The 72089-nt window shown below is 39.4% G+C and overlaps 3 protein-coding genes across 4 annotated transcripts in view; all 3 read left to right on the forward strand.

The window, feature by feature from the left end:
- Positions 1-4536, forward strand: part of TAGLN3 (transgelin 3) — an 11940-nt gene extending 7404 nt beyond the window's left edge. For both annotated transcript variants that reach the window (XM_008948891.1, XM_008948892.1), the window contains one exon: positions 3980-4536. In XM_008948891.1, coding sequence (XP_008947139.1) covers positions 3980-4121 — 142 coding nt within the window. In that variant the 3' untranslated portion in view covers positions 4122-4536. The remainder of the gene's footprint in view (positions 1-3979) is intronic.
- Positions 4537-21480: 16944 nt separating this feature from the next.
- Positions 21481-52665, forward strand: TMPRSS7 (transmembrane protease, serine 7). Its single transcript, XM_008948893.1, is given in 19 exon segments — positions 21481-21581; positions 21583-21691; positions 25974-26166; positions 26901-27031; positions 29337-29404; positions 30334-30527; positions 31394-31432; positions 34356-34584; positions 35841-35971; positions 37203-37315; positions 39036-39142; positions 43207-43343; positions 44515-44622; positions 45251-45361; positions 46503-46619; positions 48100-48277; positions 48454-48722; positions 50608-50744; positions 52436-52665. Coding segments are annotated over 19 exon segments (2643 nt in total). The 3' UTR covers positions 52607-52665.
- A 2487-nt stretch (positions 52666-55152) lies between these two features.
- LOC103781191 (transmembrane protease serine 7-like) overlaps positions 55153-72089 on the forward strand; it is a 23670-nt gene continuing 6733 nt past the window's right edge. The window contains exons 1-12 of the mRNA XM_008948894.1: positions 55153-55233; positions 55555-55723; positions 56363-56487; positions 57379-57446; positions 58437-58618; positions 58714-58752; positions 59452-59671; positions 63074-63213; positions 64680-64777; positions 66786-66898; positions 67833-67963; positions 70954-71061. Coding sequence (XP_008947142.1) covers positions 55153-55233; positions 55555-55723; positions 56363-56487; positions 57379-57446; positions 58437-58618; positions 58714-58752; positions 59452-59671; positions 63074-63213; positions 64680-64777; positions 66786-66898; positions 67833-67963; positions 70954-71061 — 1474 coding nt within the window. The remainder of the gene's footprint in view (positions 55234-55554; positions 55724-56362; positions 56488-57378; positions 57447-58436; positions 58619-58713; positions 58753-59451; positions 59672-63073; positions 63214-64679; positions 64778-66785; positions 66899-67832; positions 67964-70953; positions 71062-72089) is intronic.

The raw sequence follows: 72089 nt of genomic DNA on the forward strand, positions 1-72089 counted from the left end.
ACTTTACCAGCATCACTGCTAGGCCCACATCCAGCCATATCTTGTTGGCTTAAAGTTACAGCAGGAGAGCAGGGGAGGAGCCCTGTGGGAACTCTGTAGCACAGCCTTTTCTCATGTAGCCTCATCAAGCCACCTTAGGTGTCCCTCCTGCCTGGACCTGGGACAGCACTACTGGTACCAGGAGTAGGGAGCACACTGCCTGTGGCTGCAGCTCTGGTTTCTCCCTGTAGGCATCTCTTTTGAAGGAGGCTGGGACAGGCTGTGTTGGTGTGGACAGCTGCATGCATGCGTGGGGACTTTACTGGCTGGCTGGCTTTTGGTGGTGCACACAGGGAGGAGTGCAGCATCCTGCTCCAGGCACCCTCATAGCACATCCACCTTGCTGTGTGAGAGGCCCACACTGATCACTGAAGAAGAGACATAATTTTCATGTCCACTTATTCTTATTGCCCAGAAGAGCAATGATACTTAATAAATTCAGCCATCAGTTTTGATAACATTCATCTGTTTGGCAGCTTCAGCATCTTTTCATGAGTGAATCCTCTGTGTCCATTTATGAAGAAAAGGGACCAAAAAAATGGCATCAGCCATGCAGATATGTGTGTGCTAAGAGTGGCTGGCAGGAAAGGCATACTTTTGCCTCACATCTATTAACAGGCAGAAAGATTAATGAAGACAAGGCTGTCAAGGTTATCTGCAAACCCCCATGTAGTGACCCCTTTACTGAGCAGAGAAAAGGCATGAAGCCTCTTTCTGTTTTTCACCAAACCAAAAATTATTTCATTTCCAAGTCATCTTTTTTTCTTGGGGTCTACCACTTCTCTGAAGAATTCTCTATCTTGGCAAAGCTGTTTATTTGCTCTAAAACTCCATTTATTCTGGCCAGGGAGGCTGAGAACAGAAACAGGAAGAAAAGGAAATCCTCCCACACTTAGCCCTCCTGCCTCACAGGCATATTATTGTCATGAGATTCTGCCATCCAAAAGTAATTCTTATGTCAAAATGTCTGAGGCATGTTCGCTGCTTCTCTTTGATTTCCTTGAATTTTCTGACATGTAGGTGAGGCTCAACAAAAGTAAGGCAAACTTCACTTAGTTTGTCTTAAACCTCAAGCTGGTTTAACTCAGCCTAAGTGAGACTTGAATTTTAGGTGAATAAGTGCAAACTCCTATGCACTCTTTAGATGAAATTAGTTTAACTTAATACAGTGTACAAATAAATTTGTATTTATGGAATATAATAGGGTTTGAAATTGGGTTCAAATCTAGTTATGTGCTTTAATATAAACCAGACATGAAATCACTATGAACCAGACAGGCTTATTTGGTTTATGTAGCTAAAACAAAGTCCTACATGGAAAAATTAATTTTCATCTGGATTTTTTTAATTGTGGGTGGGAATAGTTTTCATTGGCATAGATGTGATCACCGCCCTTCTCCCCTGGCTGTCTATCCTACCCATACTGCTTAGATAGCCAATGCATATCTACTGCAGCCCCTGAAAGACCAGTTTAGAGCCACTGCCTTAAGGAAAATGTGTTATTTCTATAAGGAAACAACATACTGCAGATCAGGAGCTGTTTTCTGAGTAGCTTACCCATCTCTTCAGGCAGATCAAACCCCCTTACTGTCACCCAGTGTTAGCCATGAGTCAGGGCTTTCAGGCTGATTCTTAATCACCTTAAGTTAAATTGAAAGATGTCAAGATTAAATGGAGCAAGAATATCCATGCAGGCAACTACAGTGATCAAGATACCCCCACACTTGAGCTAAGCTATTTAACTTCCCATTGCCAGTGTCTCACATACCCAGACCCACCAGGGCTGATTCCCCCCTTCCTTGTGTGCCCTAGCAAGGTTCATGCATCCATGGCTGTTTGTTATCTTGTGGTTTGGCAACCACAAGCACTGGTGTGAAGTTAGCACAAAAAATTAACAGCTATGAGGGGATCACTTTGGGTAAGGGTGATGCCATGTGATGTCAAACAGGCAAAACAGAACTTGACATAGTGTGAGGCACTGAGAGGAATAGACTTGCCCTCACCTCTTTTTTCTACAGTGTCAGTGAAGGCCATTGCCACCACCCTAAAAGCAAAATGTAAGTCCATGTAGTTATCTCTAAGACAATCATATACTAAATGTGGTGCTTATGGAGGTAAAAATAACATTATGTGATCCATACTGTATGTGTAATCAACTTTTATTAACATATCCAGGCATCTCTTTAGTCTTTCTTTTTGTTTATTCTTTGCAGTTCTCTTCTTTTTTTTTTTTTTTTTGGCTCTGAGTTACTGTTCAACTTTCTGTGGAATTACTCCACAACACAGCTGAAAATTCTAGGAGGAAAGAGGAAAAAATAATCAAATGGGTTCCTGGGATTTTAATTAAAATAAAGGCAGACAGTGAACCTGATATTCAGTTAGGTAATAGGAGGAGTTCTAAAAACATCATCTTGTGGTGGAGAACCTGGCAGTAGTTCAGAGCCTGTCTAAGTATTCTGGAAAAGAAATTAAGCAGCAGTGAGAGGGTGTTGCTTTCTGTGGCACCTGCAGTTCTGCATGCCTCCCTCCAAAACAAAATGCTGTGAGATCCCAGAGCCTGTGATGGGCTTCTATAAGCCCTCTTACTAGTCTATACATTAACACTGGAGCCCATTCTGAAAAATGCCAGGTCAGTACTGGTTTCCTGTGGATCTTTCTCACTGTTCTGCTTTGCTGGGCTTTCATGCTGACATGGGTTCACCTCCTGCAATGTCCTGAACCCCATAAACCCAGCAAAGAGATTAAGTGCTTTTCTGGACTCAAGCCAGGCTGCTCAGCACTGTACAGGACCAGGCCCTCACAGAGAGGATCATGTTGATGGTTTTCAATCTCAGCTGGCACCTAATCTGACATTCTCATCTGCTGGTGGGGTGGGGAGAGAAGGGGAACTGAAATGTGATGCCATATTGCAGGGTGACCTGATCCCGGGACAGACAGTGGGGAGAAAGATTGTACCCGGGTGTGAATAGAGGCTGGTTGCTTGAAAGTCTCTCTTCATCTGGGCTCTGCAGATTCATAAGGTTTATTTGGTAGGAACAGACTGATCCTTCTCCCTTCTAAATTACTTGTTTGCCCCACCTTGTATAAACAAAAGATCAGTCCAAAATATACAGCTTAATATACAGCTTCTTGAAAGGCATCAGCTCACAAACTTTTATGTTCTTCTTAACCTCCACTTTGGCCCTCAGTGCTATTTTCAGGGAAGAGAGACTCCTTTTAAACTCCAACAAAGGTTCATTGATCCAAAGGGCTTTTGAGACCAAGGACACGGAACAAAAGCGGTCAGTGTGTTTTGACAGAAGATAAAGGACTGTCATACAGTTAAGACACAGGTGCAAAGGGCAAAGTCTATTGCTTAGAGGAGAGAGATCTGGAAATGGTAAGACAGCAATTGTTCTGTCCTGTGGGCAATCATCATCATCCACTCTGCAAAAACTGAGCAAAAGTCACTTTTCTGTCCCGTTGTTTCTCTGGGTACATTCAGCTCTCATTTACTCCCCTGATTTGTACTGTTGCCCTAGATGGGTATCAGCTGGTACTAATGCACAGGTTAGTGTCTCATTGATCAGATCCCGTGAACTACAGCTGTTAAGAGTTATAGGGCTTAACACAAATTAACCTTATCTTGTGTTATATAGAGCACTACATAAATTTTTCATCTGCCATAGCTGCTGGGGGAGTCCCTTGGGTTTCTGGAATAAGGTGGACAGTGAAAGTCTGAAGTATTGTAGGTTTGACTACAGCATTACTTCTAATTGTGGGAAAAGGTATTAGCCCGATCAATATTGTCCAGCCCATGAGATGGTGCAAATGGAACACTGCGTTACAGGAGACATGTGTGTTAGCATGAACCACTTTCAGGTTGCTTGTCTTGATCCTCTGTGCATACGTAGAATGATGGTATGTGTATGTGTTGCTTTTTTTGTGTGTATATGGACAGGAAAGCTCAGCAGAATCGACGAGGATTTTCAGAAGAGCAGCTTCGTCAGGGACAGAACGTAATAGGCCTTCAGATGGGCAGCAACAAAGGAGCATCACAGTCGGGTATGACAGGCTATGGGATGCCAAGGCAGATTATCTAAGCATCTCTGTCTGGAGAGAAAACACTCCTTCTGCAGCATGGTCTGTTTAAAAAAAAAAAATAAAAAAAAAAAAAATTGCAGCTCATTAGTTCCCTTTCTGCCTGGTTTCTAATAATTAGCACTCTCTAAGGTTTGGAGCATTTTTGGTTTGGTTTGTTTTATTTGCAGCTGCAAAAGTTTATCTAGGAACCTGGTTTTTTTTGTGGTGGTGTGTGTCAGTTCACAGCACGTGCGCACTGCTGCTCCTACTTTTCACTTCTGAACTATGCAAAGACAATTATTCTGTATTAATTTATTTGCAAAGTGTTATCTTCCGTATTTGTCTTACACCGCACTTGTATTTCAACCAGTAACCTCGTTCTTCAATTCAGTGATGATATTGTTTGACCTACAAATAAAGAAAAATTAAAGACACCTCTTAGACTCATTATTTAAAGGAGGCAAAAGCAATTAAAACCAATGGCCACATGGTATGGTGCTGAGGAGTTAAAGGCTTTGAATGGTCTGTCTCATCTCCAGCCCAGACCCCTCTCTGAGTGGCTCCTTGCTATTAAATTTACAGTCTGTGTTACATGTTCAATTTAGTGTTTGTCTAAAGACATATCCAAGGTATTTTCCTAAAAAGAAGAAAAGATATATTATCCACTGAGTCGGATTCATATAGTCCCACCCAATTTATCTCAGATTTCCTTGACTTAGTGTGCTCTGTTAACTGTACCAGCTGACTTGTGGATCAAGCTAAAATGAGTTTAATAGGGAAAGAAAAAAGAAAAAAAAAGCTGTGTGTGGAAACAAAGCAAAACAAGGAATTAATTCACTGCTTCCCATTAGCAAGCAGACATTGAGCCACTACCTGGAAAGCAGGACCTCAGCACAGATGACGGTTACTTGTTACCACAGACATGCCCCATTCCTCCTCGTTTTCCCTGAGCTTTTGCTGCTGATCACAACACCATATGTCTGGGATAACCCTTCAGTTAAATGGGGTCAGCTGTCCCAGCTGTGTCACCTTCCAGCTTCTTTCCCACCCCCTGCTGTGGGTCAGAACGACTAAGGGAGATGACCTTGACACTGCCTAGGCATGGTTTAGCAAAGCCACCACACTGGTGTGTTAGTCACATATCCAAAGCACAGCTGGCTGCTGGGGAGAAGGTTAACTCCAGCCCGGCCAGATCCAGTACACCCAGCAGCAGGTGAGTCTCCAAACTCAGGGAATTCTTCACCATGAAAAGACTCTCTGTCAGACAGGTGAAGAACAAGCTTTGCCTTGCGATAGTTGATACTGTATCAAGCAAAATGCAAAACAAGGTATGTTTTGAACACCAAGGAAGAAATAAAAGTGCAGAATTCTTCCAACCCCAAAAATGTCCACAGTTATATTCTGTTATGCTCACCTGTGATGGGCTGTAAATGTGGCTGGTAATTCCTTTTGGGCCAGTTTGCTGGAGACTCAATAGAGGAACCTGCCGATTCAGTAACCCTGCCACAGCAGCTTACCAGAACAGGCTGACCTGCTGGTCAGCACAGGTTGCCTTGCAGCAACACTTGGGGAATGCACGTTATTTTCTCTGCAGGATTTTCTTGCTGTTAACTATCTCTGCTGGCTTCACTTGCAAAGCCCAGTGACTTCTTCCTCACAGGCAAGAGGGAAGGGAAACATGATAACTGAACTCTGTGGACTTTTTTTTTTAAATTCATTACAAGCTTCCAAGGAAGGCTGAAAATGTAATATGTGGGCAGGTTACAAATGAAGGGTAATCTGTTCTGACAGCTGTCTGAGTGCCTACATACATAGGTATGAGTGACTTCTGTCTGGATTTGAACCTAGTGACATGTGGCAGCTAGTTGGCCACTGAGTAGCTCTTGAGCCAGTGACACACAGGGTGATGCGGCTTCAAAAGTTTCTACCACTGAGTAAACTGAAGGGAAGATGCCCCAGCTCAGATGAAGCTCTATCCTCCCTATCAGGAGAAGGATGGGAATAACATATCCCCACTTCAGTCAAGCTTTGCTGAAGCACTATGGAGCACAGCAAGTGAGAGGTGATGGAAAGGTCATGTTACATGGTTGGGGCTGAGGGGTTCTATAGCAGATGCCACTGAAAAGGTCCTGCCCTCATTTGTACCTTCTCTCACACCTGCCAGGGCATCTTGGTGCGTCCATGGTGCTCTTGTCAAGCACTTTTTGGTATTATTACCTGATGAGGGCTATTTTTTCTGTTGTTTAGGTGAATTTGCTCAGCAGAGTATCAGATGACCACCCCAGATGATGCATCTGGAGTAGGAACACACCTTTCAGCTGTGGTGGGATGTTAGCTTAGTGCCAAGCATAACACCATATTTAAGTGTCATGTGCCAGTTGCATCCCCAGGGTATTTTCAGTATCCCTGATGCCACACTGCGGCGGCCACTGCCCACCTTCTCTGTTAAATTCTCTTCCTGACCTTACAGCCAGCAAAGGTGACCTGGGCAAATTCAGGTCCCAGCCATTAGCACAGCAAACTGAAAAGAGCAGATGATAGACCTACTGGTCAGAGCAATGGTCCATCTAACCCAGCACTCTGCCTCTGGCAGTGGCAAAAGAGGCAACTTAGAGAGAGCACTTAAGCCCAGCTGTCTTCTGCGGTCTCTGACCTTCCTTCTCCATCAGCATCTGTGGTTGCTGCAATACGGTGCATCCAAGCAGAAGAAAGACCATGCCCCAATTAAATGTTCTTCATCAAAGCTACCTTCCCTAATGATAAGTGCTTTCATTAGGTTTGGCATTCTAACAGCCTTGTTGAAGTTACAGAAAACATTGTGTGCTTACACAGCAGGAAAAAAATAAAAGAAACTGAAAAAAAAAAAAATGTATTTTTAACAAAACATATCAGCAACATCAGCTAAGTGCTCCAGGAGGGGGAAAATGTGTACCCTGTGGCTGCAGACACAGGACCTGCTTAGTGTGAGGACAACAGAGAAAACGGCTGATTCACCAGGATCTTATTTTTGATATGCCCTCCCCAAGCTCCCAACAAATTCTTTCATTACTTTAAATCATAAAGGTAATCTAGCTGTTAATATCTGAGAGCAGATGTTGCAGTGTACATACTTTATTCTGTGGGTTAAGCTTATCCTTCCATACTCCTGTATGATAGCTATAGAAATATTAATGTTATTATTAAATAAATATTAACACACTCTGCTCTACTAGTGTTCTCCTATTAAAACATCCTTACTACTAAGTTTACAAACGTCTTAAGCTAAGAAGTAAATAAACATAGTACAAGACTAGCTTAATAACCAAGTTAGCAGGAAACACTATTGCTTTCCTTGTATTAACAATAAAGCATTTAAAGTTGCTTCTACTGCATCAAAACCAATTATGCATGTCTCCCAGAAGCCTAATTAATTTCTATGACAACCTTCTGCATTGTTACTACTAAAGCCTTGATGTATATTAGAGCAGAGACATACAGGAGGTTTAAACATGTACTGCAGGGCATGATGGGAGTGCTTGGGAGGGGGTGTATGTGTCTTTCCTCTCCTAGCTGCTGGGTTTTCCAGTGCTTAGGGGAATCTTGCCTCTGCAGATGATGAACAATATCTCACTTAAGGCTGTGGACTCAGTTTGAGTCCAAGTACGATCTAAGGTAAGACCCACATGCACACTGCTTATAACCCTTCTTGAAGTCTGGCTGTAAGCTGATCAACTACACCAGCTTAAAACCAGAATAAAACACTTTTTGTGAGAAAATGCTTCAAACATCCTCCCTTAACAGCTGTACCAGCAAAAGCCTTATCATAGAGGGCTGGACCAAAAACACCTTAAATATTGCTGTCCTTGTGCTTCGGTTTGCCATAACTGTAGAAATGTGAATTACATTTATCTGCCTTCATGGAGTTTTTTTGACCATGGCATCACTATGAACAATTGCTTAGTAACTTATTTTCATCTTTGAGTTGGTATCTGATAGCCTCCTGAAAGGATATTGTATAGGTGCGTAAGTAAGGAAGAACCACACACACGAGTGTGAAACCCAAGCATATCCTCATTTGTAAGAGCAGAAGGAAAATAGAATGAACAGGAAGTCAATGTTAAGTTCAGCCAGTTCAGTTAAGCTGGAGCTTGAGAGCCACTAGGCTAACATAACATGACATGTTTGAAATAAAAACTAATGAGGGTGAATGGAATGAAGAGGCTTCACCCTTCAGTAAATTTGTCTGTAGCTTTACTTAGCAACATGCCTCTGCTGGGCAGCATCCCCTGCACTCAGCAAAAGTGCAAGGAGAAGGTGCTGCTAGTAGCAAGAGGCAGCAGCTGACCCTCTCTTTCTGTGTGCTACCACCATGGGCTGTTTGCACTCCAGCCACAGCGTATTCAGACCAAGCTGACTTGTTTTACTACTGCTTAGGCCGAATCAGAGCCAGCAGGGAGGAAGGGTGAGGGCTCAGAGCATCAAAATTTCATTTCTATGTCTGTAATCAATTGCATTTGGCTCTGGCCTCATTGTTTGGCTTTGCTGTTTTTATCAGATAAAAGCAAGGCTAATACTCACTTAATAGTGATGGCTTAAACAGCTTGGGCATTAATAGGATCAATGATACAGTAGTGTCTCCTAACTAGAAGTAAGCTTTAAACATCTTGAGAAGGGAAACAAGCACCTTTAGATGAAAGAAATTCAGCCATTGACTCAAAGTCCCATCTATGACTGCCATGGTAGCTCCTGAGCCAGGGAGTGAGGAGCCACCACCGCTGCAGATAAGCTTGTCTACACAGACCCTCCTTCTGAAATTTTGCCTTCTATAAACTTTAAAAGAAACATAAAAGCTTATTTTGTAATGCATGCATAAGCTACTAAGACAAACAATTTGCGACACCCTAAATTTAAAGGCAATCCCCATATAGATAGGGAGAAGAATGTATAATTTTGTCAGCATACTCTTTACTGGAAACACGCTTTCCCTCTCTGTGGGGCTTGCTATCCTGCAGAAAAGGCAAGTGACATGGGCATGAAGACAGCACAAACAACTGCTGGGAAACCAGGCACAAGCAGTCAGCTATCCCCACTCTAGCAAACAGATTTACCTATTTCAACTTCACTGAGATCATTCTTCCCACCTGAATCTCCAAAATAAACCCACCACATTTCTGTGACTAAGATCAAGCAATAGCAAACTATGAGGTAACATGGGAGTGGGATGAAAGAAAAGATATTAGCTATTACTGTAGGGGGGAAAATCATAACCTTCGGTGTAAGGAAATTATTCTGCTCTCATCTTGCAGTGTTCATGTGACAGTGCAGTGCACAATGCTGTGACATTCAAGTAAAGTTATAATGCCATTTCTCAGATGCAGAAATACATTTGTCTGTAGGTCTATTGGATTTATAGGTGAAATTAGAGAGGTGACCTTTCTCACTAATGAAATTTCTGTTAAATGGGTCACTTGGGTAGCAATGTTTCTTCGTTATTGAGCAGGAGTAAGACCTATACTCTAGCAAGACAGTGCTCTGCAGATTGCGTGTCAGGTTTAATGCTTATGGCTGGGACTGGAAGAAGTGAAGAGCCCAGAAGCGGGCCCGGCTCTGCTCTGAGGATCTTCAGGGCCAGGTTCATGTGGTGAGGAGAGAGGCAGCACTAGATGGAAGGAGCAGATACGCCCAGGCATGTGGCTTGCAGGTGCTTGAAGTGCTGGGGTCTAAACCCCAAGCCCTGCATCATGTTTGACATATAAATGATGTCCACAGCCAGGCAAGAGAGAAATTCTTCTTGGGTTTCTCTCAAGACTTGGCCAAGTTTGGGTGAAAACCAAGGAAACTAACATCAGGTGCCATGTCTTTAGAATCACAGAATCATAGAATCCTTTAGGTTGGAAGAGACCTTTAAGATCATCAAGTCCAACCATTAAGCCAACACTACTAAGTCCTCTGCTAAAACAGATCAGAATCTGTCAGGTTTGGAAGGGACCACAAGGATCACCCAGTTCCAACCCCTCTGCCATGAGCAGGGACACCTCACATTAGAGTTAACATCAGGTGTCCCACCTTTAAAGTTAACAGTTTAAAAGCTGGCTCTGCTTATACAAGTAGTGATGCTTTTCTTCGACAGTTGCTGTGGTGATTTGTGTGGTTGGAGTTGGACTGTTGATGTGGTTTCTAGCTTGGCTTAATCTTTCCTTTGCTACATTATGCACCATGAGTGAACACATTGATTTGTTTATTTCTCCTGTTGTTTGTCTCATCATATCTTCCCCGCATTCTTTAGAATGGGGTGATAAAGTCTGGCCTGTATGTTTACTGCTAATGGCATTGTCTTTCATGATGGGCCACATAGTCAGCAAAAGAGTGCTTGAAGAAGCCCAACAAGTCTGAGACAGACTGATGACTTCTGGCTATTTCCAAACTGGAATTTAAGAAAGGGTACGAATTGTCATCATGTCAATAAAGATGTGAAGCAGATGAAAGCTTTTGCATTTGCATAAAAATCAGCAAAATGCTCTGCTTCTCTCACTTCTTATTATGGCCCAGAAAAAGAGAAGGACAAAAATGAGCATGGATGGTTTTTAGAAGCAGGTTTTGCACTAGTGTCATTGAGTCAACACTTCATTCTAAGTTTCTTTGTATTAGCTCCCACACACAGTGTAGAAGGAAGGGTAGCTCTGCTGCTTCTAGCTCCTCTTAATGTGCAGCCCAAGAGATATTGTTTTCACCAGGTCCTTAAACCTGGCTGGAGGTTCCAAGCTGGATCACCTTCCACCATGGATGTGTCTTAACACCCTCAGAGCTGCTGAGCACATAACCTGATCTTTGGGGGTTTGGCTCTTGTTAAAAGGGGGATAAAACCACTTCCCCATCTTGCAGGAAAACAGTCATATAAATGCAGGTTTGGGTATAAAGTGCTTGGGTACCATGGCAACATTGGTTTTACAAGTGAATAGTAAAAGCTTTTGATGCAAGGAGGAAAAATGAATACTTTAATTTTAATTTTGGAAGTTTGGAAGGTGCAAGTGGGATATCAAAAGAGTCTGTGCATGTGCCAGGGGCAATCATCATCTCCTGACATCCTCTGAACAGACCTTTTCCCTTGATCTGCCATGACAGTTCAGATGAATCAGGCACTGTGCCCCAGTTGTGGCAGTGCTGTTAAATCCAACCAGTATTTCTTGGATTCTCCCTACATTAGAAGGGTATTTTGGAATATAATTAATGGTTGGACTCAATGATCTTAAGGGTCTTTTCCAACCTAAATAGTTCTATGATTCTATGAAGGTGGGTTACAGCTGGGTGTTCACACAAGTAGCAGCTGGAGAAGGTTTTGCTACTGAAAAGCAAGAGTTAGAGCTATAGCCAGGTGGATTTGGTTTTTCCTCTGAGGCAATGCCTCTACAGTGGCTCAGCACTGGCCGGAGCTGCTGGGATGCAGTAAAGTAGCTATTAATCTTTCTTGACTGTTTGTTATTGTGTTTTATTGCTGGATGTTGACGGAGCTGTTGTGAACCAGGGGCAGTGTAGTTGCAGGTGAAAGTGAACCATGTATGTAGGAGTGCAGCTGTATGAAGGCAACTGTCTCTGGAGTGTGCATGGTTTTTGCATGAGCTGCTGGGGTCAGAAGGCAGATGGCTCACTTGGGAAAGGTTCACAGCTAAGATGTGCTGACTGCCACTGTGAAGGTCAGTGTGGTGAGGTTTAAGGAACAGACTTGTAGTTCTTAAGTCCTGGGAATTATTTTTCAGATTCCTGTGCATTCAGTTTCTTTTGGTACCATTTGTATCAGAGATCCACTCTTTAGGATTTCTTACTGCAATTAAAAAGCATTTCTGCTCAGGTCTCAAAAAGAAACATACTGAAATTAGAGTGTGCAGTTTGTAAGCTATTTACTTAGCCCTGGAGGTCTCGCTTAAAAACCAAAAGTTACTTTCCTTTCCTGCTGTGAAAGTTTAATTATGTGAATCCTTCCCCCAGAAGCACTGCCATAATATGGGCTGTTTTGTGAGATGCAAATGCAATGGCTGGAACAGAGATGATTTTTGTGTGTGTTAAGTCAAGCTATTGCCATAAGCTTTCAAGAGAGAATACAAAAAGAATTACTATGTGAAGGTGATTTTTTTGTGGTATGTTCTGATGTTTTCTGGATGTGAAACACCTGTAACCAGTTGAGTCAAAATAAGTAGGAAGTAGTGCATTAGTAATAATTGACTACTTTTCTTTTTTCCTATCACTTCTGTGTCTATTTCTTTTTATATATATGGTGTATGGTGAGGATCAAAGCAAAATTATTGTTTACAGCCAGATTCATCAGTCTCTCTATTTTGTAAAATGAATCCATCAATGATTAAACAGCTTTTGTGCTGTTTGCTTTTTAAGTGGGTGTTGTGAAATAAAAGCAAGCCATAGTATTGCCATGCCACTGAAGCAGGCTGCGTGAGTGAACCTCCCTTTGGCAGAACAGGTTCTGTATTTAAAATGTCCGTCTCTGTGTAATATGATGAGTCCCTTAAGAACTGCCTTCTGCAGTTGCTCTGTGAATTGCACTCCCACTGGAGTCAAGCACATCCAGGCAAACTGGATTATTAGCTGGAGATAAATGAGCCCAGGGAGCACTTAATTGAAGGAGTGATGATGCTCATGCCCTTCAGCTAAGTATAAATTCTGTCTCTCACAAAGGCAGGAGGTGTGGAGGAAGGAGGTTTCAGTTCTGAATATTTTCTTTAAGAGGCTATGTATTAGCTATAATGGGATGAATCATACACCTTAGCATTCATCTACAATGAATCTTTAGCTTTGAAAAACAATGAGTTTCAGAAAATGTTACCTTCTACCAATTTTGAAGTAAAAAGAGCTATTTAGCTTTGTGTTTAGGACAATCTTAAAATGATATTGTTAGTTTAATCTGTACTGTAGGAATAAGATGCATGATTAAGGCCATTGGAGAACAGTTAGTGTGCCTTAAACTTCGAAATCTTTCCTTGTAGTGATATTTTTAGAGTATCACAATCAGAAAATGGAAACATTTGGATTTCTTTGCTCAGTTATAATGTCATGGTGTTGAGAAGTGACCCCCCCTGGCAGAGCACTGTGTGGTCAGTCAAGTCTGCAAGGGACTGAACCACAATGGGCATGACTGGAGTATGTGAGGGATGATGCATGCAGTGCCTTGTAACAGACAGAGAAAACAAAGATGTGGTTTTGATTGCTGGACTTCTTATCTCAACCTGAAAAGAGGGATGGGAGGGGGGAAGAAATACAATCTGATAGCAAAGAAAAACTAAACCCAAACATTTCCTACCTCCTACCAATCTGCCTGTTTTATACATTTGGTGGGTCTTTAGGTAAAAATACAAATTAGAAAAGTGACTCAGAAGAAGAGCTAGATTAACAGCTGGAAATAACCTCTGAAATAAAGGGAAAGATGGGCAGAGTAAAAGGTGTTTTCAGAGAAAAAGACTAGAGTGAAAGGGATTTGTAGCAGGGGAAACCACCTGCTTTATTAGAAAAAGGAGGGTTCCTCTCATCTTGGTGAAGATGTATGACCTCTAGCAAATGGAAGCATAAAACCGTCATAGTGTCATCAATATTACTCCTTCTGTCATTGCAGGTCACCAAGGGTCTTGAAATTTAATTGTCTCTTTGGTCAGTGTTTGTATATTCTCAGTTAACTTTTCTAATTTAAACATTTACATAGCAAATGAAGGTGAAAGTTCTGTTGTCTTGGCTGTGGAAAAGGGAAGCTGGATCTTTACTTGCATTAGTAGGAGGCTGCTTACAGTGGAGACTGGTAATATATATACTGCTTAAAGAACTGGCATTTGCTTGTTTACTTGGATTTCTAGAAACAGCACCACAACACATAGCAAAATGCACATGCTCTCTCCAGAACCTCACCTCTGCTCAGGCAAAGCTGCTGCACTGGGAAAAGCTATTCCTGTGTCCTGTGTGAGTTACTGATCTGAAGAAAATGAAAAAGGCAATATTCCTGCTAGAGGTCTTTTTTTTTATTTATTTTGAGATGGATGACTGTCTATCCATTAAAAGGAAACTAAGACCTCCAAAAGAACAGGTTTAGGTTGGGTTTTGTTTGTTTTGTTTTGGTGGTTTGTGTGTGGTGGTATTTTTTTTTTTTTTTTTTTTTTTTTTTTTTTTTGTGTGTGTGTGTGTTTTTATTTTTAAAACTGTTTTGCTCCTTGGAGTGAGGAAAACTGACTCCAAAAATAGCTTTTTCTATAATCTTACTTATGAGCTTGCACTTGTAACTACACTTTGTCCTTTGAGATAAAGGCTGTGGCTGTTGCCATTTGTTCGGTGTTTTACAGAATGAATCACATTTCCTCCCTTGGGATTTGTTAAGAATGCAAAGCAATTCTGAGACTTATTGTGGTATATGGGAGCCCTTTAAAATCCTCAAGAGGAGGTCTGTACTGAAAATGCAGTGTATTATGAAGACTTATTGAAAAATATTATTGCTATTACCAATTTAAATCATAGGAATCATGTTGTATACACAGTTTTTCCCTTTCCAAAGAAACACAGGGAAAGTGGAGTCTCAATATATTCTTAAAAATTCTCCTAGGGAAAAGTTTCAGAACTGATCAGGCTTAGACAAGTTTAGAAATTTGGTCTATTGAGCAGCATGTGTTCAGTATAAGCAAGTAAGGGTGGCAGGGCCCTCACAGCTGCCTCCCCGTGATGGTCCTGTAGGAGAAATATTGACAGCCCTTCATGTCACTTGCAGAATTGAAAGCAAATACACCATGAGGCTGCACAAGTTCCTAAGCCTTGTGAGGCGGGGTCCAAGCTGAACATGTAAAAGCGCAGGCATTTTTTGTCTCGTTTGTATTGTTATGAGGACATGGCAGTAAAAACTCTTCGGAGCTTGGCTCTGTCAACATCTCAGACGATCCTAAATATAGCTCTCCCTCCCTTTTAATCTAGTGGAAGACTACAAGGAATTAATCTCACCTCTTGAATCAAATCCACTCTAAGTATGGATAGGGGGAAGATAGGAAGATGATCAGCCAGTGTGGAAATGGATATAGTGAGCTCCATGTATCTGAAAGTCTCAAGGCACATAGATGTTCAGGTCTGCTCTGTTACACAGAGTAAGTGCAGTGTTGTCAGATTCTGACATTACAGAAAGGATTTAGTGTGGGGACCTTATCCTGTGCTTTCCTGACAGAAAATGATGCTGAATTTTTGCTGCAGTAGGCAAGTGGAGCTTATGTAAACAGCCATTTTTACCAGTCACTGTACTTGCACACGTGATCAGCTTCTGTTTGCTGTGACAGCCTCCAGATCCTCAAGCACCGATCCTTACACAAATCTCCGGTGGCTTCCTCAGTTTGGCAAATTACAGATCAGACTGATCCCTCCAATAGTCTTGATGAGCTTCATTTTATCTTTTGTGAGGTAATTTGCTCTAACATTGGAAGAGTTGAACCTGCTTGAAAGAATATGGAATAGGGCCTGCTTGTGGAAAAACACAGTATTCAAATCCCAGATAAAGCTTTTGTCAACAGGTTTGGCTCCAGAAGTGTTGCTGTGAGATGTCAATGAATGGAGCTGGATAACATGATGGTGTTGGAAGAAGTTTCACAAGCTCTTTGAGTTGAGTCTGTATGAAGAACCAAGGGCTGGAAAGTATGCCTCTGCTTCTTAACTTCCGTACAGCAGACACAAAAGGTAAAAAAAAAAAAACAAAAACAACAACAACAACAAAAAAATCAGCTGTAGTTAAAACTATAGCACTACTCTTTTTTTTACTCAGGGCCTTGTGATGACATCGTAAATGGTGTGGACATGGCTGTTGCTCCCTCCTGTTAAATTCTTGCAGTTTCATTACCTGGCAGTGAATGCATAAGGACATAAGGACTTTGTCATGTGCAGATCATGATCATATCCAACCCTTTGAAGTCCTGTTGCTCTAAACAACATACAACCAGTGACCTCTGTAATGCAGAACCTAGAAGCAGGCAGAAGAAACAAATGCAACCTATGTGGCTCATAGTAACAAATTTTGTATTTAGACTTCCATTGGTCTTTCCACCAGTCCAGATCCTCTTAACTTCCACCTGTTATTTCACTGCACTCAGCCCAAGGGCACAACCAGATGATCAACCCCTAATGAAGTTTCGTGTACCTGCAGCTGAGATAGAGCAGTTGTCTGCAAGTACTCAAAGATGTCAGGGTCAGAGTGGACTGGGATGACCTAGCTAGAACATCAGAAGCATCTCTGAAAGGAAGTTTGAAGAGCAGATCTCTAATCTGGTGGACAGGAGTTAGTGTAATTCTTGCTTGGTCGTATTCATGGTTAACAGCCTTTCACTAGTGGTTCATCTCAGCTGGCTTGTCTGTGCTGGTGTGTGGTTTTTACTTTGAACACCAGATTTTCTTTGCAAGTTTTCTCATGACGCTTCCCTGCCTCTGCCGGCACTTAAGATTTTCTTTGTCTTAGAGAGGAGCCTGCCAATAACAGAGCTATGCAATTCAAACACTAAAAATACTTTTGTTTGAACTTTTCATTGTCAGATTAACTGAATTGACTTCCTGGTGTCCCTCTCTGTCAAGTGTGGGTTTTTTCTGTCCTTGAATTAAGGACAGAATCTTAGCCTCATGGACCAATGCTTTTGGACAGCACTGCTTATAAGCTGAAGCCTCGAACAGATAATTCCCCCTTTGCTCATTTTCAACAGACCCCCAATTAAGGAACAGGTCACCACTGAAGTCTGATTTGTAGGGATGAGCACAGACACACTCACTGGCAAAAGTAAGTGCTCTGACTTGGCTTATCAAGCTCTGCTCAGGCCTGACCTATTCAAGCACACATGACTGAGTGTTCTGATAGATGGCAGTTTGCACAACTGCACATCTCTTCACCTGAAAAGCTACAAATGTTGCTTTAACTTGGCTGAGTCACTGCCATGACTTTGCTTCTGTAGATGGTGTTATCATTCGCTTCATCTCTAGCTCAGCTGGGTCAACCCTGTTATTGTAGAAACTCTATTTTTTTATCTATATATATTATTTCATTTATTTGAAATGCAGCAGGTTTCCTAGCACTGTGATTCTCCTATCAAGCTGTATTTGATCTAGTAGTACGATTCATATCAATATTACTTGTCTTACTCCCTGCCACACACAGCTGTCCAGTTCCATAAAAGCAAGAGAGAAATGGAGAGTAAAATTAGTAGCCCCAGTAAGAGGCAAGTGGTGCAAGACCATTAACTGATGGAGTAGAAGGGCTTGTCAGTCCTTAAAATGCCACAGACTGATATATGGGTGCTGTGCCCAAAAGATGTGCTCACTCAGCCTTTTTATTTTAATTGAAATTGATGAGGATACGAACAACTAAGCTGTTCTCACTTCACATAGGCGAGGAAAAATAGCTCTGCCTGTGCTCAGGGAAGGGCTATGCAAGGTGGTCAGCTGCTTCATCTTGGGTTATATGCTCTGCCAATGGCAGCTATGTGTTGTGTCTGGATCTCTGAAGATAGCTCCGTTGCCTGTAATTTATAAAATGGTTTTGTCTGGAAACCATTTTGTCACATCAGAGGCTTCTAGTGCATAGTCAATCATTGTCAGCAAGCAGAAATGAAGCAAGAGCTCAAGGAGGAGAAAAATAAATAAATGCTGTGATGCAAAGCTGCATGTCCAGATGACAAGAAGAGAAAGACGCTCAAAGCTGATATTGAAATAATTGTGTTAGTAGACAATTATTAATAATTTAGTATTTACTTAGCAATTTCCACCCACTTCCATACTTCGGTAAAAGCCTCATTTCAACTTGCTCACAATTTTAGCTTCCAAACAGTTAAAGAAACAGCTCTTGTGTACTGGATCCTTCTCCTGTGATGGAAGAGATGTATCCAAAATGTTAGTGGCTTGCCTATGTGTATGCAGACCTTTGCAGATTATTAATACTATGCCAGTTATTATGAGTATATGCTTTTTGAAGGTATGGGTGTTTGATCTTCGCTAGGTTTAAAATGAAGCTTAATTACAAATTCACCTGGGTTATTGGGAAGAAGAGACAAAAATCCTTTCTTCCTCTGTTGGAAATAATCTTGGCTGTAATCTGAAGAAATTACTCAGGGGACAAAATACACAATCATATAGTATTAGTCTGTGTCACCTATGATGAAAATCAGTTGACTGAAGAATTTTTATGAATGCCTTCTCAAATGTTACTATAAATCATCACTTAAATCTGTGTTTAGTTTTCACCAGCATGCTAAGATTTATGTTTTGCCTGAGTTTTGATTAATGAAAAACAGATACAAGCAGTATGCAAAAGAATTCTTACAGGTACCAAGTCCACTTTATGGTAGAATTAGCTTTGCATTGTGTATGGACTCAACTTTCTCTCATGTTTTTGTGCATTCTGTTAGACATTGCCACTTAGAAAAGGAAGATCCTAAAATACAAATAAACTCTGTCATTTCTGATGTTCAGTTTGGAAAAAAATGTCCTGCTGAGCTTAGTAGCTCTCTAGAGTACCCTGATGTCTTAGCTGATGCTGGCAAGCTGTTTCTAGGCTCTGGTCTATTAAAGGAGCAAGAAGGACTGCCTCTGAACAGATCATGAAGGCAGCTTTGGTCAGAAGGGAAACATTTCTATTTTGTAGATGATAGGTTTGATAAATTAGGTAATTGCCTCTTTTCTATCTGCACTCAGTGGGGAAAGTGTGATTGATCTTCTGTTCTGAATGCTTCTCTGCCACCGTTGTGTATGGACTGAGTCTAGAAAGCAAACTTGGATTTATATGCCTAACTTTTCGACAGTGTCAGACAGGTGAGATGAATCCTACCTTTCCCCTTGCCTAGCACTAGGACTGTGTAGCACAAGACAGGGTTTTTCTCCTAGAGAGCTGAATCACTGATATTCCAGCTTCCTCCACGTTATCTATGTAATACAGGCAGACATCTCAGATGTGGCTTGAGGCTGTTGTGCAGATCTGCTGCCAGCCCTCTCCTTAATCAGGGACTCAGTGGGCTGTGCCTGCTTCTATGTCTTGTAAAGAGGGAGAAAACAGAAAATCAGCCTGCCAAACAGATGTTCAAGAGGATACCACAGCCCTAAGACAGAATGATGCAAGTAAAACCAAGAGTCACTGTGCGAATAAAGTGAGAAATGTGTGATTTGTGAGAGTGGGTTTTGTGGTAGTAGGAAAACATGGCTTGGTGGAACTGGTCTGGAAGCCATGACAAGGGCTAGAAAATAGGATGTTTCTGAAACTAATCAATATAGGTGTTACGTTGATTTGGGTCAGAGAGAGATAAGAGACAGGTTTTGATATGCATTACCTGCAGGAGATAAAAACAAGCTGCTTAATACCAGTTCATGCTTAGCCAATATTACCTTAAATCCCATGTCCCTTTCAGGGAGATCTGTGTGAAAGAATGTTTCTCCACAGAGCTCAGAAATAGAATAATTGGCTCACATTAACTTTTCAAGCTGACCTGGAGTCACTGATATTTGCCAGGGCAAATAGTCTCACTCTCTCAACGGTTTGCACTGACTTTGGATTTCTATAATCTTCAGACTTTTTTTAATATATATATATAGGGAATGTACAATCAATGAAACAGAAGGAAATAGCAGTGGTCATGTTCATAAGATTATTTGTAATGCTTTTCATGATTTTTTTTAGTTTGCCAACATCATTATTATTCTTAGCTTTACTTGGAAGCAGAATGCACTTATCTTGAAAACAACCTCAAAACTAATTTTACTTTTTAAAAGGACGAGAGGGGGAAGTAAGTAGCAGCTACCGCAACACTGTTGTGGGTTAGTGGTGGCGACCAGCCAAACACCCACCCAGCTTCTCTGTCCCTCCCTCCCCTCAGCAAGATGGGAAGAGAAAGTGAGAAGAAGAGAAAAGAGAGAAAAATATTTTTTTTTGACGCAAAGACAGGGAGATTACTTGCCAATCACTGTTGCAGACAAAACAAACACAACTTGGGGAGAATTGACTTAATTTGTTGACAAGGAAAATAAAAATGTAACCAGTAATTTGGGTAGTGGGAAACAAAAAGGGAAACATTGAAGTGACACTGCTCTTACCCCCTGCGGGGTAAAGCATTTTTGTGTACAATGCTCTTTGAACTTGTGGACCAGTTTCTGAAATACCATTTGTATTATAATAACTCCCTGTGCAGAGGACAGTGGAAGACTTTAGGGAATTACATGAACACTCTGAGACCATGGTAGTCCCCAAAAAATTAATTGTAATTAAAACAAAAAAATGTTGAAAGCAATTATATATAATAATATGGAAGAAAATAATAGATTTTCCTATGCTACTAAAGAATTAATAAGGCCCAGATCTTAATATACCACTTCATATAGTTAAAATGCCTTGAAGTTCTAGAACAAATAACAAAGAATGACTGAGGACAGAAATATTGTGCTTCAGGGCATGAGCCCAAGGCTAACACACAGACAAGGAATATTTCCATTTACAAGTGCATTATCTAACTGCTGCATTTTTTGCCTTGCAGTTGAAGGTATCTGTTGCTGGTTACACTGATGGAGCATAGGTTGCACCTGGAGCTCACCTGTTACGAGGTCTGGCTACATCTCTTCTATACCTCTACTACTGTATTGTATTGTTAAAGTTTTTATGATTGTTAGTCTAGGTTTATACCTTTGAAGATAAATTAATAGAAAGTTTTGTGGTTGTGTGTGTTTGTTTGTTTGTTTGTTTGTTTGCTTTTTAAATAAAATGTTGCCATCGCTCCAGATCCATTTCTGAAGCTGACCCAAGGAAGGTATTGAGGCTGCTAACTATAGAGCTGTCTATACTTTTAAGTGATTAACATCCATTGAGAAAAGTACTGGTTTACATGCTCTATAAATATTTAATTACCAGAGAAAATAGGATGGAACTGTTACGTTGCAAGTGACTTCCTGTATCTGATTAGAAAAAGGATTCTCAGTTTGAAGCCTGATCTATTTTGACAATGCAAAAGTATGTTGCCTGGAGCAGCTTATTTCTCAGTTAAAATAAAGTAACCAAATCTGAGTATTCAAATGGTAAGTTTAAAAATTCTAAAAAAGTCTAGAAAGATGCTCTTCTTAGTTGCCAATGGTTATCTGCTACTTGTAGCACTCGTCTACAGGGTGCTTAAAAATTTCATTTTCATTTTTTACTTGATGATTTTGCTCTCATATTTACATTTTGCTTGCTAATTTTCTTGTTTATGGCTACAAATTTTGTGAAATTTTAATGATACACAGATTTTTAACACTGTGGTTTTGTTTTAATAAGTTGGAGTCTATTTCAGCTTAAAAAGACTGTGAAAAGTCTATTCATTCAGCCCAAATTTGATGTCTCAAGTTACTTGATAGCATTCTTCTAGTATTCACAGAAGAGCAATGGGGCAGATGAGATTACAACTGGAAACTCATCAAAGTAAATTGATGCCTCTCTTCATCCTGGACATTGCTGTTGGTTGTCTTCAGCTTCAAAAGGAGGAGTAGCACCTGGAAAAAGGTGCAAGGCTTTCTTTCAGCTGGGGCAAGCAATACAATTAATTCTGCTGGCATGGATGAAAAAAATGATCACCCAGCAGCTAAACCTGAAGAAGAACTAAGTGTAAGTAGGTGACTTAAGCATTCTTGATTTCATGCACTTCCTGACACTATCAGAACTTCTATCATCTAATTTGCAAATATTAAACCTAACATCTGAGTTGATTTGTTATAACTTTGTTTATAACTTAATCTGAAAATGTCAACATATGTTTGTATATTTTCAGATTTGCTAGCAACAAGTATTTCCAGAGAGATAATGGGAATGTCAGTGTGACCGTATAAAAATCTTATACTAGTGTCATGGCAGCATGCTTTTCTAAAAATGAATCAATTTCTAGGCAGGAAAGGCAACTTTAAAGTAGGTAAAGTGTTTTATTTTTCACTGAGAAGATACAGAAAGGGATTATTGTATGAGCGTTAACTCATGACAAAGAAGTAATTAAATAATTTAGTGTATGGTGATAGTCAAATTACAATTTCAGCTGGAAACCAATTCTAGAATACAAAAACTAAGTTGTAATAGAGAGGAAAGCTGAATTAATAGTTGTGATCTTTATTGAGGGAAGGGAATAGCTTAACTTTGCCTTTGGTTTTGGTATTATGAAGTGTTTATGGTAAATTAATGTAACCTGGGGAAATACTTAAAATGCAGAGCATAGCATTCAATATTCCTAGCCAATCCTGTATAACAGAGAATTTCTATCTAGAATCCAAATAAAACTATTCTATTTAGAACCCTGTCTAACAGAACTTGGCTATTCAAGACTTAGTTGCATTTTAAAAAAAGGTTAGACTTGCTGTAGATAGAATTAAGATACTGATTGTTTCAAATGCATACTTATAGTCCAGTGATGTCACTATTGAGCAGTCTTTAACAATCCTTGACAGGTACTTTGTATCTAGTTTTAAAGAATATAATGGTCTGGTTAGCTCTACAGCAACAAAAAGGAATAACATATGAAAACTTAAATATAAAATATTCTTGGGGAAGATTGAAAGCACTAACTGTCCCTATTGATCTGCAGTGGCCCACATATCAGATGAGAAAACTGAACCTTCATTGACAGTCTCTCGCTGTCAGAGCTTTAAACAGACAGGCAACCTGGGTTTCATCCTTATACAGGATAGTTCTCAGTAAGGTTGTTAGAAAATACAGAAGACAGGTGAATTGAGTCCTTCTTGGGAACATGTAAAACATGTGCAGTTAACTACCTAGACAGATGTGAGCCTGAAATCTTCCAGTTCAATGCTTTCACATTTTATCTGAGGAAATTGCAAAGTGTATTACTAGGTCTTAATTCTTCTATTAATTATTATTACTTATTTTTCTTCTCGTCTTTGAAGACCCTCAAGTCAAAGGTTCCCAGCTGTCGTATTTGACTACAAAATTGACAGAGTATTTGTGATGATGTTGCTTGTAAGAGTACACACAGCTCCCTTATTTAAGGCATTGTCCCACTGAGTTTTAAGTAGCCTCCAGGGATGGAGTTTTCCTGACCTCTCTGGGCATTTCTTTTCTCCAACACCCTCCTGACTCCTGCAACTGGAATTTTCCCTGCTGCCATGTGAATGCTGTGGTTCTCTCTTCACTGTGCATCAGTGAAAAAAGTGTGGCACTGTTTTCTCTGTAACCCACTTCAGGTATTTAAATCTATAATTAGATTTACTCACACTGACTTTTCCTCCTTGTTTCTAGCTAAACAACCCTGGGGCTCTTAACTTTTTGCTATACATCATGTCCTACAGCATCTTACCTCTTGATGGAACTTTCCTGGAATTGCTCCAGTTTATTAATGTCTGTCATACTGATGGGCCCAAAACTGGACACAGCACTTCAGCTGTGCCTCTACTGCTGTTGGGCAGAAGAAAACATCTAAATACCGTAAATTATTTCACAGCACTGCTTTTGCAAATGGCTACTAATTTTTTGGCATTTCCTGGGTATCAAGCACATAGTTTTTGTAGCCACTATATTAAATTTAGCATCCCACATTGATAACTTGGAGTACAGTTCTTGGCTGGATATCCTGACTTTCATAATCTTTTCCCTCCTCAAGTGAAAATAGTTAGTAGGGATGAAAAAAATTAGTCCTGTGTCCATGCCTTTTAGTTTTTTAGTTTACAGCAGACCACAGACTCTTGCAGTGTACCTTCTGAGAGGCTTCAAAGAACAAAATGATGGTAAATGGCCTAGCATCTTGTTGCAGACCTTCTCCTTGCTGTCTACCCTTTGTAGCTCTGCAGAGGCTAAGAAGGGTCTATTGCACAGAGGGAACAGTCAGGTCTGCCCAGGTCACGGTCTGTGCCATTGTACGTGCATCTGTTCTAGTGTGATTGTGAATTCCTCTGTGTGTTTCTGTGTAGGCACTGAAAGAGACAGGTGATGGAACAGGGATGTGTCCCTCAGCAGAGTGAGGCTATCTGCACCATGAGCAAACCATACACCAGTTATCATTGGTCTTTGTCGGAGATTCCTTACTCGCATTGCTGAGAGATGACAGACCTCTCAGTAGGTCCTAACACACTAGTGACATAAAATCAGCTGTGAAGTGGGGGAGACCCACTTTCAAAGTGCCTTTAAAATTAAGTTATTCCAAGGATGAAGATCAAAACAAACAAACAAAAAAGAGCTCTTCCCTTATATATATGATGGTGAGGTTCAGTTTTATCTTTGTATATATGCAGTCCTGAGCCAGGTCTTTTTGTCTCAAAGTCTGTTTTGTGCTTCACATTAAGAACTGTTGCTGTTGACAGCTGTTTGTTAATGCCCCCAGCCATGGAAAATGCACAGCTTCCTAAGGAAGCTTCTTAAGAGCTTCCCTCTCACTAGCATCAACATGTTTTCTAAGTATTTTTCTTGAGTTCCTTGTTGATGTAGCAATATTATGCAACTTATTTTATATTTGTGATATAAGGAGGAAATTGAAAGTATTTTATAGTTCTAGTTCTGGTTCAGCTGGGTATTACAGCTGTGCTCCTCTTCATACATAGTGTACTTTGTCATAAATGCCCTGATTGATCCAGGAATTTGCCAGCTAACCTCTGCAGAGATGGGACAATGAATTGACTTGAGAAAAGGTGATTGAACTTCTCACTGGTCTCACAACGAAGTATTTGACTACCATGGGAGAACTCCAAGAGGGAATTTTATGAAGCCCCAGAGATTTTTCCAAGGCAGCTCTTGCTGTGCTTGCAGCAACACTTAGACATTCTTTGTATGTTTAAGTGCATTTATTATATCCTGCAGACAAAAATGTCTCGGGGAGTGCCTGATATAAACAGAGCTTCCAGGACAGACTAAACTGTAGATAAATAATATAAGAAGCAGAAAGTACTCCTGCAAATGTATTTTGAATCTAGCTTTAGAAAACCTGGAGCTGTAGTTCAAAATAAACTCTCAAGGGGATGGATATCCAGGTGGTGGCCTTGTCTAGGTCCCATTCCAGTAAGACCTGTGCTGTGTTGTCCCATTTGCTGGAGGGAACTGCTTAGAGGCAGCTGGACATACAGGAGGAAGCTGTCCACACCCACTGCACCTCGTCCTGAAAAGAAGCAGAGATTTTTTTCTGAGGAAGGTGTGAGTAGAGCCTACTTTCATAGTTCTGGTCTGAGAAGCAAGTGGAGCTTTTTAATTTTTCTTTTTTTTTTTTCTAAGGAGGGGAACAGTAGTGTCATTTTGACCATGAGCTGCAGGGTGTGCTATACCCATCTTCTGATTTCTCAGGAGGGAAATGGCAAGCCATAATATTGGAACAAGGACTGACTATTTGAATATCATGCTAACCTCTCCCTCCCCATTTGCACAAAGGGGGGAATGAATGGCTGAATGTGTGTTTGCTTCTGCACTAAGCTTGCATAAACATAGCAAAGACTTTGGGTCATGAGACACCTTGTTAGGCTGTGTTACCAAGATGCTGTTCTGCAGCACTTTTCTGTGTATGTACCTCAGCTGCAGACAGCGAAAAGTAATTCAGCATTGTCTATACTTTGGTCTGAAGAGGGCTAACTTACTTTCCACTAATGAGGAATGCACAAGCGTGCTAGCACTCATTCATATCCCTAATGCTGAGTAGCTGTTGCATGTTGAGCCTTTATCCTAAATTGTGTTTTTACCTGCTTATGGAATCCCTTATGCAATAGGGATGAACTCTGTGTTATAGCTTCAAGTGTCTGGAAGAAAAGGACCTTATTGTATGACTGAAGTTTTAGACTACTACAGAGTGAATTATAGTAGTATATATGCAGTAACAGACAAATATACATGGGAATCTGTTCTAGTTGTTGGTCAGTCAATTACTGTTAGAAATGTTCCACATTTTTTGTTGTCTTTCCCCTTATTTTAGGTAGCCAACATCTCAGTCCAAACGGTAACTGCAGAAGACAAGTTGGCAAAGAGGATTCTAGCATGGAAAAAACATGGCAAATTGAAGAAAAAAGATAAGTTGCTGTGGAATTTTCAAAACAAAATAATTCTCTTTACCCTCATTCTATTCATTTTAGGAGTTGTAACCTGGACATTACTGTGGCTTTTCATTGGTGAGTTGCCAAAATCTCAGGCCAATTACATACATCACTATCCCCAATAGTATTCAGGAGAAGTAACATCCTAAACCAAACTGAAAGTGCTTTCTCAAACAAAAAGTCCTGAAAGACACTTGGGTGTCTTTGCAAACACTTAACAAATAATTATAAGAGCAGGCATAGCTGGGTGTAGGACCTGTTTGGTCTAGGAAGTGTGACTTTAAGTGTTATGCAAAACATTTTTTTTTTAATGTGCTAGCTAATAGCGTACACCTGACAGTTTCTATAAGCTTGATTTTTCAGAAATTTTTACTTCTACTGTATTTCTTGGCCTGCTGAAGGCGAGGTAAATCCTTTGTCTCTCATGCAGAACAGATTGAAAGAAATTTAAGGAGATTAAAATGCAGATATGTCTAATTGGTCTGTAAAAGCTATGTTCTCCTTTTTAGACCCCCTGATGTGAATTCTGCCTAGGATTCTACAGGGATGCTCCCGAATCTGCATTTTGATATTGCCTTCATTATGCTTGTTCATTTGTCTGGTGGTACCTTACCTTGTGTGTGCTCAATTAACCTTCATATTGTTGTACTCATCTAGAAAGGTCTGGCTGTGAAAACGGTGTTCTTTGGTAGTTATTCCCACTGTTAGGGCAACTAGATTAATTTGGTTTAGAATTTAACCAGAAAAAATAATTTCACTGATACTAAGAACAAAAAATAAAAGGAGGCCAACTGTCATCTTTCTTGCAGTTCAGGCAGAAAACAAAGATGCCTTGTATTTTGTTGGACTGTTTCGTGTTGCCAACATAGAGTTTCTCCCAGAATATAGGCAGAAGGAGTCAAAAGAATTCCTCTCCGTGGCACAGAATGTGCAAGATGTGGTAAGATGAGCTGTGAGCATGAGGTCCAACTTTCAGGTGCTGTTCAGTCTGCTGTGGTGTTCTGCTTGCCCCCCCCCCCTCTGAAAGACTATGTACAAAGAGTGGAGTACCTGCAGGTAGGAAGAAACTGACTGCTTTCAGCTTGTCAGTCACAAACTGAGTTCTGAAAAGGTCTGTTTGACTTTTGCATTTACTAAAAATGTCACATATTTCACCCCACAAATTGGAAACTGTGAACAGAACTCTACAAAAGCCCTTCAAAACTTAATTGCCACTTCTGAGACATAAAACCGATGAAGTCTTTTGCATTTAAGTTAGTATTTTTTTCCAGTCTTTCACTTTAAGGCACCTATAATTACTCTAGGGCTCTGAAATGTATTTATATTTATATTTCCTCCTGATGCTAGGTATTCCAAAGACCATTATTCATCCCAAACACCTTGCATCAGTAAAAGCAGAAACAGCAGAAACAACTGTTGTAGGCAGATAAGGCTGCTCTACAGTGGGAAGGGAGGTGTGGAAATCTTGGCTAAAAGGGTATTTGACTTTAAAGACAGTTCATATAGGGAAGAAAAAGAAATAAATATCAGGAAATGTAGCACTGTCCAGATCAGGATTCAAGCAATAGCATGAAAACAGCTAAACAAACAAAATAATAATGTTGGATGCTACCAAGAGATTTTTGAATAATTGCTAGTTTTGTCATCTTATAAACTCATGTTCCTGTTTTCCAGGTCTATCTTCTCTTCCCTCCCCTGCTAAAAGCTGGATGACAAAAGACTTAAAAGCAGATAGCGTAGTTTTCCTGGTCCTGCATGTCAGTGACTGAAATGCTCTCATGCAGGTGTGACAGACAAACAGGGCAGGACATGTCCTTCCTCTGCTCTACACAGAGCAGCTATGACCTGCTGTGAACCTTGTGTCTTGCTCTTGTCCCAGAGTGTCCTGCTCTTGCCACATATAGTGGAGAGAGGTGACAGCAGGTGTGAACTTCCAGTGTCACCACCTCCTACCTGGAATGTGACTTGGAAATTATTTTTTTTTGGCTGCAAACGTCGCCTAAACTCACCAATGGATTCTACACTGGTGAAACTGTGTTTCTTGGTAACGTGACTGTTGACTAAAATTGCCAGTAGGGATGTGGGGGATCTGGGGTTGGTTTGTTTTTTTTCTTTGAAACCCTTTGGCTCATGGCTCCTGGCCAAGAGACCCCTAGAGAGGTAGTGGATGTACCTCTCAAGATAGGCTCTTTTCCCCTTTGATGGTAACAGTAATATATAAAAACTCTTGTAGTCTGGAGAAAGACTGAGTTTCATCCACTTTTTTTAGGCCCTTGAAATAATTGTTCAAAGCTCCTGTGCCAAACACTAGAAGTTACTGACTAATATTAATGTGACTTTTAAAGCCTTTGCTTCAAAATAATCCAGGTTACAGTGCCTTGGGCATTAATTTTAACCATTAAGCAGCAGGATAAGGTCTGAACAGTTTGAGGTACATGCCACCTTGTGGCTTTAGAAGTGTGCCTCTGAACAAGAGGAATGAAGGTTATTGTCAGTCTGGTATCATCATATGCATACAAAGAACCCGTGGAATTGAGAGCTTGCTTTCCCCAAAGGCAGTCACACAGTGTGAAATGAGCAGTTTTTCCTTCTTCATGTGTGACACTGTATATTGGAAAGAAATATGTTAATAAAATGCCATTTGTAAAGAAAATACATACAAAATGAATTGAAATGTAAGAAAATTTCACATAAGCATTAGAAAAACAAAACAACGTTTAACTGTGAAGGTGATCAAACACTGGAACAGGTTATCCAGAGAGGTTATAGAGTCTCAATTCTTGGAAGTATTCAACTGGATTTGGCCCTGAGCGACCTAGAGTAGTTGATCCTGCTTTGAGCAGAAGGGTTTGACTAGATGCTCTGCAGTGTCCCCTTCCAATTTCAGTCTCTGTGATTCTGTTATTCAGGAAAAAGCTCTGATATCTCCTGTAACTGCACCTTTTCATGCACGCCGTTTTCATAATCCACTTTATTTGGGAAAAGCATTGCTGTACATATCAGCTGGCCAAGGGCAGAAGAGTTGATATGTCTCCTGGGAATATTGGACTTGTTACGGGTGCATTGAAGAGCTGTTCTGTTCATGCCTGCTGCTCTGCCAAGCTTGGCCAATGTATGCTCAGAAATGTGTGCATATTGCTTATTCCTGGTGGAAAAATGGATGTTCCTGGGAAGACGTAGGCACATAACATCTCCAGGTATAGCTGACCTTCAGAAATGCTAAATCTTAATACTTTCTCTTTCAGATGAACTTGGTCTACACAACCTCATCTTTCTCCAAATTTTATAAGCAGTCCACAGTTTCAGAAGTCAGGTAAAACTGTTGTTAATGTAACTATTTCTGCTAGGTAGTATATAATACAACGAGCATACAAAACAAGCCTGTTTTTGATGGTTATGATTTCATCTCTTTGCTATGTACTTGTGCTGATAGCAAAATTCACTTATAATCTATACCAATTCATTCCACAAAAGGGCAGACTAAAGTTTTATAAACAGTTCTTGTCTGCCAAGAGTAGAATATAAGGTAAACAGAAATAAAGTCCCTGAAGTGGTTTGGTGATATTCTTCCTGATAGATCACACAGTAGTTTAACCACTTAAGCATGCTGTTAGAGCACAACTCTGTTATTGACTAGGTTGCACAAATTCTGTAAGTAATGCTGTTGGTATAAAGCTATTTTCTATTGACAGAAGAAAGGGAAAATAGCTGTAGTGCAATAAAGTACACACACTCCAATATTACATGTGTAGTTAATGCTCGAGGACTAGTTATTCCAATAATCAAATACAGTTTTGGTTCAAGAGCAGGAGTTTCTATATTTCATTTTAAGATCTTTCTCCCTGCTAGGAGGTAAAGATTGGGGTGGCTGTACATGGCCTCTAATGTGTTACCTAAATAGTTTAGGAATTGCTTCTAACATGCTGCAGTGCACAGCACAGGGTGAGATGTGTAGCAATGCAGTGCTCTGCATTTCTGAAGATGATAATTCTGCTATTTCTAATTTGATCTTTAGGAGATAATCAGGAAATCAGCATAGTGAAGATCCCTAACTGGATACGAGGAGTGTGTTTTGGGGACGTACTTTATCTTTTTAATAGAGGAAAAAAAACACATTCAGTGTCAAACAAGATGGAAATGAGCCATAAACTTGTAAATTTGTACTTCTGAAGCTTGTGTTAAGAGTCTAGTCTTCAGAAAACTTTCAACTTGATGATAATCTGTAGGACCTTTTTATTTCAGTAACAACAACAATGGAGGCCTTCTTATTCATTTCTGGATCGTATTTGTGGTGCCACAGGCGAAAGGCCAAGTGCTGTGTGAGGATTGTGTAGCTGCCATTTTAAAGGATTCCATTCAGACAAGTATCGTTAACCGGACCTCGGTGGGAAGTCTTCAGGGCCTTGCAGTTGACTTGGACTCCATCGTACTAAGCGGTTAGTATTGGCACACCCCCATATCCTCGAGGAAATACTTCATTAAGCAAGCATTTTATATTGAAGCAGTAAATTCTGTAGATAAAACAAAAATTTTGTCCAATATCTTTAGCTTCTAATAATAAAATAATTATAGAAAAGGAGAAGAAAAAAAGGAAAATGAAAATAAGGAAAATAAAATCCCAATTTGACTTCAAATCAAGGTAGCTGCAAAATATCCCTGTGAATAGATTGCAAAACTTACAGTGCTTATGTTCAAATTGAACAACTAAGACTGACACCTTGTAGCTAACTTAGATTTGGGTTAGTTTGTGACTTTATGAAAAGATGGAGGGTTAAGGTTTCCACACAGATCAAACTTTAGCCCCTTCATATTAAAGATTAAAAAATAAATTATAAAGCTACCCATTCATTACACAACGCCTGTGCCTTGTCTGTCTGGGGAGGAATTAGCAATGTAGGATTTGAGTATGTTTAATGTAATTAGCTACAAAATGTATGATTTTGAGCTCTATGAACACAGGACAGAAAAAGCTTATTTGAAAAATTCTGTTCAGCTGAAAGCTGAAAAAGCTTGTGGCCAAGGGAAAATGACCTCCTGGATGCCTCTGTCTCAGTTCTTCAATTAAATTTGATTGCTCATTTGGCATGCAGTTTCTTCTTGCCTCGGGCACTAAGATGTCTGGGGACACGATAACTTGAAAGCCATTTTCAGAAATGAAGGTGGCTTGAGGGGTCTCCTTTGCTGAGATAGCTGTTTTGTCCTGTGTGTTTACTGTTATGAATAAAGAAGTGTTACTGAATTAAACCCTGAATTCTGGATTTTGGGCAAATGGGAAGCCTCACCCAACTCTTTTTCTGTGCAGCAGGTCTTCGGTCAGATTATTGGTCAACAACAGGAACAGGTAATTCACCATTTTGGCAGCTTCTTCACAGAGAAGAGGTGTAGAACAAAGTTTTTGGTTCATGTCTTAGACTCAAAGATACTGTTCAGTATTAAGAGGGTTAAGTTCAGCCTCAGCATCTATGTCCTGAGTTGCTACAAGAGTTACCAAGAGTCTTGCATGTGACAAATACAGGAACTATCTGCTTTTAGTTTGACTGATAAATTTTTCAGATGCACCAGGCTGAATGGTAGGAAATAAACTGAGTCAGTTAGTTGTTTACAGTTTACTGGGCCAGCAGTTGTCAGTCATAGGGATGTCTTGGCCACTCTTGTTCCTTGACACAGGATTACTTTTCATCTTGTAAGGTTGCACTGTTTCAGTTTTTTAAGGGTTTTTTACCTCCCCATGTCTACCTTTGTTTTTTTTCTGAGACAACTGCATTTCTGTCTGTGACTTCTGTTTCTGTTACTTTGCAAGATTTTAGTTTGTATACTTTCTCAGAATTCGACAATTACTTTTATCAGTGCACCCAAGTCAAGATGTCCTAGTACTGCTGTCCGCAGGTAGACTTTGGGTCACAGACCCTGGGCCATGGTTTGCAGTGCTTACATCATCATCAGACATATTTTCTCAAAATCCAAGTCAAGCTTGCTACAGCATTCATTTGCTCAAAATCTTTTCTGACTTAAACTGCACAGCATAGCAATATTGGCTTTTGTCACATCTCCTTACATGCATTTTAATTGCTTAAAATGATTTTGTGTATTGGTGCTTACCTGCATAGGAATTTAATTTCCCAGTTCAGTGTTCTAAGGCAGAAGAATTAGTACACCCAGCTCTTGTGTTTCAATTTATTTCAGAGTGCAATTCATAAAAGAGAAGAAAATAAGGAGAAGAGTGCAACACAAAAAAATTGATGCTAAGGCTTTTTTAGGGCTTACCTTTCATATAAAGAGAGAAGGATGACCTGCCGTGTTCTAGGTGCCTTTCAGAGAATTACAGTGTAGTCAACCACGGGTGGCACCTGGTATCCATGAGAAGTGCAGTGCTGGTATACAATAAAGTTGCAGGCAAACAACAACATGGATTACCACAGGAGTTCAGAGTGCCTTATATTGGTACAATTTGATTTGTTGTGGTACCTTGAGTGTGTCTGTTTAGGACTACAGAATATGATGCAGAGGTCAAAGTGTTAATGCAGTAGCATACAAAGAAGGTGCGTTGCTTGATAGTGTTTTGTGAGCAGTGGAGTTATTTTGGCATGAAGATCCACCTAGTCGTTAGTGCAGGTACAGCACTGGAGTGCAGATGTATAGAAGAATGGATTGGAGAAGAGACTTGGAGATTCAGCTGATGTGAGTGATTTGCATTGCCATGGTATCTCGCTGTGCAGGGGTCTCTGAGGAAAGACTGTATCCAGCTTTGGTCTCAAGCTGTCGTGCCTGCATTACTTCTAGTACCAGAGCTAGCTTTGAATTCTCTGCACCATACTCCACACCAGCAGTGAGCTAGTCATATTTTTAACTACTTAGAAGTAATGACAGTCACATAATTCTAAAGATTATAATCTAAAATTACTTTGTTACTGGTGAATAAATAAGCACAAGTGACCCTTACAAAAAGAATGTTACTGAGAAGAGATAAGAACAAGAAGGAAGAAAGAAGAACAATGGCTTGACCAAAGCTTTAAATAGCTGTTACTGTAATTCAGTTGACTGGTATGTGACCCTTACAGATTGTTCATGAACATTCATAGGACTAGTTTCAAGAATGTAAATTAGAAGTGGAAGTCAGACAATGCCTGCCACTTCCTATCCTGATTAAACACTGGCTAAAAGGCCAACAGTTAATTTGAGTCAACAATAGATAGATAGTGAACTTTCACAATGGTCTAACTGGTGTTCCAAAACAGTAGCTATCTCAGAGATTCATCTTTTTAATAGGCAGAAATTAATGCAGATATTTCCTTTGGATCCTATCTTTCCTGATTTGTATTTTCCTCCTCACCTTGCAAAGACCTATGTTAAGAGTTTCGGATATGACCAAACAAAAAAACCCTAAACTTTTTGCTGAATGGGAGTTGCAACACTAAATGAAATAAAGACCTCAACATGTTTGACTTGAAAGCAACAATTGTTTCAGCTTAATTGGAAAACTGGGTGCAAGTAGGGTAATTATCTGGTGATTCTTATGTAAATTATAATACAACCTTTTTTCTAAAATAAAAGTTTTGTAGGCTAGGATGTATAATTTACATTTCATGATACTTCCACTTCTAATGGTGACTTCTAATGCTGCAAGTTTACAAGGCTTGACAGGACAAGCTACTGGTCTGAATAAACTTTGACCCTCCTTTGAGCAGGGTGTTGAACAAGAGAAGTCCTAGCATGCCTTCCAACCTGAATGAATTGGTAAATCTGAATTTAATAGTAGCGCTCAGAGCTCATTCCACAATAAAACATTGAGAAGCCTAATGTTTGAGCAATCATCTAAAACTCCAAAGTAATAATAAAAAATGTAGCCTGATTTTTACTTTGGATTTATTTTATTATAAATATCCTTAGGGATGAGCAGTTGATTTCTGCCTTCATGAACCTTTTCCAATGAACGATGATTTGATTTAGGTACTTTATCCTCTGGGAGCTCCACAGATCTTTCTTAACTGTGAACACCTGTCGTACAAAATAGTGATGCTTTCATACAAAGGCCATACAAGAACTTAGTCACAGCACTGTTTGTGATGTTCTGTAGTTTTGGGAATAGACGTTTTCTTGACCACAGGCTTGTAACTAAGATATGCCACTGAGTGCCATAGACTACTTTGTTCTAATATTTAGCTATGCTTTCATATGTTGCTTTAGTTTATTTTTCTTTAATACTCCATGAGGATTTAACAGTTTTGTAGTGAGTATCCACTGCTGAAAATGTGTCATTTTCACAGGAACAAATTGTATGTATGACCTGTATGCTGATCGCCTAAATGAGCACTTTCCTCTGGCTATCCATGCTACCTCAGGGGAAACAATCTGCTATTTTAAGCTGATTGCATCAGTAGGCCATATAATTCGTCTTTCAATAGTATCCCTTCAGATTGAAGCAGATAACTGCATCACTGACTCACTAACCATTTATGACTCCCTGATGCCAATCAAACATAAGATACTGTACCGGTGAGTATAAGCTTGCATTGAGAATTCATTGACATTGACAATAATTTGTGTGTTTTTTTTTTTTTTTCTTTTTTTTTTTTCTGTAGATTTCTTGGCTGCATTTTTTGGGGGTTGTTTTTGTTAAAAATACTTTAATATTCATGCATTATGAACATAGCGATGAGCAAAATACTTTTTCTTTTTTAAAGAAAATAAAGTGTCAGAATTTCCTTCCCTAAGCAAAATCTTCCATATGAAGATTAGTACTTTTAATATGAAGGCTGAAAGTCTAAAACTGTCTCGTGATCTCTTCACACTTACTACCACTCACCAGTTCGGGGGGTTTTTTTGAGCTACTTTGGGTAGTTTAGAGGGTGATTAAAATCTAGAGATAAAGCTCTAATGCACCGAGGGATGTGGGCTGGTTTTGGGTTTTAATTCCCTCCAATGATCCAGTAGGCTTGTTTGGGGAATTTTTGTTTGAAATTCCTAGTAACTATTTCCACAGGGCCCTGCCATACCAGATGAAAACAGTACCTCCATCAAACAGAAGAATTCTGTGTTTTGACTCCTGAAAGTCTTCTTTGGCCTGTCAGTGTGTGTATAATCCTTTAAAAAGAGCACTGGCTTTTCAGTCCTCTTCGAGAGCTGTCCTCTAGTCATCTGAATTACTCACTGACTTGTCTATAAGACAGCAGATGGCGTTTATTTAGTTGTTAGTATCAGTAGAGGATTGAAGGTATCTGCCAGGTAATGCATATGGAAAATAACTTTTTCTTTTAATAAGACCAATTGATTGGCTTGGGTTCTTCATTTCTGACTTAAAGAATAATTTGCTTGTCTTTCCCACACCCCAAACTCAAGCTAAATCTGTTGGTCTAATAAAATAAATTTTCTCTGTCTACAAATCTTTCTTTACTGTTGGCTTCATTAATTTTTGCTTGGAGTGAAGGCTGAAAGTCAGTATTATCTCCTTGAGCTAACCATTCAATCTTCCTTTTCATGTTTGCAATTTCTGCCTTTTTTCCAAGAAATGACTTTCCAATACTTAATTTCCAACTGCTTTTACAATGGGTACTTTTATGTTTAAGAGCATGGAGTTTTTACTAGGCTTTGAAACAGATAAGCTCTGCAGCAGTGGAAAACTTATGCACAGAATGAGAGCCAAGTGTTTGGTTTCGGTGTCTCTTTTTGGTTGTGGGTTTGTTTGGTTTTGGGTTTGTTTATTTTTTTCCCACTGACTACTTATGTGTGTACTCTCCTTTCTTCCCCCTCAGAGCTTGTGAACCAGCAGATTCATTGGTGTCACTGGTGTCCACAAATAATCTCATGCTGGTTATGTTTAAGGCAGAACAAATAAAGGAACAGAAGGAATTTCATGGCTATTTTGAGGCCATTACACAAGAAAGTAGGTTTGTTCTGTGTCTGGAAATGTGTTCTTTATGTTGTTTCTAAGAACCTAAAGTGGCTGTCATGTTCCTAACTATGCATAAATGAGTCCTGTACTTCATAGGTTTTTTTTCTTCGTGCCTATCTCTCTCCTCCATCTCCTCTGCATTACCGAGTGTCTGCTTGCTCCTCAGTTATTTAATCTGTGCAGATTAGTTGTTCTTAAATCAACGATGAAGGTACAAGGCTGAAACCAGTACTGACTGAATTCAGTTGGTCAGGACTGCATTGTGCCAGTAGATGGAGTTGTTATTCCAGGTGTAGCACTGCTCTGGCCTCTCCTGATTCGGGACTCGGTGGTGGTGTTAAAGGTGGAACGAGTTCAGCACTAGAAACTACTTTCAGAAAATACAACTTCAGTAGCTTTGTCAGCATTTTCTATCGATCCCTGCCTCCTCGTTGGCACACAAACATAACTGACTTCTTTGTGTGAAGTTCACCATTGCAAAGCTTAATGCAATAGAAAGCAGAAGTGGTTAGATCATAACCAGAAATAATATAAGGAACATCGCACTAGTAGCCCGAGAATAAAAATCTAACACAATGCAATGCAAGGAAATAGAGGCATATCAGAAAGATGCTTCATACTTTCCATGATAAGAGTAATTAAGCATTAAAATATCATCTTAAATGCACGTGATTAATTCCCCCTTATAGGTAAGTAGAAATCAAGGTCTGGGTTTTTTTTTTGTGTCGTGTGTTTGTTTGTATGTGTGGGTTTGTTTTTAATGAATCCATTGAGCAGTCATAAAATGAAGTTTTGGCTTCCAGGCAACTGATTAAGTTAGCACATTGTTCATTTCACTCAATGACTGCATTTTAAGACTAGAAATCTTCATGTGCTACTGCAAGGTGGATATGTTGGTGTAGTCTGTGTTCACTGTGACTTGTTTGTGGAGCTTCCTTTAGTGAAATAACCAACACAAAACTTCTCAATGTTTTCTCCTGGTCTTGCAGAGCCCAGCAAGTATTCCTAGACTTTTACATCCCATGTCTGCATCATTTGGGAAAACGTATCTTCTTAACTTAAATTGAGTTTGAGTTTAATTTTAACTTAATTCCTAATCCGCCCTGTCTTGCAGTGAAAGACTTATGATAAATTTGGATGCTTAGCTCATTGAATAGCTTTGCTTGAACTAAATAAAAGTTCATTAAGGTTTATCAACTTGTTGTTCCTTGCATTTCTCTAGGGTGTGGAAAAGCAATAGTGACTGAAGAGAAAACTGGCTATGAAGGGAGAATCACAAGTCCCTATTATCCAAGCTATTATCCTCCAAAATGTCTTTGTGCATGGAACTTCCAGGTAACATGAATTTCTCTTCTTAGGCACTGTTGTGTGTTTTAGGTACACAGAATCTGTAAGCACAGCAGAAAGAGTTTGTAGGAAGTAACCTACGTCCTCATAGAAATGACATGCCAGACAGAAGAGCTGTCTGTGCTGAGGTGTTTCTTTTTGTTGTTGTTGTTTGTTTTTTGTTTGTTTCTTTGTTTTATGTGCACTTATTCTTAACAAAGACAACATAGTTCCTAAACTGTCCTATTACAAAGATGGAGAGGTTAATTATTATATTTAGCCTGCAGAATTACCTCACAGAGAATGTAAGACTTCTCTGTTTTTAATTCCTCTCTTCCCACCCTCAAAAAAATGTGGGGAAAAAACTATGTAGAAAAGACTCCTCTAATCTTATTACTGCCACTTCTCTGATATCTCTTTTCAGTCTATTTTATTTTCCTTAATTAATTTTTGTTTTCCTAGGTAGTCTGTCCTTTCAGTATAATCCCACAGACTTTTTTTTTTTTTTTTTTTTTTCCCCTTGGTATCCTTTTTCTGTATCCTTTCAGGTACTTCTCTGACAGCAAATGTCCAAAAGTTTACATTGGTTTAGAATAGTTTTGCCATGCCTTGTCTGATGACATTAGGCTTTCCCTATTGATGGGGCTTAAATATGATCTTTGGCTTATGGTTTGTTCTTCAATGTTTTCCTCTCTAAAGATATGGTAATTGATATGATGCAGTCCCTTATTTATCCATCTTTCTGCGTATGCTACTCATGTCTGCTTAAGCTAGCTGTTGCCCATGTTCCACCACACCAGTCTGAATGGAGTCTGTTAGCACATTGTCCACTTCACTGACACATTTTACATGTGCTACTGCACATGACCTACAGCTAGCTATGACCTACGTACAGCCTATTCCTCTTGCAGAAAGTTATGGCAATTACTTTTTTTGCTAAACTTCAGGTCTTCAGTTCACCCTGGACCTCTGACAGAAAAGTTTCTGAACACTTAACATGGGCAACCATCAGAACTTATTTCTCAAAACAGCTTAATTTCCCAGTAGTTCAATATGGAAACTTCCCTCATTTCCCAAATCATGTTTTCAATAAGAGAGTAGGAGAAAAATTTTCATTTCTTGAATCTTGCCCTGAATTAGCCTTTATTTTTTTGAAGGAACATTGCCACGTCTTCTAAAAAGGTCCTTTTTGTTTTAATAAGGGAAGTTTTCATTAACAACCATGATACCAATGGGCTTAGAAATAATTTGTGAAATGCTAAATAATTCTTGACTGAGCAGGTGCTAGCAGAAGACTACAATATTTTGGTAAAAATAACTCCTAGCATTACAAAGGTGACACCAGTGTTCAGTTCAGTGTCTTGGCTAACAACCCACTGGGGCTGTGTGTCCCTACACAAGTCAATTTGGTTGCATTGGAGTGCTTTGATCTTAATACAGAAGCTGCTTTCTATGACCAGGGGCTTTTTGAAGATGAAAGGACTGTTGGCATGAGAGGGAGAAAGCCTGCAGCTGTGATGGGGCTTTGCCAGCCTTTCCTTTAACGCAAGACTGGATGGCTGGCAGGTGTCTCAAGTACTGGCTGTTGAGCTGGCAAAGTCCACACAGTAACCAGGGCATGGGTGTTGCCAAGCACCCTAATTGCTGAGATAGGTCTATAGACTTCTAAGTACTATGTCCACAAAAGGAAAAAGAATGCTGCTTGCACTGTCTTCCTTACTCACAACAGACTCCACAGAAGAGCCTTGGTATAGCTTTGAAGTTCCATAACTATACTATCAGTGAAAAGAATATTAAAGGCTGTGAGCGAGGATGGTGGAAAATTAATGAACACATGTAAGTACTTCTGCATGGGTTATTAATCTAACATTGCCAAAATAAACCTTCCCACGGCTACTGCAACTCACACAGCTTCCACGGAGACGTTTCACTGGTGTCTTTTACCATTCTTTCACTTTGGCTGATGTGACTGAATGATGTAACTGAATCTTTGCAAAATATATGTGCATATACATGTAAAAAAGAAAAAAAAAAGTATATTGAAGAGTACCAGAAAGATGAAAACAAAAGCCTTTTACGCTCTCCAGAGAGACAGAAATTGGAAGAGTTGGGTGAAGACAAATGTCCTGTGAACCCTAAAATAATTCCACATTTTCTGGGATCATTGAACAAGGTCTGTTAAGACCCTTTTAAGTGTAACTTAATTCTGTGATTGCTCATGAGGACACCAATCCTAATTAACATCTCAGTGAAAGCTCTTGCAAAGAAATTCTTTGGAACAGAAGATTAATTGCTTCCACATTCCAGTCACTGAATCTGGAAATAGAAGCTGTACAGATGGCTACAAAGGCACGACTATATTTCTTAAGTGTTTTTTATCAAAATATTGCTTCTATTTTTAATATAAATATTGCTGCTTTCCCAAGAACAGTGTGCAGCCATTTTTTCACCCAGTTTGTCATATTTCAATCACTGGATGATGAGGCAAGGTTAGATTTAGAATGTTGGAATTTTTCAATTTATTTTTTTAAACTTTGTTCCGATGGAAACCCCAGTAAGATCACACTTGAAACTGAATGTTTAGTTTCAGTTGTGAGTGCAGAAAAAGTCAGTCATGCCTTTAAGCATGTAACAGGAAGAACTGCAGAGAAGAGAAAAAACTTTCTATGTTCTTTGTTACCATATTGTACTTCTCCAGAAAAAAAATTAGTTCCTCTGCAGCTCCTAAAATTGTGCCTTGATGAGAATTGTTTGCTGGAGTAGACTGGCACATAAAAACACCAGCCAAAACAGGCAACTTTTGGTGTGTTTGTGGTTTTTTTTGTGCTCTTTTTATGACAAAATTGGAAAGATTTGAGATATTAGGAGTGACTGAGATATGAATAAAATAAAGGCAAAATTTGGAGGAAAAAACAATGATGGGTTCATGTTGAAAGATTCTCTATATGAAAGAGCAGCTATTAAATAAGCTTATCAATTATATATTCCACAGAATGAAACGTCCAAATATGAGCCTTAGAAATGCACTCAGTGTTACTTTTGAAGGACTGCAAAAAACACATGCTCCTGATTTTTGTTGCCAGTTGCTAACTATATAAGTAGACCAAGACCATTTTCCCTTTAGAAGTGCTTTTTTTCAGTGGAAATAAGGCTTTTGAACCTCTAGGAATTTCTGTTCTATGTCAACTTCTGATGGAAAAAAAAGATTTAATTTGTGAAACATTTTGATATTTTATTTTCCCCATGTTTTAGTGATTAATGAAATAGGAGTGGAACACCCCATCTTTTCAGCCTCCTGCATTTGCAGCTTATAGCATGCATGTTCTGGTATTTTAGGTTAAAAGGGTTAAGAGGCTTCAGGGGAGTCATCTTGGTAAATAAAGATTGCTAGATGGTGTGGCTAGGGTTCATTCAAACCTCTAGGGATAACTATCTAACCAGAGACATTGAATGCAACCACGGAGTTCTTTCTCCCAGTGGACATGCAAATGCTCTTCTGCCTAGTCAGAGGAGTTACAGCTGATGATCTGTTTTGGCTGAAAGTCTCATAGGCAGAAGTATCAAGAGTCTCTATGAGCAGACCACTAGAGGCTTATGTGAACAAAGAGGTTGCCAGTGTTTTATTTTTCTTGAAGCCCACAGGTGCAACATTCCATTACCTCTGCTACAGAATGCATGCACCTATTCATCCCCTCAAAAGGTATCCTACTCCTTGTTTCAACACACGGGATGGGATCCCCTTAATTAGTTTCTCTTTGTAGCAATGGTATGGAGTTACAGATGATTCTTTGCAACCCCCATTTGTCCTGGACCTGGAGAAATGGCTAGTGAAACACCGGTAGAAGGCTTCCAAGGGTCTGTAGCTCTGTCTTACAAATCCTACTAGCAGATGGCATTTCTCACTGTGTACAGGAGATAGCTTCCTTGATGTAGCTGACTCAGCTCTTCCACAGATGGGCAGGAGCTTCCCCTACATGTGGTGAGATGAGGTGGGTTTATGTGGCTGAGAAGTGGTCAATGCAGCATGCCATTTTTTTTTTTTTTTTAAAATGGTGCTAAGGTTTATTAGAGGGAAGTTGTCTAAGTAATGACAGAAGAAGAAATACAGAAAATGCCTGTGGGCTAATTGAGAGGAACTGGAAGGTTAGGTGGCATTTTGTTATGTACTTTGGCAAGTTGTTTTAGGTTGGGAACACTGATAAAAGATGCTAAAGTGAGAAAGATGAAGACTTCCTACAGTAGGAAGTCTTCACTCCTAGCCTTAGCAGATTCCACCCCCCCCACCCCACCCCCCTTAACTTTACTATAGTAGAAAGCTGTTTTCAAAGAAATCTGTTTAGAGGGTATATAGAACATGTATTTTGAAAATTTATTTATTAATTGTTTTATTAATTTTTCACATTACTGGAACAGAATCTCCTGGATCTGTTAAAAGAATTTTTCCCTTTCAAAGGGTGAAACAAAGCACAGGTAGAAATATGCAAGTGAGGATGACCATCCCCTATGGCGTGGCTCAGTGAGGTACACAAGATCCACAGGCAACATCTATACACATGGAAATTACTGACCAATTTCCCTGTATTCATTGATGTGAAGAGTGGTCCTGGTGTTACCAAAATAAACAAGGGAAATATTTTCCTCTGGATAATATTCCATTATTCCATTACTTCATTTGCCAATACAGTAGCCCATTTCCATGTTTCACAAGTTCATTCTAACTGCAGCATGTGACCTTGCACTGCTGTCAAGCAAGTGTGTGTGCCAAGCATGCTAAGAATCAATACAGCTGTTTATGTTCTTAAATCTATTTAGATTGATAAGTAATTTTTTGACAGGAATCTTAAATCCAGATGTTTTTCTCACTAGTCTTGCATTTTTGGGGTGTTTCAGTGGGACAGCGGAGAGGGTCTTTATTTCTACTTCTAGAACAACCTGTACTGTAAATATTCATTGGTTTACTATGTTTAAAATTCTCCAGTTTTTAAAGCATGATCAAAAAACTTTTCCTTGTTAAAAGAGGGTTTTTTTTTTTGAGTTTGTATTTTTTTTTTGGATTGGGGGGTAGATATTTTGGCTGTTTCTTTTTTTTTTTTTTTTTTTTTCTTTCTTTCTTTGTTTTTTCCCATCTAGAGTAGCATCTGAATGTTAGTTGCAACATCTTTGGCACCTTTGATGAAAGGGGCAGTAGAAATGGATTGGTAATGGATGGATTAAATATTTACTGGCATCAGGGAGCATTTAGGTTTCTCTGAGCAAGGTGACACCTAGGCAGAAGTCCAAGGAAGCTTTTTGCCAAAATGGCAGCTTAAAGTAGATGCAGACTCAAGGGATAATTTTATTCATCTAGACTAGGTGTTTGAAGACATGACTTTCAAAGGTAAAATTCCAGAGTGTTAACTGTGGATTAAGGCTGGGTGACTACTTAGAAATATTTTCAGTTTCTCTAAATCTTTTCTCCTTTGCCTCAGAATTAGTTGGTTCAATTTTATCCCAATGCCTTTGCGCTCCTTTCTTTAGGTACAATCCTCAAAATTAGAGCAGCTAAATTTGTTCTCTGTTGTGCTGATGCTTCTCCTCCCACCAAACTTACTGAAGTCTTCCCAAAAGTGCAAGTCATTTAAAAACAGATTTCAGAAGTGGTGACAAAAGCATCCATGTTTGTCTTGATAAATTTCTTCATTACATCTCTGTTCCTCTAGACTTTCTCGCAAAACATTCTTCTTGCATGTGTGTGGTCATGAAGGATTAAGACCAGAATTTTGGGGAACTGGGTACTATATCAGATTCTTAAAGTATGGCTGCTGACTGTATTGCTGAATTTCATTAATATTGGTGTTCAAACTGTATGTAAGGCAATTTTAATGTGAAGACTGCTCTTGAACTCCATTGAACACTTTTAGGTACTGTGGTTACTATGTTGATCACCAAACAGTCTTCCACATTGCAAGTTCTACTGTCAACATAGAGCTTCAGTGCAGTTCGAAGGTCTCAGAGAAGCCACTTCTGGTGGAGTATGGCAACTATAACATCAGCCAGCGTAAGATGGATTTTATCTTTTTCAATCCTTTTTTTGCATTTCATACCTGTGAAGCAGCATTTTTCAGATCCAGTAAGACTTCCTTAGGTTTATGCAGAAAATTCTCTGCTGGGTTTTCACTTTTCTGTTCTAGTCTTATCAAGGCAAGTGACTAGCAAAGAAAGAGCCTTTTCTAGCTCATCAAGGCTCCACAACTAGGGTCTGTGGGCACGTGCAGCATGCTCTGGTTTCCTGTACGCACAGTTTACTCTCTTCTGCACAGTCCTTAAAATTTCCTGTGTGACTATGGCCACGGTGCAGTAAACTGAAGTCTGATGTTCCTGATAGAAACACTGCAAACAAAACCTTGAAAATGAAAGCTATTACTACAAAGACTTCCATGCAACAGAGAGTTCCAAATAACTAGCTGTTTATTCCAGTGTTTCCATCAATTTAAATACTTTGTGTGTCAGTAGAAATCTGAGCTGAAAATAATCTCAAAAATTTGAGAAATACTTTACCAACATTTAAAAAACCCAAACAAAACAACAAAAAACCAAACAGCTGAAACAGACAGCTGTTTACTGCTATTTTCCCCCTGTGTTAATGTTATGTATTCATGTTGTTAAAGTTACAGAGAAGCAACGGTTTGTAGTCATAGTTTGTTGTCACATTAGAGCAATTTTATGCATTGCATATGTATGAAGTATGTAAAAATAAAAAGCCAACACAATAGTAACTTCATGATTTTATTTTCAAAGACAAACATTGATGTAATTCATAAGTTACCTCAATAGAGGTTACTAATCGAAGTTGCAAAGTTTAGGTACTGAAAGTGAGATTCTCCTTTAAAAGAAGATGGCATTCTAATCTGTCTTGTGTAGCACCATAAACCACTGGCTGATTTGGTCCAGGCCTAGTGGAGAGCCTACAGTACACATTGCAATAACAGCCGAATTGGAACTTTAGAGATTTTTTTTTTTTTTTTTTAAATTCCAGTTTTCAACTAAATCACTGAGTTTGACAGTTTGAACTCAAGTTAAGTGTTGACAATGCATACAGACAAACTTAGATTAGCTTTGATTCCTTGGAACAGCTTATTTACTGTAAATGAAATGAGCTGGTAATATTTGGGAAAATGAAACTTTTAAGCTGTGTTGTTGTTTGTTCTGGTTTGTCTTATTACTTGCAGCTTGTCCACCTGGACATTTCAAGTGTTCTACAGGCTTATGCATCCAGCAGATGCAGCGCTGTGATGGCATAAACAACTGCTCCGATGAAAGTGATGAACTCTTCTGTGGTTTGTACTCACAAACTAGACATCTTGACTGGAAAACCCAAAGAATGTATTCTCTAGTCTTGGAAAGCAGATCAAACTAGATGCAATCTTTTTGGAGGGGTTGGGGGGGAAAGAAAGCTGGTAACACGTTGTCTGTCCAAGGTACAGACTATCAGTCACTCTCTTGAGTGTTTTATTCATAGTTAATTAACAAGGGACAAAAATAAGAATGAAGAAGGTATGTGACTGGAAAGCATGAGGAAGAAAGTGTGCAAAAATAGCCAAAACAGGCTATGTTTTTAGCTTTTCCTTGTGATAAATCTAGTACTGATAAAATTCTGATCAACTGTGAGATGAGTTATTTTGGTTTTGTGGGAGAATGACAAACTGTGGTGTATAGAATAGATGAGAGTGATAATAAATGTCCATGGTGAAGGCAGCTTTAGAACTTGGGCCACTTGGAGGCAATGTGTGAACTGGAATAGGTCACTGAGCTCCTTTGCGCTCGATTCCTCCATGCACCGTGGCACCCGTACTCCTCCTTGTACCATGCAGTGAAGGTGTGAAAGTGGGGCCCAGGCACAGTCAGAAAGGCAGTGTTAGCACTACGAGCATGCTTCTGCAGCTGATTTGACTTATGTTTTTAAAGTTGTCCCTGAGTGGAACTGTAACTCCAGCTTCACAATGCAGGATAACCTGCTCGCCTGCGATGGAGTAAGTGACTGTGAGAATGGAAAAGATGAGCAGAACTGCACCCACAGTAAGGCTACGCTCTTGATTAATTGTTTTTCTTTCTTCTGTCATCTCTCTGATTCTGACTTGGATACTGGATGATGTGTTTGAAGAATTAAGAGGCACTGTTAGTTTGAACTTGGCCTGTATAATTCTGTTCAGTTTCCTGGTGTGCTTATAAACAGGCCAATATTGTTTTTTAAACAGTTTCTTTTAACGAGCTCATGAACATCTGCTGCAGCAAAATACTGGCATAAGAATTAAGTATTCTGGGTGCAGGATGGAGATCTAGGGATTTAAAGCTTAAATCTCAGATTTTATCTCTTTGAAGCATAATTGCTGCAAATTATTTCCTGGATCTCTTTTACCATCTGTAAAATAATGATAAAAATTACAGTTTCTCTGGAGCAGCTTTCAGGGTTATAAGGTTAATATGTTTAAAATTCTATGGAAGCTACAAAATTATCATTAGGTCCATGACAGTTTGAATCAGCCATTTTTTTAACTTTTTAGAGTAAATGGGCACCATGACCTATGAAAGAGAGAACAACTGAGAAGTACTGCAAATAATTTTTTAAAAGCAATGTAGTGGAGTTTGATTTGCTAGACTAGGCAGTCTATGTAAATGGCTATGGAAAGTTCAGTGTGTTGACAAGAAAAATAGGTTGGGTTTGAGTGGTCTCATTTATTGTGAGCCCCAGGGAAACAGGAAAAGGCCAAGGCTGGGAGTTGCAATTTAACTGAATACAATTAGTAAGACTGCTTTCACTACATTCTTTCATTTCATAGTTAATACAGGAACATAAAGGATAATTTCTTTCCAAAGTACTGGGTGTTTTATCTGTGTAGCCTAACACACACTCTACAGCTAAGTTTTTGCTACTATATCCATGTTCATTAGTGCTATGAGAGAGGGTGGCAAGAAATGTTTGTTCAAACTCAGCCAGGTTGATACAAGCCTTTAGTATAAATGCAATTCTGTCTGAATACTTTCTTTCACTTTGACGAGGATAGCTTAAACCAGTCTAAGTGCTCTTTTGCTATTTTGCCTTCCATTATTAATAGATGTATAAATCTTTTATCATGCGGATGTATATTCATGTGTTAAGCTGAGCCAATAGGTTTTGTTTTGTTTTGTTTTTTTTTTTTTTAACTCACAACTATTTCAGGTATTCCTTGCACCAACCACACATTTAAGTGCAAGAATAACATTTGCATTAGGAAACAAAACGCAAAGTGTGATGGGACTGTGGACTGTATTGATGGAAGTGATGAAAGCAGCTGCAGTAAGTCCCTCTCAAATGTTCCTCTTTCTGAACTTTGAACTTTTTGAATAATAAAGTTCTTTATTTCTTCCTGTTTTGGACCGGGTACAACTCATGCAGCAGGTATTGAGATTTTATTGTGTACTCTTACTGATGTTGGGGTAACGATCAGCTATCATTTTACTTCAGGTCTGGTTGCAGAATTTTCTAAGTTTTTCTGGGAGAGTGAGCTTACTGTTACAGAGTCCTTATCAGCTGTAATGCTATTGTAGCTATGTCAGGAATGGGGAAGCAGGGTTAATTGCAGAGTGAACTTGGCTAGCTGGTAAGGCAGCATTTTTGTTGCCTGGTGCAGTGTCAAGTGCTTTTGTTGGAGTGAGACTGTATTTGAACTTCAGAAGTGATGTGTCTGTTATGAGATAAAAGCCACAAACTTCTCACTTCTCTGTCTCTTCTGGACAGTGAAGACACCACTATTTCCTAGTATCGAGCCACATTCTAGTCCAAAATCTTCATAAAGTAACTTCTGTGCAAGCTTTTCAGTTTGTTTTGCTGTAAAATGAACAGGTGATTGTTACTGCAGTAGCAATAACATTGGATATAAGATAAAATAGCTTAAACTGAACATTATCAAGTGTTTTTTCTGTCCCTCAGCTGTTTCTGGCATTCTACCTGTATATCAAATTGGCTAGCACCTGCCTTACACCCAGTTGGACATATTAAAAGACTAGCTATATGCTTAGCTGTGTTCCAAAACTTTAATGCTGCTTATGACTCTTTGGCTGAGTGCTGGAAAGTGCTCAGAAGCATTAACACCTCTGTGTAGGTGTGTGAGACCAAAGCTCCTGAGGAGAGGCTTTAAGTGCATACACTAGGGATGGGCACCATGCCCTACGGAGGAATCTTTCTTCCTTACTCTACAAATTACTGTGTACAGCTTTTCATGTTGAGGCATGACTTCTTCACCTGTGAATTATTAGTTTCCATGCAAATTAATGTTGGATCAGATGATTTCCGAAATAATAAATTACTAAACTCTGAACATGTGGCTGCTAGTGTAAACATTTTTCTTGTCAAAATAGTGGGAACAATACAAGAAATAAGTGTCCTGATAATGCTGAACTTCCTTCCTCCCTGATGGACTCCTTTCAGTTCAGGTCTGACAGTATTGAAAAGAGATGAGTGGTTTTTTTATATATTTATTTTGGTGCTTATTAAATTAACAGTTCCTTTGACATTTCTGACATAAGAAATATTTAGATGCAAATTTATGCAGCAGAGATAGAAAAGAAACCTTCAAATTCCCAGGTCAGTGCCTTTTTTAAAGTCATTTCTTGTTTCAGGAACAGTGTAGCCAAATACACAAGTTTAATGATTAGAGCAGGGCAAGAAAATAGATCTCAAAATGTTCCAAACTGCGAGATTCCTTCCTATGTGGGAAGCACTCTCACTAAAGGAAAGCAGTGGGGATGGGAGTTATAACCTGAAATATCCCTTGCAGGCTGTGGCAGCAGCAAGACAAGCGATCCCACCTCTCGGATCGTAGGTGGTACGAACACTGAGGAGGGTGAATGGCCCTGGCAGGTCAGCCTCCATTTTGTGGGAGCTGCTTACTGTGGGGCGTCGGTGATATCGAGAGAATGGCTTGTGTCTGCAGCTCACTGCTTTCAAGGGAGCAAGTAAGCACTCTCCCCCCAGCTCTGTCCCAGGCATTGCTAGCATCCCCAGATGCCTTTAGCTTCTAGAGTTTGAGCTACACTGAGGTGAATGTGCCCTCTCCTTCACCTGCCCTGCTGTCAGTCAGTGTTTTGGGGTACTTTTTAAAGAGATGGCTTCTTTGTTTGCTCCCGACCAGGCTGGCTGACCCCAGAGCATGGCACGCTCACCTGGGAATGCAAACTCTAAGCCGTGCAAAGTTTGTATCTGGAGTGAAGCGGATCATAGTCCACGAATACTACAACAGCAGGAACTACGACTATGACATTGCGCTGCTGCAGCTGAGCAAGCCGTGGCCAGATGCCATGAGCCACCTCATCCAGCCCATCTGTGTGCCCCCCTTCTCACACAAAGTCCGCAGGGGTGACAGGTGCTGGATAACGGGTTGGGGCCAAAAGCAGGAAGCAGGTGAGTGTTATCGCTTCGGTTTAACTCCTTTTGTTCCCAGGTGGACGGTGGCTTTCAGAGCTGTGGGGGGTTGTTCAGGACACCTGGTCTTGTTGCATGGCTGGGGTGTGCAGAAAATCAGTGTTTTGAATTTATTATCCTTTGGAATTAGGTTCTTGTATGCACATACCTTCATATACTCAGGAAAACTGGCTGCCAGACCTGTAGATTTGTAAGCGCTGTGTGTTCATGTAGCTAGCTAAGATTTGCAGGGAGCTACACTCACTCAGAAATAGGATTGTGGTGTTTTCCCCTTTGTTACTTTTGGAATTATTTTAGCATGCCTAAAGGGACCCTTTGCTACTTGCCTCAGGGAGGTGAGACCGCAAAGTCTCCTTCTTCTGGCCTTCAGCCTCTGCTGGCTGAACAGCCCTGTAGCACTTGCCCCAGCTGTGAGGTGCCAGCTCCATCCTCAGAGTGCAGCTTGACAAAACAGCCACTCTATTGACAAAATGGCCATACCTGTAATGGCAGGCTGACCCATGGCAGGAGTAGCCTTGGCGCTCCCACCAGCTTGTCTTGAGCTGCCTCTTCCCTTGTGCTGGGGATGCCTTCTGCCTCTCTTGCGGCCATGTTTCTAAAGCACTTCCAGTGTAATGGTAGGTGTGATGGCTTCCCTCGCTGTAAATCATGTAACCAACACAGCACCAAGGCTTTGGTCTGTCAACAAAGGTGTGGCCCAGGTGGTTTGTCTGCACCTGCAGGGCTGCCCTGGCCCAGCCTCACCCACCTTCTCAAGGTGGCCAGCACTGTGCTGACCCAGCCACCCCATCCACTGCTCCTGGTGGACTGTAGGAGAGGCAAATGCATGGCACAAGGGAGCAGCAGGTAGTTAGCCTCCCGCATTTTGAACTGATGTTCAGAGCCAGAATTATCACCTGCTAAGTTACATTCAGCCTCTGAATAAATAGCTGTGAGAGAATATATGGTTATGAACGAGGTGTAACCACCTTGCCAGGAAAAGATGGTGGTACAGACGTGTGGTGTGGGGTGTCTCTTTAGCCAACGGGTTAGTCATCTGTGAAATTTAAAAGCTAAATATTTTGAAAGATAAATGTGACTCCTCAAAAAGGAAAAAAAGGCTTTATTTTCCTTCATCAGTTTGTATAGTTTGTTTGCCAAATCAGTCTTTTAAGTATTTTTAAGTATACTTTATTACATAACAAATCCTGAAACAAAGTTTCATGGTGTAAATCAGCACTTGCACATCTGAATATGTTGGTGAGGTTTCTTGTCACATACAGATCTTGAGAGGATCACCTGATGATACTAGAACTGCATATAGAAAGAAGGGGACAATTCAGTTTGATTCTGTTTTTCTGGAAGTATGTATCTTACAGAAAACAGGTGTTTTACTAAAACTTTCAGACAGAGATAACCAAATTTTGAGAGCTGTCCAAATTCCTTATGCTGCCAGAAGAGCAATCTTCATTCTGTAACTCTGATTTATAATCTTAGTTTTTGGATCCTGCACCTTCAAAGATAGCACCCTAATTGCAAATCTGTCTTGTGGTGATTCACATACCTTTGTAAAATCCCGTTTCCTTTCAAAAATAAAAAGAGAAAAAAAGAAGTCTTGAGACATTTTGCAAAAAATATTTCAAAAGTTTTTTGGCTAACCCTTGTGATTATGCCATTGTATTTGACGTAGCCAAAGGACAAAGATGGCATTACACAAATGTCTGAAACCTGGGAGAGGCTTTCAGCTCTATTGCAGGTAGTTTGGAATCTGGAATAACTTGGAGTTAGAAAGTATCTGTGGATGTTTTCTGAAGACTTCTCATTTTGCACTTCCATAGATGAGCAAAATGCTAAGCTCCGAGTCATTCTTTCATTTGTTTTCCAGATGATGAAGGTTCAGCAATTCTTCAGAAAGCGGAGGTAGAAATTATTGACCAAACATTATGTCATTCCACATATGGGATTATCACAGCTAGGATGTTTTGTGCTGGACTAATGTCTGGGAAAAGAGATGGATGCAAAGTATGTATCTTAGCCCACTTTGCATAGAGTTTACCTTGTCTTTTATTGTTGTATGATGAGGTGTAAGAATTGACTTGCAGATGACTTTATAGTCCATGCCATTTCAGTTCTGAAAAACAGCAATGTAAGAGTTCTCCATCACCAAATCTGTCATCGGGGTGTTTTCAGAGTTTCGTTGTTTCATGTGCGTGACTTTCATCATCAAGTTTAATGTTGCAGCCCAATGGCTTATTGATTTGCAAGTCCCAATAACAAGTTGAAGTCAGGAAATTTTTGGCATAAGTCTCTCAGTTGAAATAAATATTGAGATACTAGCTTGTCTCTTTTCAAGACCTCTCCCTCGTTACTTGGAACTACAGGGCTATCTGATGAGATGCAGACAGCTAGGCATAAATTTTCAAATACATAATATTTCTTATCTAGAAATGCTGAAAGATGATAAACATTGTTAAAACAAATTGAAAAGCAGACTTCTGTTTTCTGAAAAATGCTAGAGTTCCACTTCTCTTTTCTCCCAGGAATTAAAGAAAAAAGTTGAAAATCTGACCTTATAAATGCAAAATCTTATTTACTAAGGAAGGAAAAAAATATTTTGTAAGTTAAATATCTAAAAATTTTGTGAGGCAATTTAAGATAATCTTACTCTGAGCAGCAGGTAGTTTTACTAGATCATCTGCTGATGTCCCTTCCAACCTGCATATCCTACGTCCTATAAAGCTGAAGCAAAATAGTTTTCTAGCTCTAACAAAATATATGCCTAGAAGGAAGGCACTTCTTTTGCAAAACATTTAAATTTTACAAACTCATCTTTTGCTTTTGGAAATCCTTTCTTGCATGCAATGTTCTGACAAGTTTTTATTTGTAACTAGCTATCTTTTTCAGAGATGTTGTGTGTACAGCAGAGTCTGGTATAAGGAAAGTATAAGCTTGGTCCAAGAAGTTTTCACCCAATAGTAGCACTTTTTTTTCCTGAACCTCTGCCAATATATTTCTACAAGAATATCCTATAAAGGAAGACCACTGTTTTCTTTGTTTTGCATTATGGAATATGCCACCCTGTATAAAACTTTGAAGTCTATAACAGATTTCATTTTAAGTGCTGTAATTACAAGGACATTATGTGCCCTTAAACGTTACATGCTGGCTTGTATCTACTAGAGGATGACACTGAGGTGTTTTTTTCCTTCTTAATAAAAGAAACCAAATCAATTGATGGATTCAATCTGTTTGTTTACCTTTAATTTGTAACAAGTTATATCATTGTTAGATATTGTATTTTATTTTAAAATTTTCTTTAAAAAAGTGTAGTATTTTTTGGAGTCGTTAAATGTGTAACCTATAAACAAACATAGTAAGTTAGCAGATTTTAGGTTTAGCTGTAACTCTGAGGATAGGAAATGGTCTGAATTTCAAATCCAGTTCATAGAAAGTAATATCTTTATTACTCTTACTCTTCAGAGTAAGAGCCAGCCCTCTTTCCTATGAAAGAGCAAACTTTGGTACAACTGCATAATACCGTCTGCTTCAAGGAAAAAAAAAAAAAAGCACCTTACAGAATATCCAATGGCTTATACTATGTGAATGGGAAAATAAATTGTTGGAATTACTTGGGCAAATATCTCCTGTGGAAATTTGTCTCAGTTTTAATAATCTAAATTATAAATGCATACAACTCAATATATTCTTTTTAGGGTGATTCCGGTGGACCATTGTCATGCCAAAGCAATGGAGACGGAAAATGGTTTCTGACTGGCATTGTTAGCTGGGGTTATGGATGTGGAAGACCAAATTTCCCAGGTGTCTACACAAGAGTGTCAAATTTTGCACCATGGATTTACAAATATGTGCCTTCAGTCTTGTAACCTGAAAAATGTTTTCCTAGAATAAAACATGTCCTGGATATCTTCATTAAAAATCATATTTGTTAAAACTGTTCAGTGGTGAATTTTCTTTGGGTGTCTCCCTGCTGATTCTGGAGTACAGATATGAAAGTAACAAATATCCTTTGGTCAAACAGTGGGGGAACAAGAAATGACTGTTCCTTGTGGTGGTGGTTCTAAGCAGATATCTGGAGACACAGGAGAACTCAAATAATATAATTCTGGGACTTTGTGTTTGTTTTCCAGGCACCAACTAAGTGCATGTGCAATCATTTATCAGGAAGCTGAAGACTGAATTGACCACCTACAGACAGTTTAAGTCTTAGTCATTTCATCTGAGATGTGTATGGCCTAATACAGTAGTAACTGTGAAGTAACAATTAATTGTTAGTACTCTTGCAAATGTTGCTTTTCCTACCTTCTCCCTCAAGAACAGCTGAGACAGAAGAGGATGGGGTAGAAGAGAGAGAAGAGGGGCAGAAAGTGAACTCAATCCTCTTGAGTCCATAGGGCCCACATTTTTAGAGATCAGAAGTTCTGTGGTTAAGCACACACTCCCAGGCAAAGGTGTGTCTGGAAAGCTGCCTGGCAGAAAAGGACCTGAGGGGGCTGGTGGGGACCTCTGGCTGGACACGAGCCAGCAGTGTGCCCAGGTGGCCAAGAAGGCCAACAGCATCCTGGCCTGTATCAGAATCAGTGTGGCCGGCAGGAGTAGGGAAGTGACCGTTCCCCTGTAGTCGGCACTGGTGAGGCCACAGCTTGAGTACTGGGTTCAGTGTTGGACACCACTGTAGCGACACTACAGGGAGACACTGAGGTGCTGGAGCAGGTCCAGAGAACGACAATAAAGCTGATGAAGGGTCTGGGGAACACGTGTTATGAGGAGTGGCTGAGGGAACTGGGATTGTTTAGCCTGGAGAAGAGAAGGCTGAGGGGAGACATTATTGCTCTCTACAACTACCTGAAAGGAGGCTGTAGTGAGATGAGTGTTGGTTTCTTCTCACAAGTAACTAGTAATAAGACAAGTTGAACCAAGGGAGGTTTATACTGGATATTAGGAAGAATTTATTTCCTGGAAGAGTGGTGAAGCATTGGAATGGGCTGCCCGGGGAGCTGGTGGAATCCCCATCCCTGGAGGTGTTAAAAAAAAATGTGTGGATGTGGTGCTTGAGGACATGGTTTAGTGGTCATGGTAGTGTTGGGTCGATCATTGGACTTGATGAACTTGGAGGTCTTTTCCAACCTTAATGATCCTATGATTTTATCATTTGGAGCAAGTAACTCTTTTATTTCCTTCATTCCTTTCCTCATATTCCATTACATCCACCTTTTAAATTCTTCATCTTTGGGCAACCTTAACAGATAAATAAACATGATGATCTGTGTTACTGCAATGATCTTGTCCTTGCTGAAATAAAACTGACATTTTGGCAATCCAAGAGGTGGTGCTATGGAATTAAATACATGGAATGGATATTAATTTTAAGAAGTCCTAATACAATTTTTCTAGATAAAGCAGAAGAGGCTTGGTTTCCTCCAGGCTTTTTTTTTGTGGTTTCTTTTCCATGAGGAAAGGGGCTAAGTATCAATCCATCAGCAGGCTCTGTGTAGCTGAGATACTTTCTCTTGGAAAAAAAAGAGGACTTGAACAAAGCAGTCTGGCTACAGCTGTAGTTTGCATTCCTGAGCTGTGATGATTGCCTTCCAATTAATCTCCTTTGTAGTCCCTGTGTGTGATGTGTTGGTGTATGTTTCTTCCCTTTTTTTTTTTCTGGGGTTACAGTTTCTTTGACCTGTTCTTGTTTTTCTAGGTTTCCCATCCTTTATGCGGCACTCTCATCCCTCTCACTAGCTCACTTCCTCACTCCCCTCCTCCCCCCCACCCCCATGTATATAATATTATATTTCCCTGCACACATCCTTGATTTTCTTATTTTACATGCAGAATACCCTGAGCTTGTTGGTTTGCTGACTTAAAACTGGTTTTACTTTCAAAATGGAAATATGAACGTGAATTGCTTTGTAATTTGATTTAATCTGTGGTACCAACTTGAGGCTGGAAAGTTCAAGTGGTTTGTGGAATTGTGCTTTTCTTCTGTCTTGTAAATATTTCTGTGGATTCCACCAGGTGCTCATTAGAAGTTGCCCTCTTTATCTTGCTCTGGGACTTTTATCTCTAGATCGCTCTTGTGTCCTTTGCATTATGTCATAAATCATCTCCTACTCTTGTATTTCTGAAAGAAGTAACTAATCTGTTTTCAGACGATGGGATCCATATCCTACTCAGCCAGTTAGGAAAACAAAGAGTTACAGTGATGGCAACTTTTCTTCCCCACCTTCTTTGGTTGCAGGTCAGCTGGCTCTAGCTTCAAGCAGTATGGCAAAGGTGCAATGAGAGAAGCCTGGTGTGTGTAGTAGAGAGAGAGAGAGAGAGAGAGAGCAGCACACTAGTCTGGGTTATGTTGAAGAAATGAAATTAATTTAGGGTTTTGCTATTAGATTTGTCAAAAGACATTTGTCAAGGCATCATGATACCGACTTTCCCCTCCAGCCGTGTTTCTGTGTACAGCATACCAGATCCATGCAACTCTGAGCAGACTGCAGGGCAGGTAAGAGACACCAGCTAAGTTTTATGGTAGGAATGCAGTGAATGATCTCTTTGCCCACTCTGGTGTGTATTCTTCACAGGAAAACTGCTCCTAACCAAAATGATAACAATTTTCTTCCCTGTTTACATAGCTTGAAATGCATGCAGCAAAGAAGTAGCCAGGAAATTACTGAGTTTCATGTGTGGCATAGCTCATAACATGAAAGATATTATTTTAATTTAAACCTCTTTAAAAATGAAAAGGGTAAATATTCTAAAGTATTGTACAATAGTTCTTCTTTTGTTGTCTTAATAATTGATGTTTTCCCATGTCTTTCTCTAGAAAAGTCCACATATTAACTGCTGCACATCCTACCAAGAAGGCTTGTGTCAGAAGTACTATTTCTTCAAGTGGATGAGGTTGTGTTTCTGGAGAAGGTGGCTTCTAGGAATATTACCTATAGTTTCTTTAATATTTACAGTAATCATGCTAGTCCTGAGCTATTCATTCTGTAAGTGTCATTCCCTAGCATAGTCTGGATGGGATGGGTATTTTGCACTGTGTGAAGGGCTCTGCACTAAGCATATGATGTGTTTATAAATTACTGACTTTCCCTTCTCCTTAACGTCTTTGCTAAAATAACAAAATTAGCCGTGGGTAGTTACACAAGAGTAATGAAGGTATGTATTTTAGCTCTAAGTTTTTTTTTTTGTCTCTGCGTGTGAATACCATCATTGTTATAACTGTTACCTTTCCCAAGAACCTCTAGGAATTAACTATCTTCTCTTCAATTTTTCAAAGCAGAATGGGTACCTAACTTACACGCACTCCTTCCCAGATCTCAATACATAGCCATTAAAACTGCATCTCTTCAGGAGAGCAGTACAGCAAAAAAGATGGAAGTTTAGCAATTAAAACTTCCTAGTAAAAATGCTTGTCTGAACCTGCACCTCGTTCTTCTCCTTTTCCTCTGGGCATTATTCTGCCAAGGGGACTCAGCACTATGGCTATAACTGCATGTTTCTCTTGAGAACTAACACTGACCAATTTTAGGGACAAATACACATTTCTGTAAGCCTTTGTTCAGTATTTTTTTTTGTAATGTTATTAGGTTTGCTAATATTTTAATGCTTTTTTTTTTCCCCCTCAGCTCCAGCTTTCTCCTCCATTTACATTGGTGGAAGTATAGAAATTTCTAATTTGACTTATACAGATGACCTCAATGATCCGCAATCACAGAAATTTCTCCTGCAAGCAGAAGTGATCCAAAATTATGTAAGTTCCCACTAAAGCATAGCAATAACTTTAAAATACTTATTACAGAATTAGACTGGAATGAGAAGACTCCAGTGAGTCACAATTTTTTTTCTCCTTCAAAATAATAAGTTTAAAGTTAGCAAGTGCCTCAGTGGTGTAAAGCTCTAGAAATGTAGCTAGACAGCTGAGGCTGTGTCTCTTGTTGTAGGCCAATGTTTTCTAGGTAATAAAACCTCAGGGTTTTTAGGTCACGGACAAATTATTCTTCTTACAGGAATTAGGAGTGTGGTTTTCGTTTTGTTTTACTTCACTCAAACACTCTTCCTTGTTCCATTTTTTTCCTGATTTTTTTTTTTTTAAATTATAACTCAAATCGAATAGTTTTTGTTTTGTTTTCCCTTATTCCCCACAACAATGCTTGCTTTCTTGCACTTCTTATGTGAGTTCCTATTTGTGAGATCAATACTGTTTCCTGGGTACATGGGAACAGCAGTAAACACAAAGCAGTTCTCTGTTAGCCAGTAGTTCCCAAAAGAGCTGATCTGGTGTCTCAAAGCTGCTTTGTGCACAGCCAATAAAAGTTGCTCATGTCCAGATTATATACTGGAAATTTATAGACTGAAACAAAATATATAAAGGTATTCATAAATCTTCTTTTCACAGCTAATTACCAAAAGTTGTCTCAATGGTCTTAAGTCACCTCAAATTTCAAAAGTAATTTTTTGTTACTGTGTTTTTTTAGTTGAAATGAATGCACATTTATGATGCTTATTTAATGCATTTTGTGAAAATGTTGGGTCATATGGGGGGGGTAAGGAGGAAAGAAGAAAAACTCAAATACTTTATAGCATGATACTGACACTAAAATGTTACACTTCATATTTTCTTTTACCATTATTTAATTGTCAGTTCACAGAAATATATGAGTCTTCCTCCTTGGGAAAGTACTACCTGAAGTCTGTAGTGGCTGCTTTCAGGTACATACTGTTCCAGAATACGGTATACAATTGAGATATTCAGTTGTGTTTGTCTTATCTTATTTTGTACATTTTTAATAAGTTACCTGGAAGAACACGCAGATGTCTGTAATAGGGATATAATAAATGCAGAAACACACTTAGGTATGTAAGCTAAGAGCTAAGTTGAACATGACCTGTCTTGCCTTGTAAAATCAGTGGCATAAAGTCTGATTAATTGTTCCTCGGTTTCTGGATTGCTTTATAGTCTATTCATTTACTTTTGATTTTTGAAATCACAGTTAAGCAGGTTTTGCCTCTACTGCTTGCAGAATCTTATTTTAATTTTGTCTATTTAAATGGTTCCTTTTTAAACTCTCAAAACAAAAATTAAATGTATCATTTGGGCAGGGCAGTCTATTTAAGCTCCTTAGGAGAAATGTAAACGCACTGAGCAGATGGCTACTACTAACCTGACAGGCTTTGGAAACTTCTGAAAGATCAGTCCGTAGGCCCTTTTGAAAGAATGTCTCTTTGAATTACTTAAGTAATACTTTGCGTGTGTTTACACCCAGTTTGTTTATTTCAAGAGTTGTATGAAATGTGTCAAAGTATGTGCATGAAAATATATTGTCATATAGCTAGCCTCAGTTTAAAATATTAAGGAAAATCTGTCTGGAGCTGTAATAGGATGTTAAAATTGTATAGTTATACAGCACGGATGGAAACATCAAAGTCCATCAAAATTATTGCAAGGATTTTCTGAGGTGTAGTTTTCAGTCTCAGTGTGTAACTGTTTAAGTGGCATATTTTCAAAGCATTCCTACCGTGTAGAGAAAGCAACTGTTAAAACTAGAGAGCTTTTTGCCACTGTGTTCAGCTGCAGCTCTGCACAGCAGTTCCGTTTCAACTGGCTATGAAACTGTGCAAGCCAAAAATGCAAACCAGTGGAAAGCATGTCCTAAGTTGTAATTAAAGTGTATTTATGAAGCTGTTTTTTAATTTCCACAGTGAAGGAGACTCTGGACTTCGAGCTTACTACTGGAATATGTTCTGGGCACCACAAGATATGGTTGCTTCTTTTAAAAAACCAACCCCAGTGCAACAAAAAGAAATAAGTAGTAAACAAGCAACTCATACATTCAGTTCTACAACTGAGGAAGATTTTGATCTTGTAACAATGGAGCTTTTTGGTAACAATGTACCTGTCATTTAATACCTATTTTGTCTATTTCTTTCTAGTTTGACTCTTTGGCTTGTGTGGCTGATGATAGTTATTAAATTTCAGTTTCAGATTCCACAGACTATGATGTGATGCTAAAATCAGGTAACATACTTTAATCTCAAATGATATTTCTTTGGGGAAATAAAGTGCTGTAAGAGAAAAATGGCAGTTTTCCACTTACTCTTGTACCTGTAGGGCCTACAAACCAAACTAGGCTAGACATCTTCTTGGCCTGTGTTCCAAATAAAGGCTGCTATTAAAATACCTTACAGCTTTTACCCTCATGTCTGACTAGAATGGTTGAAATTTAATAGTGCCCACTGACTTGCAATGAGCTGTGGCTCCTTTTGTTGGCATATTTTAAAAAGCTGCTATACCAAATTATACATAATTTGTTTGCCTAGTGACTAGATCATTTTGGTTATGCATGGTTAGTCATCAGTCAAATACTGTATAGCTTTCATTCACTTTGCCTGCCTGGTTTTCCCACATCACGCACACCTTAAGACTGACTCCATAGTGCTCTCATTGCATGGATAGGGGTGAAGAGAAAACGGCAAAGGAAGCAGTAGGTTTCAAGAAGAGGTGGTAGTTGCTGCAGCCGAGTCCCTTACTTCTTGCTGAGGGTGTGATGGGCTGTTGGTGGTGAAGCATCATGCTTCCTTAGCCAGAGCAGAGATTAAAACAGTCATGAAGCGTGGGTAGGTGATTGTTGCCACCTCTTCTGAAATTTTACCCGGTGACTTAATTTATCGTTAATTTTAACAGATTTCAGCCACTGATTCAGCTTCTTTTGTATAGCAGTATCCTTTGACCTGTATGCCAAGCCAGGGAACAACAGGACTCTAACTCTGATAAATCCCAAAAAGTCTTTTTACCAATGGAGACTGCGAGTTCCTTCTAACTGTGTGGTGAGACTGGTAGTTATCACTTTGCATGGTGTCACTCCAGAGAGCTGTGCATCACACCACTTATCAGCCTATGATTTCCTTCTTCCTCTGCAGAACAAGATCATTACAAGGTATGATAGTACTGAGAAAAGATGTTTTACTGCACTGTACAGAAAGTCTCTGAAAGTATAATGATATCAAATTGATATTAAACAGGCTTCCAAAATGTAAAACTCCAAATACAACTTAATTAAAAAAATCTTGGATAAGGCAGTAAAAAAGATCTTCCAAATGATCCTTTCCCGATGAAATAGAATCATAGAATATCTTGAGCTGAAACTTGATGATCTCTGGAGGTCCCTTCCAACCCCTAACATTCTGTGATTCTGTGAAACTCCCTGCTCCTCAGAGGACTACCTAAAACTGAGAGTATTGCCTAGATGGATCTTGAACTCTGACAGGCTTGGTGCCATGACTGCTTCCCTGGGAAGCCTGTTATAAATTCCTATGGGTTTTAGTCTACATGAAGACTGATTTTTAATGGATTTGATTTTATATGATTACTGTCACAACTAAAAAATATACAGATTATTTTTTTAGAGTATTGTATTCTATTACTGTTAGAAAATACATGTTTTATATCAACCCAGTCACAGGCAAATACCTGTTCATAAAAGGGGTGGTGTGTCTGTGTAAGGCTTCATCCTCAGAGTTACTGTGCAGTCTGTTTACATAAGTGAGATCAGAATTTAACCTTCAGTGTTCATACTACTCACACTTTCCAGAGTCAAAATTAATGTATAGACAATTTATCCACCATGAACAAGTCTTCATTAACGAAATAAATAAAATGTTTTAGAGTTTCAGGATGGATGGCTTTGAGGGGGGATTTTTTTTTTTTTTAAAGAAATTTCAGAAAGAGGCTAGCTGAGCATGCAAGTTTGGTTAGCAGTCTCTGAAGTGCACTTCCTTAGTAGTGCTTTAACGTTCTTGAGTTAGGTGGTCTTCAGTTCTTAATAGACTTATTTCTCTCCTTATGCAATAAGATACCAGAGCTTGCTGTTGTTGTTGGACTGCCAGAAGGCCACCATGGAGGTTTCTGTAAGGAGTTAATCTCAGGTTACAGCATGACATGGAGAGTTTCATTCCTGATGCTGGGCTGCATCTGTTCTGCTGCTGATCAGGGGTTATTGCTGCGACAAGTCCTTTGTACATGATTAGCAATGGCTCAGTTTTTTAGGAACTGAAGAAATAAAGAGTCAGCCACATGCATGAAAGCACCTGGAAGCCAGCAAAAGCAACGCAGTTGTATGGTGTAACACATTCAGAACATCAATGCAGTAAGCTTTAAGACAGAAAATTCCAGATTGGACATTGATCTCTGTCTATCAGAGAACAAGAACAGAATGTGGTGACTGAAGTGATGGTAAAAGCCCAACTCTACCTCAAAAAAACTTGCCTTCATTTGGTTACTTTTATTGACATCTTAGCAAAGGTCTGTTTTAGCATATACCCATTAGTTTTCTACTTACACTAAAAGCAGCTAGTGACATACTTAAGACAGATGCAGTAAAACCAACAACAGTATCTCCAGTATCCATGACAAACAGAAATTACTGTGTTATAGCCATTATTCCCTGACATTTGGGTCTAGGATCACATATGGTGACTAAAATGATTCTCACCAGTTTCTGTAAACTGCAGTAATACAGAAGTTCAGTGACAAATATGAAAGACTGAGTGAGCTCGGGTTGTGAGATGTACTGTAAAAGTAGACATCTCATGTAGACAACTCATGTGTGTGAAGTTCTGGGGTCTAAACCCCCAGCCCTGAATCAGGGTTGACATATGGATGATGTCCACAGCCAGGCAGGAAAGACATTCCTGATTGGTTTTGCCCAGGGCCTGGCCAGCGTTGGGTGGGAGCTAGTTGGGGTATCACCACCAGGTACCCCTGCCTTCATCATTAACATCAAGTGTCCTGCCTCCAAGAGAACAGCATAAAAGCTGGTGCTGCCTGCAGTGGTGCTGGGGGGAATCTTACCTAGATGGTGAGTATGCTATGTAGGATTTCCAGTCACTGGCAGGGTCCCCCAACTACCCATTGTAGGCAGAGTCCCCAGCAATGGCAGGACATCAATATGGTAGGGAGCAGAGGAAGGAATATATCCATTATAATGGCACCATTTTGTGGTCATGGCCACACAATTGGAATTGGACTGGTTGCCTGGGTCCCCAGTCAATTTACTCATGTCTTCAATTCATCTTGCACCATGAATGAATACGTCAACCTTTTTATTCCTCTGGTGGCTGGTCACCTCATATCCCTCATACATGATTAAAACCAGAGGGAGGGATCTGGCTTGTGTGTTGTCTGTTAATGCTAATATCCTTCTTATCAGGGTATACAGTCAGCAAAAAAATGTGCTTGCTGTCCTATTCTGATGAGACTGTGACAAACAGTACAGCTAGGGGATAAGCCAGGCTGTCAACTGGGTGGAAGATCAAGATGCTGAAAGATTTCCACATGGCAGTGTGGAGGGGGCTCAAATAGCTAATTTTATAAAGGATTTGGCAGGTATTGTGATAAAAAGGATTTTAAAATATCTGCAAAAGAGAGGCAAATCACAGAGACATTGTCTAGTGCCTTGCATGAAATTAGAGCAGGGAATAGACTGCTAAAGTAGAAGATGACTTTCAGTTTAAGGTTAACAAATTTTATTTTAGTACCTCCACTCTGGGTCTCAGTGATGTCAAAGAATTTGATGCAGGGTTGTGATGGAAATACTCTCTTACTCTGAGTTCTAATTTTGCTTTCATTTCCTGTGCACAGAAAAAGAGAAAACTTTGAATTTTTTTACACATAGATTTGTAAATTAATGAAAAGAAATCCAAAATACGTTATGGGTTTTGAAATGGAATAAATATAAGGGTGAATTTACAGATGGAAAAAATAACATCTCAAATTACAAGTGGTAGTAAGTTTTCTAGCTTCAGGATATAAATTAACTCATCATTATTTAAACAAAAGAAGAAAGATAAGTAGTTGCCTTGCCTGGGGCTTCACATCTTCCATGATGCTTTTGTGCCATGAAAGCAAACTGAACGTTAATAGGTTGGAAATGCTTTAGGCATTGCCACCTGCTCCACAGATGCTGCTCAACACTGCTGCACCGGCACTTGTTGCCTTTTCAGTGCTACCCACTGCTTCTCAGTGCCACTGTCATACTGAAGTAACATAATATGGCACTACCTTCTTGATGTTTCTGCAGGTCTGAAAACTCCAAGGCGCCTGTTAGGCAAGAACATCTGTGATGTTTACCCTGAATGACTAAACCTCAATGCTGGGAAGCCCTAGCATCTTGTGTAGTATCAACTGAGTGGGAAAATAAAAGGGAAGTGGTAGCCAGGGGAATGCTTCTGAAACACAGATGACCAGAAGAGTGTTATTTCTGACCAGTTTCTCAGCAAAGATGACTGGAATATGGGAAACTTTTTTTTTTTTTAAAAATGTTATTTTTGTAACATTTCAGATGGTGTGGACCTGGGGCCTGGACCCCTTCTGTTGTACGTTTAACTTCATCAAGTAACGTGATGTTACTTACCTTCTCACTGGACCGAAGAGAAGAAAGCAGTATATTGAAAGCCCACTTTCAAGCTATTCCTAAAATCAGTAAGTAATTAATAGAAACAGGCACCTGACGTAAGCTTACTTGTACCTTTAGTTGCCTATCAAAGAGACGATATTGCCTGAATGAAATCTGGGGAGATGGAATGTTGGCATACAAGTCAAGGGATTGTCAGTATGATCCACTTCAAATGTCTGAGAACTGAACAAAGAATAGAGAACATTGGGAGACTTTGGGGAGATTTTTTGGTTTGGGAGATGGGTTTTTTTTGTCTTCCTGGCTACTATCCAAGCCACATTTCCCAGACATTACTCTTATTATACACGTAACACAGCAATGGTAATGGAGCAGCCAGCAACATAACTCTACAGACACTATATATTGAGGCAAAGCTAGATAGTCCCACTGACACAGCAGCCCTTTTATCAGTTTTGGCAATCTATCTCCAGCTCCCAATAGACCCAAAAAGCATATTCTGCACCTATGGAGTCCCATAAGATCGGCAAAGAGAGCTTTGTGTCATTAGCGATGTATTTTGAATAATGGCAAAACATAGTATTTTACAGGAGCTGTAGGAGCTTCACTGGTGAAAGTTCAGCCACAGTTGCTTTGTAAGGTCTAACTGAAAGAATTTTGACAATTAAGAAGTGAGCTTTTTTTTTTTTTTTTAATTTGTGGAACAAATTATAGGGGATAAACTTCTCCAAAGCTTACATGTTTCAGCTTATGTCTCTGTGGATACTGCTTAGGCAAATACTTATCCCATGCACATTACAGAATAGATTTACATCATTATTCTGAAGATGGGTACTCTAAATGACATGTAGCCCAGGTTTTGCCACAAAATTTTGCTATTTTCAAAGTTTTTAAAATTTCTCTTATATTTGTGTTTACATTTACTGTGTTACCTAAAGGAAACTAAAGGCACTAAAAACTGGGTATCTAGGAAAGTTCCTGGTAGCAAATAAAACCTCAGAAATGTTGTTCAAATGTAGCATGAAAGTTCAGACTGATAACTGACATGCAGACTTCCTGGTTTACATAATATTAATCATGTAATTCATGAATGAATCAGGTTTCAGTTCGTTGTGCTGATTGCTGTTTAATTTTTGAAAACGTCTACAGAAAAGTGAGAAGTAAATTGGGAAGTGGAGGTCTGTTGCATCCACATTTAATTGTTTCTTTCACTTACCACAAAATAACTATAAGAAAAACCAAACCACAACAGTTTCAGTCAGAGATGGTTTATGTTTATCCTTAATTGTAATTTGATCAAAAAATAAGAGAAATTCAGTGTGATGGAGAATTGGAAGTTACATGGTTTTCTGTTAATACAGTCAAAACCTGAGTTTAGTACTGTCATAACCCATTCTTCTAATGCTGTACATAAAGAAAGGTCCTAGGTAATCTAGGACCTTTCTCTATGGAGTAGTCTTTCTCTATGAAGTAGTCTCTGCCCCCTAGCCCAACAGAGATAACTGTGTTCCCTGTTAATATATTTCTCTCCCAGTGTGTGGCGGCCATCATGTTTCCTGGAACGGGACACTCAGTTCCCCTTATTACCCAAGTTACTACCCACCAAACATAGACTGCAGCTGGATCATCAGAGTAAGTCCTGGGAACTCCTGGGTAGTGGTGACTTTGCTTTATGTGATGCAGACATAAAAGTGGGAAAAATGGCTTTTAATGTGGGTGAAATGGAGGGGAAATGTACTGTGACTGCACCTGACTTTTTTTCAGGCACCCATTTCTTTCCTGTCCTGTGTACAAGTGCCAGCTATGGGAGGGAAATACTGCCAGCTTCTAACAGTTTGAGTATTATTGGTAACAGAGACAATGAGGGGTAACACACCGTATTCAGGACATCCAGGCAATCAGGCCCAGCCCGTATGGGTTTATGAAAGACAGGTCCTGCTTGTCATATCCTTCTATGACAAGATGTCCCACCTGGTAGATGAGAGAAAGGCTGTGGGTGTTGTTTACCTGGACTTCCATAAGGCCTTTGACACTGTTTCTCATAGCATTCTCATGAAAAATAGTGGCTCTTTGTGTCTTGGATGGGCATATGCTCTCCAGGGAAAAACACTGGCTACATGGCCAAGCTCAGAGAGCGGTGGTGAATGGAGTTAAATCTGGCTGGTGGCCTGTCAGAAATGGTGTACCTCTGGGCTCAGTGAAGGGACCTGGGGGTACTGATCAACAAGTGGCTGAACAGGAGCCAGCAGTGTGCCCAGATGGCCAAGCAAGCCAACGGCATCCTGGCCTGTATCAGAAATGGTGTGGCAAGCAGGACCAGGTAGGTGATTGTCCCTCTGTACTTGGCATTGGTGAGGCCACAACTTGAGTACTGTGTTCAGTTTTGGGCACCTCAATACAAAAAAGACATCAAGGTGCTAGAGCAGGTCCAAAGAGCGATTAAGCTGGTGAATGGCCTGGAGAATATGTCTAATAAGGAGTGACTGAGGGAACTGGGGCTATTTAGTTTGAAGAAAAGGAGGCTGAGGGGAGACCTTATTGTTATCTACAACGATCTGAAAAGCCACTGTAGAGAGGTGAGTGCCTGTCTCTTCTCCTAAGTAACAAAGGATTGGACAAGAGAGAATGGCCTCAAGCTGCATCGGGGAGGTTGAGACTGGGCATTAGGAAGAATTTTTTCACTAAAAGGGTTGTTGGGTATTGGAACATGCTGAGGTGGTGGAGTCACCATCCCCGGATGCGTTTAAAAGCCATGTAGATGTGGTGCTTGGGGATATGGCTTAGAGATGGACTTGACAGAGTAGGGTTAATGGTTAGACTTTATGACTTTAAAGGTCTTTTCCAACCAAAGTGATTCTATGATTCTATAGATGACAAGTTGCAGTGGCCAAAGAATATCTCTAATAATCAGGGCTTTGCTTCTATGTCAGAAAGAAAACAACAGTCATATAAATCATGCCTCATATGATGGACATCACACTGTATTTTCCTACAGTCTGCTCAGAAATTCAGCTCTGGATTTCCAGCAAGCCCTTTGACAGGATTTATAATCTGCTTGTGATTTCTACAAACTTCCTGGTGTCTTTTTCTGTTGTTCCATTAGGCATTTAACTACTTCTTTGACTTTCCCTGAAAAAGGATGATATTAATGTCTTTGAGTTCATAACAACGTTTTGCCTGCTTAATGAAAATTATTAGCAGCTTATAGGACAAAGCTCTTACCTATGTGCAGGAAAGGGAAGAAGACTTTCTAAAACATGCAGGTCATCGCTAATGCAGTTGAGCCACCAGCTGCCATAGATATCTAAAATGTCTTTTTTGACCTAATGGAATATGGAGCAGTACAAACATAGCATGAACCTCAGATATAGTGTTTTTTGCTGACTTCGGGAAGACCTATACTTCTTTATCTGCCACAGTTTGGCCCAAGTTTGGCCTATACTGGTTAAAAAAGTATAACAACTAAGAGTAAAATAACTAGCAAAGTTATTTTGGTTCTTCAAAGATGCTGATTTGAATAATAAAAAAAGTGAAGTTTTTTTAATCTGATAATAAGCAAAACAAGATATACCATCTTAGAAGCACAAGCCTTTTAACTTTGTGGATGTGTGTGTTGTGATATTTATCTTTTCATTTTTAGGCACCATTGCCTGGCTACAAGCTCTTATTAAAAATCCTCATAATACAAATTCAAGAGAAGTCTCCAGGATCCAGCAAATGTGATAAAGACTGGTTAGAAATTGATGGGATCAGGTGAGTAAAGACACTATTTCCTGAGACATTAATTTGCATGTTGATGTTCAGCACAACATATTGAAGAAAAAAATCTCACCACTTCTAGTGCAGAAAGATGCACTTAAACAAAAATTGACATGCTTCCATTGAATTTCAGAAGAATAATATTTTCAGTCCTTCCCTAATTCTGAATATTTGTCATTTTGTTAATTTAAGCATTCTGCTTTTGGTAAATGGGCATTTCTGTTAGGTGGTTACTTACTTTGCTGTTCCTCTTAAAAGTAATTGCACAGAAGACTGCAGGACTTTGTGCAGTTGTAGTTAAACTGTAAATTCCTGTCAATGATCTTGACATGTGCAAAGAGCTTCCATTAGTTAATTTCATTTTCTATACCATTTAGTCCTCAGCAATTGTAACTGTTTTCTGTAAGACAGACAAATTGCAATGTGTGTGCTTAAAGGAAACAAACACACACCCCCAACTCCCCAAAAACGAGGGAAGAAACCCCCACCACCCAACAAGCTTAAACTAAACCCAAAAAAGTACTGTTCGGAGTAGTTTTTCTCTTGGAAGGAGCATACTGAAGCTGTTGGATTTGGCTGTATGATTCCGTTACTAACTATGTGGTCTTTGGGGTACCAAACCTAAAAGGGAAATACAAAATCAAGGATTCCTAGAAGTGGTTTGGATTTATAGGGTAGATTCTGACATTGATCATCTTGCTGTATTTTGTTTCAAAGTCTGCTAGTCCCAGAAAAGTTGTGGTGTATGGTGGCACTTTTAAATAGGCTTTCAAATATTGCTATCTGGCTGTTCTAACACTAAAAAATAGCTGATCTTTATTGTACTGTTTTAAAGCTTTTTGGCTCTGGTACCCTTCAGTAAAAGGAGAGCTGGCTGGTAATGGTCAGTTTGGTTAGAAATTAATTACTCTTACTTTTGCCTTGCTAGATACTGTAAAGCTCACTCAGAAAACATGCTTAGAGAGTACAGCTATTCTGTCACAATCAACTTCCATTCCGATGAGCTGGTCACCCACAGAGGATTTTATATTGAATACAAAGCCTTCAGACACACAGACCGTAAGCGAATAAACACATGCTTTAATTTTTGAGGAGAAACTTAAGCAACCATGCTTGACAGACCAACCACATAAAAACTGACATGACTTTTTTTCTTAACCTAGTTGCAGGAGACAAACGTTTAGAAAGTTATAATGTATTTAATTGAACATATACACATATTCACTTGGGATATTTCTTAGAAAAGATATACCTGCAAAATATACTTTCTAAATGCCTTCTTTTTCCTTTAACCAATTCATGTCTAGGCAGCTAACATCCCCTGTGGTTTGAAGAGACCAGTCCAGTTTGTAAAACATCTTCAGATCCTGACCTTGCCTGACTGAGTGTAGTTCTGTTCACTGCTGACCTTTAGAGCTTAATATGTAAACTCTGCTGTAGTACAGATTCTGGTTTCAGGTCTTTCATTAGAAATAAGTGTCAGATTTTGTGGTCATTCATTCTATAAGACTAAGATATTTTCAGAGATATTTTATTTTTCTGCTAGTGTGTCTCTTTCTAGTGGAAAAAGTTACAAACTATACTGTGTTCTATGGTTACTCTGGTTACTGCCTCCAAAATGGCTCAGAGACAAGTCAAAGCCTAAGAAAACCTTTTATTAACAGAGAAAATCCCCAGTCTCTATTGCATGTACAAGTCTTTACTTTGTGTGCTCTGCTCCCTTTCTAGCACTGGGTCAGCAAGCAGATGGCTCAAAGTCATATAATCAATTCTTAATCACAGTCCTAGGGATCTGTATTACAGCTCACTGGGAGGGGTAGGTTGGCTGTGATGTGTCAGTATCAAGTTGACAGAGGAAAGGCGTTTCTGGAGGGTTATGTGAGAGTGCAGAATGTATGGAGAGCACTGTTCTGCAAAAGCCTTGTCTGTAGCAACAGTAAGAGGGAGAGGGGAAGAAACAGTGGGTGGGGGGAAAGGCCCTGAATAACTTCAGGGAATGGTGAGGTGAGCACAGAAAGACTCCTGCTTTGAGCTAGTGCTGCCTGTGTAGTGTGTGCTTTCCTCCCACCAGCACCACACGCAAGGCACTGAAGTGGACTAAATGACTCCAAATAGGAACAGATTAAATAAATGTGGGACAAACAGTTTTGGTCCTTCAATCTGACTTAGCTGTTAATTCGCCTGTTGTGCTAGAGGGGTAAAACTTTAAATAGCCTGGGCAGAAAGAGAGGAGGTTTTTTGGCTGCTTGTTCTTCCACAGCTGCTTTTTTTTTTTTTTTTTTGCTAGCTCGTCTGAAGAACTGGAAGAGAACAAACACTTTTGATATATTACAAAGAAGAAATACCTTAACATTGATACTAGATGTTAGTTCAAGTGAAAGTGAAACAGATTCTTGGTGAAAGGTTGTTTCATAATGAAACTGCTAAATTTGGAAAGTATTTGATAAAGAACATCAGACAGGATGTTAGAGTGTAGTAGCAGAGAGATTAATTTCTACTGATACATTAACGCCAGGAAATTTGTATTTCTAATACTAAGGAAGTGTCTAGTTTTGACACTTTCTTCACTCCTCCCCCCCTTAGATGTTCATGTGTAAAATATATTAACTTAACGAATTGAAGATGTGTTCACTATTGGTAGTAACTGTATATCTCTACTGAACTGCTTTCCACCCTTTGAGTAAGGCAGTGAATGTGAATTTAATTTTCAAAGTCCAGTTAGGTGAATAATGATTTATCTAATTCAAACTGCCTGATAAAAATCTTTGGCAGATTATGCCAAATAAGATAGAATTTCCCTTTTTAACATTCAATTTAGTTTATTAATGACACTAGCTTTGATTTTTAGTAACTATTATAATATTTCTTCATGGTACAGTCCTGTGTTAACACATTTAGCCTGTAACAACTTTTCTAGTACCATTAATTTCTTATTTTTCCAGCGCAGATGTGCAGTAAGACCATGCATTCTCTAAAGCAATCATTCTGAAGGCTGCAAAGGCTGCTCAAATGGTAGTGATGAATTAGATAGTGGTAGGGCAATTATTTCTTGTTTATATTCTCCTGTAAACAGTTTGCTGCAGGAAGTGTAGAGACTGGCTGAAATTATCTCTAAAATATTGGTGGCTATCTCTAAGATCACGTGAAGGATGTGGGTGAAGATCTAAAAGTATGGAGAAGAGAAGGGAATTTTACACCAGTCTTCACAAGTTAAGTTTAAAAAACAAACAACATCAACAAAACAAACAAGTAGTCAAAGGAAACTATTTGCAAGCAGTGAAAAAAGTATTAAAAACCAGGATGGAATTGTTTTGTCTTAGCTCTCTTTTGTCAGAGGATAAATAGAGGGAAGGTTGTACTTGGACACTGTCTTGTATGACAAACTTATCAGTAAGTAAAGGAAACACAGGGAGAAAAAAATGTGCAAAACTGTTTCCAGAGAATGATTACCAGTGACCCATTACCAAAATGGAAGGATATTTTTATTGTCATTTTACAACTATCTGTTATAAGATTTCTCAAAATTTTTGTTAATGTTGTAAAGAATAGATTAGAGAGGATACTTAAGAGAAGTAATAATAGAAAGAAGGATGTATTTAAAAGGGATTTACTTATAAATGGTCCTGACAAGCTGGAGAATGTATATGGAAAAAATGATATCCCACTCAAAGACAAGATCTGAGCTTAGCTAATCAAATACATATGTGGATTGCCTTGATGATAGTGAGTCAAAAGCTGACCTGAAAGTCAAAGTCATACCATTTTCTCTGTGTGTTGTGTGTGTGTTTAGTGTTTTGTTGTTTATTTCTTTTTAAAGTGTCATCCTAGGATGTCAGACAGAACTTTGGAAAGATTTTCCTGGTCAGAGCACAGCACAAGTTACATAATGCAACAGGGTGTCTGTCACTGGGGGTTATCAAAACCAAGGTAGATTAATGTCTGGCAGAGGTGGCACAGTGACATCAAGGTGACCTCTGGCAGGGAGTGTAGCACATGGCTGCTAGTCAGACATTTGGTTTACAAAGCATTTATAGAACTTTCTTCTTCAGGTTGTGTTCCAGAACAATTGGACTGTGGTGATAGGAAGTGTAAGCATCAATACAAGACTTGTAAAGATGATGACAGCTGTGGGGTGGACAGTGATAAAAACAACTGTTTTAAGTATATTTTTTTAGCTATTTTCCAAAAGATGGTGGAAGGCAGAAGTAGGATTGTATTTATTGTTGTAATAGATAAATGTAGTATATTTTTTTTTCATTGTATAAAATACAAATTCCACAATTACAAAAACAAAACATGCAGAGTATAACTAGTTCTTGGGAGAAACTAGTCAAGAAATTAATGTAGCAAAATTCACAATAACAGTGATTTTAGTGAGATGATGTAATCATAGCTTGCTGGTGATCCTGTTAGAAGAGCAGTTTTTCCAATTGCTGCCAGATCAGTACCAAACAATGTAAGGGACAGAGATATAATGAGCTTTGGGACTGTTGCCCTTTACTACATGCATGGTCTATTTACTGTAGCTCCACCATAGCTATGGACATTTCTGGTACTACTACTATCTCCCTAGTGCTTGCTGCATTTTGCCTTTATAATTTTTCTCTTGCTTTGAAGCTTAGGTCCTTGAGGTAGCCAGGACTATGTTCTTATTTCTAGAAAAACAAACAATCAAACAAACAAAAACAAGAAAACCCAACCAAAACAAAACAAACTCCACACAAACAGAAAACCCCTTCCACTGTTTAGAGGTCACTGTAAACAGGTGATAATAAGAATAATGAGAATGGGAGCCTATTGCTGTCTGTCAGGACTTCCACATAGTAAACTTCTATAGTCCTTAGCAAAAAATAGTTATTGAGGGGAGGTATAAAGCTTTTACACAATTTTCTCAACTTTCATTTGGGAAAAAAAAAAAAAGGTTGACTCCCAGATGATATGTGCTGTGAAGACTTATAATGCTGGTAGTGCTAGTGAAGGTAAAACAACAGGTCTGAGAAACCTGTCTTGCTCAGTATAGAATTAAGTGAAATGGGAGTGAGGACAGTTGGAAGCTCTTCTGTCTATTTCCTCATGGAGAGTGTAGACTGAAGTTAGCGTGATCATTAATCAGAGTGGAACGTTCTTCCTGTCCCCTCCACACAGAGGGACTAGTTTAATACCAGTACAGACTATGACTTCAAGC

The sequence above is a fragment of the Merops nubicus genome, unplaced genomic scaffold (assembly GCF_000691845.1).
Source record: "Merops nubicus isolate BGI_N331 unplaced genomic scaffold, ASM69184v1 scaffold461, whole genome shotgun sequence".
NCBI classification, from domain to species: domain Eukaryota; kingdom Metazoa; phylum Chordata; class Aves; order Coraciiformes; family Meropidae; genus Merops; species Merops nubicus.